Genomic DNA, 72,089 nt, shown 5'->3' on the forward strand with positions numbered 1-72,089 from the left:
ATTACAAACCCAACAGAAAATAAGAGAAGCCCAAAAGTTGGCTTTAATATTACAAGCCCACAATTAAAAAAAATTGGAAGCCCACAATTCGGGTTCTCTTAAATGGGTTACCTTTTAAGCACAGCCCAGCTGCTCTGATATTGTTGCAAAAACCCAGTTGGGTTTTGGTTCTTTTCCTTGGTGGCGTCCCAGCAGAGGAAAAACAGGTTCAGAACAGCAGGTCCAACAGCAAATGAAGTGAAGCAGATGCAGATGCAAATGCTATGCAGTGAAATGCAAAAATAGCTAATAAAACTACAAGAAAAAACACAGCACCAATCCCCGGCAGCGGCGCCAAAAAAAACTTGGTAGGCCCGGAGGAGTGTATAAAAATGAGCGTAATGAAACGCGGGCCTACAGTAATACCGCAAGTGCACGGTCGTCAGTTGTAGCTCGTGCAAGTACGGGTCGATCCACAGAGACTGGGTGTGTTTGGAGTTTTCTAGCTATTTTGGGCTCTAAAATTGCTATTGGGCTTCTAATTGTGCTTTGGGCTTAGTGGGTTTGTTTGTAATGATGAAATGGTTTTAGGCCTTGGGCCTTTGAATGATTTGGGCCGTGAACTAGAGCTAGGCTTTTTATCTATGAACCTGGGCTTTTAACCTTTGGAATTGCACTGGGCCTGGGGCTAACAGTGACTGTGAATTGGGCTTTAGGTTTTTGAATAGCACTGGGCCTTGTAACAGTGAACTGGGCCTTTGATTTTGAATTTGGGCTTGGGCTCAGTATAGTGAACTGAGCCTTAGGCCTTAATCTGAACTTTGGTCTGGGCCTTGGAGAGGAAGCAGCAGAAGCAGTGCACAGCAGCAGGGGAAGCAGTGCACAGCAGCAGATGCTCAGCAGAGAAAGGGAGAGCAGCAGCAGTGCAAAGAGGAAGGAAAGCAGCAGCAAGGAAAAGGAAGCAAGCCAAGGGGAAGAAAACAAGGCAGTGAAGCAAAGACAATGCAATAAATAAAATGTAAAGAAGCAAAGACAATGAAGTAAAGAAGACTAACAAAATAGCAAAGAAAACAAAACAAAGAACATCAATGACAGTGGAGGAAAACAAAAGTAACAAGGAAACAATGGAGGAAATGGAACAAACCAAGGCTGTTTTAGCCAAGGGCAGGGGAGATGGTGAAGGTGAGATGGTGAAGGTGAGCCTAGGCATACTACTAGAGTGGGAAGAGAACTAGTTTGCTCACAGTCACTAGTGAGCTCTAGTTTCTCCCCAATGCTCAATCAACACAATGCTCTAAAGCTTCTAGCCTAACATTCCATCACTTCTTGACAAAGAATTGAAACAACAGTTGAGGAACTAACAGATGACAAAACAAGAGAGCCTAGGCATACATCTAGAGTGGGAAGAGAACTAGTTTGCTCACAGTCACTAGTGAGCACTAGTTTCTCCCCACTGCTCAATCAATCCAATGCTTCAAGGCTTCTAGCCTAACATTCACACAAAACAGTAAACATGAGTGATGAAAGAACACTAGGATGTTGAATCCACCATTAACCTAGGGGATATTCTACTTACAGCTAAAACAGTTACCAAAGTACTAATTGTCTGATTAAAGTACAACTAGTCTAAGGGCTTAACAACATTGGACAAGAGCTGCACATGATGAAGACTATCTTATTGATTCATGGTTTCATCTAGTCCTAGCATTTGAGGTTTAGAACATACATAACAAGAACATTAGAGAACAGGAAAACATAAATAATGAACAACAGATGAACAATGAAGGAACAAACATCACAAACATCACATTAACAGCAGCTTAACATGAACAACAAATTGAACAGAACACATACATGATTAAACAGGAGCAGTGCATGAAACAGCACAAATTGAAGAGAAAAAAAAACATTAACAGAACATAACAGTTCTGGACACTGGCTATTCCAGCATGAGTCTTTACATCACACCCACAGTCCCAATTTATACCCACAGACCCCATTTCCCCAAAATACAAAATTAGGGTTCTTCACCTAAATCCCAAAATCAAACAACACAGAAATTAGGTATTTGATTCTACCTAATTTGATAGTACAATTTGAACCCATGTTTCTCTCTATTCGTCTCCAGGCTTTCCCTAACAGAAATTAGGGTTTTCTATAAAAATCCCCAAAAACCTAATTTGGACAGTTGAAATTAGGGTTGTTGAACCTCACCTAAATTGATGCAATTTCTTCCAATTGATGTCGACCCATACCTTGTAATCTCTTCCTGCTCCATTCCCACGCGCCAATTGCTTCATCTATCAACCTAATTCACCAAATCCAACCCTAACAGTGATGAGGATGGTGGAGTTGTTGAAATAGATTAATAGGTGATGGGGGTATTGAGGGATATGATGGATTGTGGTTGTTATGGGGAGTTGTTGATGGAGAAGGAGGTGGCGATGGAACTGGTACGGCAGAGTAGGTGGTGGTGGTTCTGCAAACAGGGTATGGTGGTGAAGGAGAGCTCGATGGAAGAAAGAAGAAGGGGTAGTTTGTTTGGGTTATATGTTTCTGGTACTATGGTGTTAAGCGGGCGTATCGAGTTTGATGATCTGCGACGCTGAGCCGTGGGGTGTGGAGATGAAGATTGATCTAACGGATAAAAGTGAAGATTCTGGCAGCGACCGTTGGATGCAGATATACAACGAAATTAACGGCGCCAGATGGAGTTAGGTGTTGTAGTGTTAAGCGGAAGTATCTGGGTTTGATGCGCAGGCAAAGAAGCGATCGTTGGATTCAACTACAATCTAATCTGAAGGCTTGGAATTTAGGCACTATGGTGTTTTGCAGGAGCTTCAGATTTTGATGAGCGATGAAGGAGCGACCATCGGATGATGAGATGGATCCAATCCGACGGCTGAAGATGGAGGCGGTTTTGGTTATAGAAAATGGGTTTGGGTAAGGGTTTTGGGCCTTGGGTATGCCAAGCCCATATCTTCTTTAAGAACAATTCTTCCTTCTTGAGCCCATATCTAGTCTTTTGGGCTTATGCGCACCATTCTTCGCGGCTTCCTTGCGTAATTTCTCCCGGCTTTTCACTACTCTTCAGCTCTTTTCCGCTCCGCAAGTCATCCAGACTTTATTTATTACCTAAAAATGCAAAATTAAGTAAGAAAAATATTTATTCTTGAAAACAATGAAAATACAGAATATGGGATAAAATGTAGAATTACTGCACAAAAGATGAGTTAAATGCCAACAAAAAGGGATAGATATATACATTATTTGGCACTCATCACCACACCCAATATTTCAATTAGAAATCTGTATGGACTAACTCCAATATATATACTTTCTAGAGAATCAACTAGACAGTCAGACTCAATCTAGGTAAAAGTATATCGAGGAGTTAATATCTCTTCTCTTGATTTGATCATTACTCAAGCAAATAGAAATCTGCGAGTCTTTATCAAATACAAGGATGATAAATTTGGATGGTGCGAAAGACCAATATCCAAGGATAAATCAATTTCCGATCAACAACCAAAGGTTGGATTTCACAATTGATCGATACAACGCACAACCTGTATTATTTCAATTATATAACAAAATATAATACGGAATAGAAATAACACAGACACCAAAAATTTTGTTAACGAGGAAACCGCAATTGCAGAAAAGCCCCGGGACCTAGTCCAGATTGAACACCACACTATATTAAGCCGCTACAGACACTAGCCTACTACAAACTAACTTAGGTATGGACTGTAGTTGAACCCTAATCAATCTCACACTGATTCAAGGTACAGTTGCGCTCCTTACGTCTCTGATCCCAGCAGGATACTACACACTTGTTTCCCTTCGATTGTCTTTCTTTCTCCTTCTTTCTTCGATTGACACACATTCCGGACGAGTAAGACACAACTCGTTTAACATATCCGTCAGAAGTCCATTTTTGAGGACTAAATCTAGGACCTCTTGCCACTGGTTCAAGAGGATCAGGATAGAGAGGGATCCATTTTCTAGACTTAGATTTACCAGAAGCAGTCTTATAAACACAGGGAATGCTTTTATCAGTAGCACGAGAGTTTTTACCACTCGAAATCACTTGACCCTTGTGATGACTTCTAGGAAAGAGGTCATATTTAAAAGATTTCTGGTTTTCTGTGGGCATGTGGTTCACTGCTGTAGTCGACCGACTATTTGTTCCATTGACAGTGGAAAGAAGCAAATTATGAAGATTAGAAATTTGTTTCCTCCTAGCAAAACAATGGATAACATAGTGATTCTTTTTTTCACAGAATGTACAGGTTCGTGGAGGAGAATCATATAAAGGCATTTGTTTCAAACCCAAGTCCCATTTGGAAGTTTGCCGAATATGTCTTATAGAAACTCCCTTTGGTGAGTTTTTCTTCATGTCAGGTAACTTATATTGAGACTCAGCACGTGACACAAAAGAATTTCTCATTACAGTATTTTCCTTAGTCAAGGAGGAAAACTTTTTTTGGGCTAGGTGAATAGATGCAGCAATATTCTCTTTTTCAGCACGAAGGTAGTTCAAATCAGAGAAGTGTGTCTCAATTAAACGTTTTTCTTTAATTGTTCCCTCTTTAACAATATTCTCAAGAGTACTATTCTTTTCTTGTTGTAACAAATTTTTTTGAGTGAGTCTTTTGATATTGTTTGAGAAGGATTCAATGATCTTATAGAGTTCACGTTCTCGACTAAGAGACTTCTCAAATTCATCCAAGAGTTGAGAATGATTATGAAGGTCAATCGTCTCAGTTGGATTTTTTTTGGTTCTGGTGGTATTCTTTTCTACCTCTGACATCCTGTCAATTGTCTCATTTCTTTCTCTGGATTCATAAGAATCAGCTAAAGAATCATCCTTTGAGGAAAAAGTAAGACACTTGACATAGTCAAAAGTATGGGAAGCCATAGACTATGCGTAGATAATTGATATGACTTTGTCCACAGAATCAGATTGCCACAAACACAGAATTGTAAGGTATTTTAAACGTGTTTGCCAGCTCTGATACCAATTGGAAATGCGGGGGTATAACAACCACACCCAATATTTCGATTAGCAATCTGTATGGACTAACTCCAATATACTTTCTAGAGAATCAACTAGACAGTTAGACTCAACCTAGGTAAAAGTATATCGAGGAGTTAAAATCTCTTCTCTTGATTTGATCTTTACTCAAGCAAATAGAAATCTGCGAGTCTTTATCAAATACAAGGATAATAAACTTTGATGGTACCAAAGACCAATATCCAAGGATCAATCAATTTCCAATCAACAACCAAAGGTGGGATTTCACAATTGATCAATATAACGCACAACCTGTATTATTTCAATTATATAACAAAATATAATGCGGAATAGAAATATCACATACACCAAAATTTTTGTTAACGAGGAAACCGCAAATACAGAAAAGCCCCGGGACCTAGTCCAGATTGAACACCACACTGTATTAAGCCGCTACAGACACTAGCCTACTAAAAACTAACTTCGATATGGACTGTAGTTGAACCCTAATCAATCTCACATTGATTCAAGGTACAGTTGCGCTCCTTCCGTCTCTGATCCCAGCAGGATACCACACACTTGATTCCCTTAGATGATCTCACCCACAACTAAGAGTTTCTACGACCCAAAGTCGAAGACTTTAATAAACAAATCTGTATCACACAGAAAAGTCTACAAAGATAGATAAATCTGTCTCCCACAGATAAACCTAACAGTTTTGTTTTGTCTTTTGATAAAAATCAATGTGAACAAGAACCAATTGATAAACCAGACTTATATTCCCGAAGAACAGCCTAGTATTATCAATCACCTCACAATAATCTAAATCGTATTGTGGCGAAACTAGATATTTCGGAATCACAAACGATGAGACGAAGATGTTTGTGATTTCTTTTTATCTTGCCCTATCAGAGATATAATCTCAAGTCAATTATTCCAATTGAACTCGTACGATAGAAAATGGCAAGATCAGATCGCTCAACTACAAGAGAAGTAGTTTCGTCTGGCTTCACAAACCCAATGAAGTCTTTCAGTCGTTAATCGACAGGGTCTCAAGAATAAACCTACGATTAAAGGAGAATCGACTCTAGCAAACCAACTAGTATCACACAGGAGGTGTGGGGATTAGTTTTGCACAGTTGCTAGACGTCTCCTTATATAGTTTTCAAATCAGGGTTTGCAATCCAAGTTACCTTGGTAACAAAGCATTCAACATTCACCGTTAGATGAAAAACCTGATTTATCCAAGATAATATCTTTCAACCATTAGATCGAAACTTAGCTTGTCACACACAAATGAAATGTATTCATTTAGGTTTGCGTAATCGTACCTAAACGTGTACGTTGGTTGGTTCACAAATAGTTGACAAATGGTTAGTCATATGAGTGCTTTAATATCAATCGTATTCATCTTTCTCATAACTAGTTTAAATGACTCATAAGAACTAGTTCAAGAGATGTTCAATTGCTTAGGTCTTTATACATAGACACAATTGAAACAAAATCGGTTTGATTCATTTGAATCAATTCATGAAAAATATACCCACGGTTTGCAAAGATTGCATTCCTTATAATTTATTGTTTTAAGTCCATGAACTACCGATCTGAGAAATAACCAGCTTGGGTATGTGTACCTTAGCTACCAGATTTTGAGTTGGTTTTAGTTTCCAAACTCAGCAGACTTTTTCGGGTGAAAAAGTTCCGCCTGTACGCGTACGGGTACACGTACCTAAGGTGACTGGTTTTTGAGTTCGTAAACTTCAAACCCAGCAGAATTTCACGGACGTGAACTTCCGCCAGTATGCATACGGGTACGCATAGCTAACCTGTCTCCTTAACCAATACAGCATGCACACATATGCACGCACATTGGCGGAGCACATTATTCTTTGCACATGCATTAATCACTGCACATTGTCAGGTCTGGACTGTTCACACCCCAGTGTATTTTCGAACTACTCCTAGATCCAACTTGTATTGCATCAGAAAATGATGTTGCTGAAGTAATGAGACAAGGAGTAGAGACCAATTGTCGAATCGAGATCTAAACCTTTTCAATTCCTTAATTTTGATGCATCTAATTGTACGTACAATATATTCGGGAACAAGGAATTAATGGTTAATGTGGAATATTTTAGGACCAGTATAAAATGCAACAGCTTAGCTGATGCAGAAAGTTCGGTTGGAAATGAGGCAGTTTTCATGGGTTGCTGAAGCAGATTAGAGACTACTCAGTATGTTCTTTTTAGGAGATAAATAACAAAAGAAGTGAACCAGTATGGGAGGGAGGCAGCATAGGCAGGTTATTTGATAGAACAAAAGTAGTATTCATAGGACTCCAGATATTTCTAGTGAGATTAATAACTTGTCATAGCACAGCTAGTAGTAGTAAGGTTATATATCACACTAGCAACCAGTACTGAAGTAGGCTGGTTAGCTAGGGATTACCGAATTCCAAGATAGCAAATCTGGGGAGTGAAAAGCGAATCCGCGGCGAGAAAGCACCTGTGAATCTGAGTTGGCTTGGTGGAAATTATGATATTTGGAATATGTCTTAGAATACCCGTTAAGAAACTCCTCTTTTTTCTATGGGGGCATCAATGCTAACTATATTTTCGAACTTGTGGTTCCTGCCAGTTTCATAAATTTTTTCTGGTATTTCAATATCACCTGTAGTTAGGGTCTTATCTACTTCTTTAATGTTCATTCTGTTTTTTGATTTTTCTTCTTTATGTAAGTGTTTTTTTTTTCCGAAGAATGTTCATTCTGTTAATCACTGGTTATGTTGTTTGAGATTCAAATTTTGGTTAACAAAACACAAAGAATTATTACTAAATGATGAATTTCTGATACGGATTTCACATTGCATAAACTGTTTGACATATCAACTCGTTTTCTCTGTATTCCAAATAACTTTTGTTCAACCTGTGCTTTTTGCAGAACGGCCTTGACAACCCAATTTTGTTAAATGCTGTCAAAGGTAACAACTTTTTCTGGCAGTTATATTGATATTCCTTGAGATCTTTGCAGCCTTTTCACCACTGAAAAGCATATCGATGAACTTTTTATATATAGACCTTATAAATTCTTGCATCCTTTTCCCCATTAAAGCTTAGACTGGGAGGTACTTGACAAGATAACGACTTATATGATGTTGGATTCCCTCGACCTCCCTGTAACCAATTTGTTAAAAGCACCACTGATTCTATACTATTTGGATATACTGGGTGCTTACCCATGCCTAGATTTATTATTTTCTTCTTTTTTTCATTCTTCTTTATTTAACTTGCTCTTTCATTTTTATTTTGCAAGGTTGAATTGTTCACTGTGTCAATAAATTTCTTGTTCTTATTTCTTTTGTTATATCTGTTCAGGGTGTCGATTATTTTCTGGCAACGCACTGTTTTCATACCAGTAGTTGGCATCCCCTTCCAACTAATATAGGTGGTTGAATTGAGATTTCAAACCTTGATGCCTCTGTGAAATCCATTTTTCAGGTCATTAACAAAAGATCAGTATTAGATTAGAATTGACAAAGAAACAACACAGTTTCTTATAACCTACAGTAGTATAAGAATTTGATAATTACAGAAATTTATAACATCTGAACATAAATGCATTCTTACATGTTTTCCTTGCTCTATTTAGAACTGAAGCAAGTTTACCCTCTTTGAGCTTGAGTACAGATTCAACTGATCCAGTCTTCATTATTATATTTAACGTTTAGGTTACAAACTGGAATTGGAGCTAAGGTTACAGCGACGCAGTATGCTTCTGATGTTATTGCCCTAAATTCTCTTTGCAAGATATTACCAGTGGTTTCAAAGTTAAACCGTTGGACTTTTTTGGAGATTGGATGCAGTTACTAATTCATGATCTGGCATGTGTCATCAAGAAGGATCGCCCTTACGTGGGCAACAAACTCACACTAATGCGAGGACATCCCGCAGGACTGGGTACTTCTCAATGCGGTTTAGGAATTCCCTTTTGCGCATCAACAACTGTCAGAGCGTGGGTCTTGCACGAACGTTGGTCGCATGACTCGCATTAATAGAGGCAATTCAGGTTTCAGGCAAGAAAAGAACCATGGTATGGTATGTGCAGGTTCAGTAGTTGCATCTTTTCTGTATTATTTTGATAAGCAATCCTCCTATAAGAGATTTTACTTGGTTTTGGTGAAAAGGTTGTAAACATGAATCTGGCTCATTGGAAATTGTAGTTCAGTGTTCACAGTGTTCTCCTTTTGAAATTTGATTATGAATGAATCAAGTCAATGAACTTCATTTTTAAGGTTCTGTGCTACAGGACATGGCTATTTCGGCCAACTCCAGCCAGTTGACATGGGTAACTTGACGTTCACTTTGGGTAGTATTGCGCAACTCATCCAACCTCAGAAGTACCGGAAAATAGCAAATTGTTGCCATTTTTCAATTTTGACCTCGATAAAACTATTTTAGATGAAAATTCTAAATGGCCGAAAGATGCTCATATGCTCAATTGAGTTTGGTCATTTTAAAGTTATCAGAACCCAAAGTTTCGAGAATCGCTGTGAACCAAGATCTCGCGCGTGGGTCTATTTGCTAGTTTAGGTACATTCGTTGTTGAGATAATCAAAATTCCTTGGACAAACCGCACCACAAGGTGAGGGGCTCGTCCGGCATTCCAAGCGGTCCAAGCCGGATGCTTGCTCTCTCAAATTGTAGGGTTATTTTGGGCAATCCAAAAAAAAAACAGGAATGACCTAGAAAATTAATAAACCAAATGAAATTATAAAAAGAACAGTTTCTCAGTCTCACTCTCAGCCAGGAAGCAGCAGAAGAGGGAGAAGAATGTCGACCGTCTTGCCGGAGGATATCATAGAGGAGAACATACTCACAAGGTTACCTGTCAAATCAATTTCAAGATTCAGGTGTGTCTCCAAAAATTGGTATCATCTATTTCGAAACCCAAATTTATCAAAAATCATCTCAACCATTCTCTTCTCATGAACCGATTCAACATCTTGGTTACCAGACTGTAGTGTTCAATCAACAACATCATCACCATTTGTAAGTCATGCTCCTGAGATTGAATATCCATTCATGTCCAGGGAATCTTGGCCTCGAACTCTAGGTTCTTCTAATGGTTTGGTTCTCATGGTCATAATGACATCTTATGAAAATCTTTGCATTTGGAACCCGGCTATCCGAGAATATAAACGAGTGCCAGAACATCCAGACGACTCATACTCTGTCCTTATGGGTTTGGTTTTGATTGCAAGAATGATGATTATAAGGTGTTGAGAATTGGCTGTTCTGATCCTGATGAAGAATTTTTGGATGCTAGTATTTACTCATTAGCTTCAAATTCATGGAAGGAACTTGTTTCCATTTCTTATTATTTCCCTAATGGTACAAATAAGGGGTTTCTACTTAATGGTGTTCTTCATTGGGTTGTATCTAGTGTTCTTCTTTGTTTTGATATTTCTGATGAGGTGCCATTACCTTACAACGGTTCAGATGGGTCCAGGACCCTTCCATATTAGATTTGGACGTTTGGGAAGGGAAACTTTGTCTATTTTAAAATAATCACATGGATAACAAGTGGACGTGTACGCATCAAAATGATCACATCGATGTGTGGACGATGATGGATAACAAGTGGATTAAGCATTTAAAGATTACTGCACATATGACAGACATGTACTATGGAAGGCCAATTCAAACTTTGCAAAATGGTGAGATCCTTATTGATGGCGGACCAAGGGACAAAGAAGAGGGCATTTCATTGATTTCATATGACCCCAAGCTTGAAAGAGTCAGAGCTCTGATGATACATGGTGATCCAGCCGAATCTGAAGTGGATACTTATATTGAGACCTTAGTACCACTAAACTCTGGTACCTATGTTAATAAAACAAGAAAGAAAACAAAAAAGCAAAGAAGTAAAACAAGAAAGAAAAGAAACAGATACTGACGACTGATGGAGATCTAGATTTATGAACCAACAAAGTAAGGGCGTAGACAAGAGGGAAGAAGATATGGTAGAAAGGAATCGTGTCAGTCTTTCTTATGTTTTTGCGCTAAAGAAATGAAGGGGAAAATGGTTCATTGCGAGAGATGATTTGTTTTATGTAGCAGTGGAGTATCCAAGAATGAAGATATCTGGCGCATGACGGCTATATAAGTTATAACGGCATTTGGGTAAACTCCAAACAAAGTAATATCTGTGCTCTTTTCATTTTTAGTATTTGTTATTTTCTTATGCGACTGAATGTTAGTTAGGTCTGCTTTCTTTAAGTATTTTGATTAGAATATCAAATTTTCAGATTGGAATGAATGTGGAAATCCAAGCATCAGATATTTTCTTTGCAACTCGAGTAAGGTCCTCTCTCATTAAGCAATTATTTGTTGGTGTTTGGAACTTTCATATATGAGTGAACACACAAACCAAGCATCACATATATTTTCTTTTATCAATTCGAGTCAGGTCCTCTTTCATTAAGCAATTATATGTTGGCTGTGTTTACTTCGTGACTCATAAATGAAGCAGTCAAATTAAAGCTTTGCTTATCGTGGCTTAAACTGTTTTATCACCAGCTAGTAGTTTCATAAGGTGGTCTGATCATTTCGAGCAGGCGCGTTCGTCAACTTTAGTTAAAACTAGACTTGCAGTGGTAATAATACATTTTTTATATCCTCATTATTTACTGTTTAGTCATCTACTTTAAAATTCATAATCAATTTCCTTCAGAATTGAAAATGGACTTGTAAGCTCAATAGGTCGCGGCATTAGTAATAAAATGTTTTGAATATCATCTCCATGCTATGTTTGCCAGGGGCGGTGTCTCAGTGTGGCACTTTTTGCCTGGGATCTAGATATATGGTGCATCTTTGATTTACTTCGGTTATAGTGTGGCACTTTTTTGCCTGGGCATCTAGAAATATGAATCAGTTAGACTGTTGAAGTGAATTTCACTGTACTAGCTTTTGCTTGTTTTGCTTTATGCCCTGCACCGGAGAACCTTGAAGTCTCATGTAGTTATTATGTTGATCATATGGAAGTGTAGATGCAAGTGTTGTTTGCTCATAATACCGAACCCTGTGAACCTCACTCACATTATACAAAAAGTTGGCAACTAAGATCAGGAGGATAGGATAGTGGCAAAGATAAATGAACCCATCCTATAGGACAATTTTAGTACCTGATCAGGATCTAAACTTTTCAGATTCTTTCATCTTTGATGCATCTTTTTGTATAGGTGATGAATTGTGATACAGGAAAATAAACTCCAAGTCTCCAACTAAGACTGGAGATCAAACGCCTAACAGAGTAATTTTTGTGCACTTTGCTTTTTTAGTATTTGAAATTTTTGTATGCACATGAAAGAAGAAACCAAGCATCATAGATTCATATATGTTTTTCACTTTTTCTTTATCAACTTCACTCAGGTCTGCTTTCTTTTTAAGTTATTTTGTATTAGTGTTTGGAACTTTTATATGACAGTGAATGAATATACACAAATATGCTATCTGTAGGAGATTTACATGGTTTTTAGTGAAAAAGTTGAACTTGAATCTGGCATGTTCAAAGTAATACCTAGAGCTAAATTATTTTGTTCGATAACCATGAGTTCACAGGCTGTACTGAGACAAACATACCAGTTGACTGTCGAAACTTAACAGTATGTGTAGCAAAAGTGTACATCCTAAGTGTAGTATAAGTCTGTCTAGTATTTGAGGCTTTCATATAGTGCTAGCAGGTTAGCTAGGGATACCAAATTCCCAAGATAACGAGTTTGAGGAGTGAAAGTGAATCCGCGGCGAGAATCTGAGTTGGCTTGGTAGAAATTATGATTTTGGGATAAGTCTTAGCATACCCGTTAAGAAACTCCTCTTTTTTCGATGGGGGCATCAATGCTTACTATACTTTGGAACTTGTGGTTCCTGCCAGTTTCATAAATTATTTCTGGTATTTCAATATCACCTGGTTTGCTTATACTGCTGCATATTTAGGGATAGGATTTTTTGGGTCAGTTATTATGGTACTAAGTTGTCTCATAGGTAGAGCAAGAGCAGAATTGATATTTCATGCAAGACAAGATATTAGTTATGTGCATGTTTAGTAATTTTTGCATCTTATTGATATGCGATCCTGCAAGAGATTTTATATGGTTTTTGGGGTAATAGTTGTAAACTTGAATCTGGTATGTTCATGTAATACCTAGAGCTAAAATTTTACTTAGGAAAAAGGCCTGAACTTGAGTAATTGTAATCATGAACGCTAGTTCTGCATAATTATCAAACTGAAACATAGATAAGAGAACTTTGCAACTTAAGGTTTGTTGATGATTTTTGTCTTTCGGTAACACGATAGAGAATCACCGTCTCTCATGTTATGTTATGTTGTTTGGGAGTCGCCAAGGCGCTTTGCTAGTAGCAGTTGTTCCTCCTAGAGCTATTTGCTATTCTTTTTATTGTAGTTGAGTTCTTTCATTCATATTGTTTAAATCTAGTGCCAGTAATGATCACGAGGATCAAGGTCGACATGCGGTGCCCTTATAAGCTGAATTGTTCTTTACTATGTAACACTCTCAAACTCAGCTTGTTAGATATTGTACTTCTCATAATTTCGTCTTTTGAAATTTCATTGTGTTAAAGGCAACCTCGACCTTAACGTGGATGAACTAATAATACCCACAAGTATATGACAAGCCAAACTCGATTTTGTCCATTTTTAAGGTGGTACGCTACACGAAGCAGCCATTTCCTATTCAGCTGTATGTATTTAGGGTTGAAATCACAAAGTTGATCGACTTTTACTCTTTAGCTCCATCCAGCTAGCATATGTGACTCATCATGTGCCATGTTGACTGTTGAGTTTGGTCTGTTCACAGTGGGTAACTTGAAAAGAACCAAGGTATGTGCCGGTTCAGCAGTTTCATCTTTTCTGTGTTATTATGATGTGCAATCCTGTGAGATTGGTCTGTTCACTTTGGGGTAGTATTGTGCAGTATCACTAGTACTGTGTAACTCTTCTAACGCCAGAAACCCTACACTCGAGAACCCCAATCTTCAGTATGACATGGTCCATATGAAGGGGGAAATACCGGAGATAGCAAGTTGTTGCCCCTTTTCAGTCTTGACTTTGACTAAGAAACTTGTAGTTGGGGTCTTGCTTCTCTTTGTTAATCTGGTCCTTAATGTATTAGCTACTTCTTTAATAATCAATCTGTTTTCTGATTTTTTTTCTTTATATATGTTCCTTTGTTTTTTGCATAATGTCCGTTCTAGTAATTACTGGTTATGTTGTTTGAGATTCAAATTTTGGTTTTCAAACACAAAGTATATTGTTATCTGATGAGTTTCTGATACGGGTTTTCACAATGCATAAAGTGTTTGGTATATATTAACTGCTTTTCTTTGTATTCTCAATTAACTTTTGTTCAACCTATGCTTTTTGCAGGACCTTGACAACCCAATTCTGTTAATTGCTGTCAAAGGTAACAACTTTTTTCAGGCAGTTATAGTGATATTCCTTCCAAATTTTTGCAGCCTTTTCACCACTGACAAGCATATCCATGAACTTATTATATATAGGCCTTAAATTCTTGCAGCCTTTTCACCATTAAAGCTTGGAGGATAATAAGGTCTTATATGATGTTGGATTCCCTCGACCACTCTGTAACCAATTTGCTAAAAACACCTCTAATTCGATACGATTTGGATATGCTGAAGGGTGCTTGCCTATGCCTAGATGGGATGAGCTGAACATTTTCTTCGAAAAGGCTGGGTAGAACTTTTTTTCTTCCTTACTTCTTTATTTACTTCATTCTTTCATTTTTATTTTGCATTGTGTCAATGGATTAACTGTTCTTTCATTCTTATTTCTTTTGTTGTATCTATTCAGGGTGTCGATTATTTTTGGGTTGAACGCACTCAATGGAAAGGACTGTTACACGCGATCATTCTGCAGCAGGGCCTTGGGATTCATAAATTCTGCCGCTCTTAGTCGACAAGAACTACGCCATCTCTGGTTGGAAACTTGGTACGAACTCTCTCTCTCTCTCTCACCTACTATGATTCCGCAACTGTAGGAAAGATGAACTCAAGTTGGAAACGATCACTCAACCCACTATTTTCATACCCATAGTTAGCAGCACCTTCCATTGATGCGAAATGTAGTATTGGGAATTTGCCAATTTTAGACTAACTTATATAGTAGGTTGTATTGAGTTTTCAAACCTCGCCTCTGTCAAATCCACCTTCCTCGTCGTTGTTTAGTATTAGATTAGAATTGATGAAGAAAGAACACAAATCATTATAACCAACAGAAGTATAAGAATGTGATAATTTTGGAAATTTATTACATGTTTATTAAATGTAAATGCAATCTTACATTTTTTCCTTATTCTTTTTAGAAATGATGCAAATTTACCCTCTTTGAGCTTGAATACAAATTCTAGGTGATCTTATCTTCCATTTTATATTTAACGTTTAGATAAATGAACTGAGTGGGAATGGAATTGGAGGAAGGTTACAGCAGCGCAGTATGCTTCTGATGTGATTGTGCAAAATATCGTCGTGCAAGCTATTTACAATGGTTCCAAAGTTCCAAACCAAGTGGAGACCAGATCTTTTCATTGAGTATGTCATTTCATCCGATAGATGGGGAGACCATATCTTACCATGGAGATGTTGCAAAGAGAATTGCATCAATGGAGGCGATTCAGATTTCAGGCAATAAACCAAGGTACATGCAGGTTCAGTAGTTACATCTTTTCTGTATTATTTTGATGATATAGATATTGTACTTCAGAGTTCACAAATGTTTACTTGGTTCTTGGTGAAAGGTTGTAAACATGAATCCGGTATGTCAGATATTGTACTTCAGAGTTCACAGTGTTCTCCTTTTGAAATTTGATTGTGTGAATCAAGGCAATGAACTTCGCTTTTAAGGTAATATACTACAAGACGTGGCTATTCAAGCTGTATGTATTCTTGGTTTTACCCAACTCCAGCCGGTTAACAATAAGTGACTCATAATATGCCATGTTGAGGTTGGTCTGTTCATTTTGGGCGGCATTGCGCACCTATCACTTTGGGCGGTACTGCGCAACTCGTCCAACCTCAGAAACACCACACTAAAGAACCCCAAGTTGCCACTTTTCAATTTTGACTTTGATAAAACTGTTTTAGATTCACAATTCGAGCTATGAACCAAGACCACGCGCTCCTGTGTTTATTTTCTAGTTCAAATTCCATGGACAAACCAAATACGCCAGAAATCCTTTACCAGAACTCTCAAGTTGGAGGTGAGGGCGCGCGTCTTTGGAACCGGCATACCAGGCGGTCCAAGCCGGATGCACTGCAAAAATGTCCAGGGTTATTTTGGGCAACCCAAAAATTAGCTAATTCATAAATGACCTAGATTTTAGCCATCTCAGTCAGTTACTCTCACTCAGATAGGAGAAGGAGAAAACGAAGAAGAATGTCGAGCGTTACAATTGTGTTCAAGATATCATAGAGGAGAACATACTCACAAGGTTACCTGTCAAATCGATTTCAAGATTCAGGTGTATCTCCAGAAATTGGTATCATCTATTTCGAAACCCTAATTTTATTAAAAATCATCTCAACCATGCTAATCTCATAAACCGATTCAACATCTTGGTTACCAACTCCAGTTACAATTGTGTTCTATCAACAACATCATCACCATTTGTAAGTCATGCTCTTGAGATTGATTATCCATTAAAGTCCAGAAAATGTATGCCTACAATTCTAGGTTCTTCTAATGGTTTGGTTCTCATAGTCATAGCAGTAAAATCTTCTGAAATTTTTGCATTTGGAACCCGGCTACCAGCGAATACTGCAGATTCAGGCGACTCAGACGCACATGGGTTTGGTTTTGATTGCAAGAATGATGATTATAAGGTAATAAGAATTGAGAGTTCTGATCCTAATGAAGAAGTTTCGGAAGCTAGTGTTTACTCATTAGCTTCAAATTCATGGAAGGAACTTGGTATCATTCCTTATCATTTTCCTCTTGGTATAAATAAGGGGTTTCTACTTAATGGTGTTCTTTACTGGATTGCTACTGGAATTTTGTCTGAAGTTCTTGTTTGTTTTGATATTTCTGATGAGATGTTCCGTGATGTGCCATTACCTTACAACAGTTTAGATGAGGCCGAGGCCCCTTCCTTTTTAGATTTGGGCGTTTGGGAAGGGAAACTTTGTCTATTTATAAAGAATCACATGGAGAATTCTACTATATGTACGCATCAAAATGATCACGTCGACGTGTGGACGATGACGGATAACAAGTGGAGTAAGCATTTAAATATTAGTGCACATATGACAGACATGTACTATGGAAGGCCAATTCAAACTTTGCAAAATGGTGAGATTCTTATTGAAGGCGGACCAAGGAAGGAAGAAGAGGGCATTGGATTTATTTCATATGACCCTCAGCTTGAAAGAGTCAGAGCTCTGAAGATACATGGTGACCCAGACGAGTATGATGTGGATACCTATATTGAGACCTTAGTACCACTAAACTCCGGTACTTATGTTAATAAAACAAGAAAGAAAGCAAAAACAAAGAGAAAAAAAAAAACAGATACTGACGACTGATGGGAATCTAGATTTATAAACCAAGAAAGTAAGGGGGTACATAAGAGGGTGGGGAAGACATGGTAGAAAGGGATGGTGTCGATCTTTCTTATGTTTTTGCGCTAAAGAAATGGAAGCGGAAAATGGTTCATTGCCAGATCAGGCACATGGGGGTTGTATAAGTTATACGGCATTTTAGGTAAATTCCAGACACAGTAATTTCTTTGCATTTTGCTTTTTTGGTATTTGTTATTTTCTCATGCGACTGAATGTTAGTTAGGTCTGCTTTCTTTAAGTATTTTGTATTAGTGTTTCGAATTTTCAAATTGGAATGAATTTGCAAATCCAAGCATCACATATTTTTTCTTTTATCAATTCGAGTAAGGTCCTCTGTCGTTAAACAATTATATGTTGGCTGTGTTTACCTCGTGACTCATAAAGGAAGCAGTCAAATTAAAGCTTTTCTTATCGTGGCTCAAACTGTTTTGTCAGCAGCTAGTAGTTTCATAAGATTGGCTGATCATTTCGAGCTAGGCGCGTTCGTTCAACTTTAGTTAAAACTAGACTTGCAGTCGTAATCATACATTTTTTATATCTTCATTGTTTGCTGTTTATTTTTCTACTTTAAGATTCATATTTAATTTCCTTTAGAATTGAAAATGGACTTGTAACCTCAATAGGTCGCGGCGTTAATAATAAAATGTTTAGAATATCGTCTCCATGCTATGTTTGCCAGGGGCATTGTCGAGGTGTCTCAGTGCGGCACCTTTTTGCCTGGGCATCTAGAAATATGGTGCATCTTTGATTTACTACGGTTAGTGTGGCACTTTTTTGCCCGGGCATCTAGAAATATGAATCAGTTAGGACTGTTGAAGTGAATTTTACCGTACTAGCTTTTGCTTGTTTTGCTTTATTCCCTGCACCGGAGAACCTTGGAGACTCATGTAGTTATGGTTATGTTGATCATATGGAAGTCTCGATGCAAGTGTTGTCTTTGCTCGTAATACCGAACCCTGTGAACCTCACTCACATGATACAAAAAATGTGAACTAGAATCAGGAAGATAGGTTGGTGGCGAAGATAAATGAACCCATCTTGTAGGACAATTTTAGTACCTGATCAAGATCTAAACTTTTCAGATTCTTTTATCTTTGATGCATCTTTTTGTACAGGTGATCAATTCTTCTGATACAGGAAAATAGTGGAATTGTGGATTTTACAGGACAACTGTAAAGTTCTGTAGCTTAGCTAAAAGTAGAAAGTTTGGGTGGAAAAGATGCAATGAGTTGCTGAGAAAATTGGAGATGAATAACAAAGAATTGAACCAGTGTGGGAGGTAGACAGCATAGGCTATATGTAGAACCAAACCAATATCAATAGGACTGCAGATTTATATAGTAAGTCAATGTATGACAACAGTCTTTCCTTCTTGGCAAAGCTTTGAGCATCTTCTGTTGCAACTGCAGGGAGGTGTTTAAAACCAGTGAAATATTGATTTTGCACTCTGTTGGGTACAGCATCAGCAATGTAGAAGAAGGATGGGTCCAGAAAATTTTGACTGATTTCCCACTTGTAAAGTTGTAACCAACAGATACATCGCAAGTTGAATTTTGAATTGATAAGTTAACGTGAGAAATGATTCTAATACTAATGATTGTATAGAAAAGTAAATCTAACTGTTAATGAGTTAGGACTTGGGTTTTCTTAAAAATTAGGGGTGCTTGCAGTTGCAGAGAGAAAAATAGTTTCCGTTCAAACATTTTTCCTTAAAAATTTGAAGTTTCAAGCCAAACAAAAAAAATAAACTCAACCAAATTGCCACATAAGCAACAATGAGAGCCATTGGATGTAGAAAATCTAACGTTGGATGCTATTGGTCAACTGAAAAGGTCGAGCACGATAGGTGCTAGATTAGTTAGATTGGCAGGCCAAGTTGAGTGGTCGGGACCATTCTGCGACTGGCTTGGACGGTACTATTTAACTTAATAAGGTTTAAAACAGTTCGACCAGTTTTTTTGGTCCGTAACTGGGAGCGGAGCAGGCAGGCAATGAGCGACCTGATTGGATGGAAAGATTGAAGGGCAACAGGTAAATCACCATGGAACTTGACTGATCGATCATGGAAGGAGCCAGGCTAGTTGGACAAGCCGACCAAGTTGAGCCAGCCTTCTTTGGTAAAACAAGACACATCACATGACTCGCTGCAGACATGCTTCGATCTAAATAGTGCTTACATGACTTCTAAAATAATTTCCCCGTAAAAGAGAGAAGAAAAGAGAAGAAAAAAAAATACAAGAGCAAGACTTGTACACACCACAACTTGCTCACGGATGAAAAACAAATACAAAGAAAATAATGCAAAGAGCCTGTTAACAGACTTACACCTTATGTATCGGTAACATATGGCTATTCAGTCGGACCAGCTAGCTGATCAACAACTGGAATACGTTGTAAACGAGAGCAACTATAGACCGAACAAAACGCCTGAAAAGCGGTCATCAACAAAAGCAAGAAAGCTGCTAGAAATGTGAGAAGTTGCCATGAGCCATGTATGTAAGTCTTGATCATTTTCTTGGCTTTTACCTTCCACCTGCGACTGTAATACTTGTTCACATCTCCTATCATCTTATCTAAGAAGGGTACTTTAGTCAATCTAATTGATCTGCACATCCCGTTCAACAGCTTTGCTACCTCTTCGTCAGTCTTAAAATGGTTGTCAACTATACCACTTTCTCCAAGCAACATTGCATCCTCTCCTGTGTCTATAATCCCACTCATCAACTCAGTATAACGTACAAAATATAATGGTCCGGATGCATTCGAGGACTCGTATGCAACTAAGTTTCTTAATACCACCTCTGAATTAACATCCAAGTGCAACATAGGCAGGTAAATTGTCGCTGTTTTCTCGTCAAAACGCACACTTTGAATATTGCCATTTGTGGGTACGAATTGGACGCCAGCAGATATGAGTTGGGAAACTGATGGGATGTTGATTTCCTTTTTAGTTGGGGGTTTATCAACCATCTCATCAGGTTTTATCTTTTCTTTGTGTCGTTCATCAGAAAAGATCAAATCTTTTATGGGTTCTGCTAGTAGCCCAAAGCCTGGTACACGACTTATAGTCTTCCATGGTAATTGAGCAACTAGCATAACAGGTTTTGATGCTATGGCTCTCTGAACCATATCTATTAATGGTACTGCGTTTAATTTAGATAGTAATCGCCATACCTTGTTACCGAGTTCCTTAACATCACTCTTATTACCAAATGATTCCTCCTCCTCCTCCTTCTTCTTCTTCTTCTTCTTCTTGTCGTCGTCGGAGTTAGCTTCTGCATCATTATCATCTTCTAGTATATTTATTCCTGTGAAATCATCATCATCATGATTGTCTGGGACTGGAGTTTGAACTTGATCTCCTTTATTCTGTATTTTGATATCAATGGATTGAGGGACAATCATTTGATACAGAAAATCCAGCAAGTGCGCGTAATCCTCGACTCGGTTGATGTTTGAGAAACACTCTTCAGATCCAGATATCCTAATCGGGGAAGTCTCTTTAAATAAGCCTATCAACATTGACCGGAGTACTTGATCAGCAGTTTCTTTGGATGAAAATTGTTTCTTTAAAATCTTCCTCAGTAGAAATAACGGGATTTGGTTCTCCAGCATCATAATATCCCTTAAGATTACATTATGAGCCGAGTTTCTTCCTAATCCCTCTGAAGAGTGGTCCTTGAGGAACAAATATGATGATGACCAGGTAAATGATTTAATAACCGTGGATATTGACGATCGTGGATTGTCATAGATACCTTCTCTAATAGCACATATTTGAAGGAATTCTACTAAGAAGGAAGCATCGACTGCCATGATCCAAGCCAGAACCTCAGGTTTGAGGTCAATATACCCCTTATAGCAAGAACGAATTTTCCTGTCCAGCTTGATCAAAGAGTATTGAACAAGATGTTTAAATTTGAGGTGCGATGAGGTGCTGTTGTTATTAAGAATGTTAATATTGAGGTGTTTTTGGATCCTCCTGGCAGCAGCAACTTTGTGTCTTGACATCTGGTAACACTCGGGACTCTTGTAATGGTAAGGACCTATTGAAACATGCTGAGGAGTATATGACTCTGGTTTGAAAGACACTAGTACGCTAGGGACATTATAGATGCGGACGGGCATTTCGCTATTGTTGTCATCTTCATTCTCTTCGCTTAGAGCCTCACGAATCTGGATTAACCACTGAGGCTCGTCATCAGAATAAGAGCTGGCGGTTGTCATTGTGGTGTTGGGGTGTAGCAGTTGCTTTGATGTTGGAAGCTAGAGACAGGATGTTTATAGATAAATAGATGTTGAAAGCTAAACTATATCGACCCTCTTATATAGGCAGACCAATAAGGCACCCAATGTCCTCCACCTCTAAGATTTTGAGAGGGGTAGGCCCTTTATGGCTATTTTGTTACCATTGTCACTGTTACTTCTCCTTACAAGATATTAAAAAACCTGGATCTTTCGAAAATCCTTGGCTGGGTCTTTCAAAGATCTCACTGCTGCAAATCTGCGCAGTGGTGCAAATTTGTTTTGGTTAAAACATATTTTCCCTTTTAGCATTGATCATACTATTCATTTTGATCCCACTATGGACTCAACAAGCATGAAAAACGGATGACCAACCCAACAAATTTGTTGAGTGAGATGGTAGAACAAGCGCTTGCTCAATGGAAGGCCGGGCGATCGTGGCACAACTGATGGCATTTGAGCCAGAAGTGCGCGGACCATCCTTACACGCCCACGGCTCTTCCTCACACGCTCGCGACTCTTCCACTCACGCCAAGTACAACTCCCGATTTCTTTACTACTTTTTTATCCTATTTTATCTCGCTTCATCCTATTTTATCTCACCTAAATATTATATTTATATTTTACCTTTATCCTACAAAACATTTTATATCAAAAAGATATATTAGTGGGGCCCTGGAAACCAAATATGTTTATTTTGCTCTAATTTTCCATAGTGGAAAACGCAGTTTGTTCATCCACGTGGCTCAACAAAAAAACATATTTGTTGATTGCCATAAGAATTGCCCTTAGGCCTATCATTTTTAAGTTAATGAGAAGTCAGGCTGGGTTTCAAAATCCCGCGCCAAGCCAAACTTATTTAAGGGCGGATGTTTAAACTCCACTCAATTGCAGGCGCCATTATAATTTTCCCCGGCTAAATTTTACAAATGTTGAATACGACAACTATAACATGACATTTTAAATTATAAATTTTTAGCATTCTTAGGGGTTTTTCTTATTTTGATCTCCACTTTTCCTATTTTCCATTAAAATAAATTCCGATACCCAGTAATTTTATGTGTCACCCATGTAAATTCTCGTATAGCCTAAGTATGGTCTCTTTACTTTTTATTTACACCGAACCTATGTTGTAAAAGGCGCTCGCTTAGGCGCTTTAGGCGCACAAGTCTCCCAAAGGATGCCTAGAATAAATAAGCGCCCAAGATGTACATTTATGTTGATTTCTAATGTTTTCTAACGCCTCGCCTACCGCCTAATACAACATAAAGTCACCCAAAACTAAACAAAAAAACTTAATTTACAGATAATTTATTCTCCATATCCATCGCGACCACTTTATTGTCTTTCCGACCTCCACAGTCCACCACCACTTTTTTTTTTAGGTTTTGTATCAAAAGATGTCTCCAAAATGTAAAAAATGTTATACCAAATCAAAACCCAAAAAGATGAATTTCGAGGCAATCGGAACAAAATGGTTCTTTTATACTGTACAATTAATCAAGATGGTCTTTTTTCTTTCCTTCCTAGTTTGAGTCCTAATGTATACTTTTCTTAAAACCAACCTAGAGAATGGGAAACGGGGTATCTAAATATTGTAAAATACTAAATTACCTTTTAAATAAATACAAAATCATTATTATTTATGTTAACAAATATTAAAAAAATTAATCAAAACCCATTTTTTTTCAATTTCCATCAAAATAAAAAATCTACAGTCTAATCACACATAATAATTGAATTCTCATTTTTTTTTGGGTATTGAAGGAATATTCCTCGACAAACAATTCAAGTGATTGAATTAAATCCCTTCAATCCGAACCTTTTAAGAGAAACTCAACAATGATTTAACTATGAATCTCTGAAATTTCTGCATCAAATTTTCTAAAAATCAACTATAATCGGTTTGTGTGTGCATTAGCGTAAACCGATTGTTGTTGAGGTTACAAGGAATCAGTTTTTATTGTACACCTGTATAAACCGATTCTGAGTTGATTTGATGAACATCAACCACAATCAGTTTATGCTAATGCACACAACCATGTTTGAATTTGTACAAATATCAAGAATCGATATATGTGTAACAGTAGAGAAAACTCGACTGTGAACAATCGGTTTATATTGTTAGAGCATTGCTCGGTCGAACTCACAAGTGTTGCTATCTCAAGCTTGTTGTCCAATTTAGTTGATCAAAACTATATCTTGATTTCTAGTCTACTTATAGCTACGTCTCGGATTAGGATAGAAGGTGTAGTTGAGCGTAAGACTTCACGGCGTTCACTATTAGAAGAACAAGATCCAATGAAGACTTTGGAAGAACTTCGATGACAAAAGGTATGTGGAGAGTAAAACTTATCTGTCACTCAGAAGTTTATTCAATTTTTTCTAATGAGACTAAGTCGTATAGCTATATAGACTTTATATCATGCACATTGAAATTTCGAGTCGAGTTTATCTCGTTAATATAATTCTCGAAATATGAGTTTAAATCTTAGGATGCTTCATCACCTACTTGACAACTTTGGTTATGAACAATTCATTTGTTGGAAACTAAATATTAAGACAAGTTGATCATGTGAAAATTACCTTGAATATATTACATGATTTATGTGAGACAGTCATTTGATGTTAACTCGGGATGTTTCGTATTGATCAAATAATCATTTGAAAATTACTTGAAGCTAGTGGTATGCGTAAGATTACCATTGTTGTTCCTCTGAGGATGTTTTAAATTGATTATCGGGAGTTTGATTGTATGGGTCCCGGTATGGATATAACACAGTATGCGTACCCACTATGCGAAATGTGAAATACTAGTTGAGTCTGGAACTCTTGTTTGGAACTGTGTTTGCGAACGAGTTTGACTGTATGGGTCCAGAACTCTTGTTTGCGAAAGAATTTATCTGTTGGGTCCGGAAATGTAGTTTGCGAACTGTGTTTGCGAACGGCATAACTACGTAAGGTCTGGACTGTAGTTTGCGAACTCAGTGGTTAAGTTCTAAAAAATGCAGTTATGAAAAGTTGTTAACATAATCCGTATGAAAACTAATTGTCTACACTCATGAACTCATGTTCATTTGCATACTAAAGTCCCTGAATTTTCAATGCCTTTATGCGAACTCACTTTGAAAACCGTTGCATTAGGTTCATGAATTGGTTCTAGTGTACGTACTTTGTACACATTCGAACCAAGCCGAATTTGTTTCAAAGGCTTCACATATATTTCCATGAGATATTGAACATTTGAACAACTCTCTTAAAATACATTTTAGATACATTTGATCATCTATCAAAATTGGTTGATTATCACATTGAGTCTAGAAATGTTTGATGAAAACAGTTGAGCCAAAAGTGTTGATATGGCTAACTTCGGTTAATTGTTATTAAGCCAACTCATTATACACGTTTAGGTACGTTCCATCCATGCCTGAATATGAGTATATTTCATTTGTGTATATCAAGCTAAACCATCTAACGATGGAGATTGATTGATTATTTTCTAAGCAGACTTAACTTGAATCTCAAATCAGGTTTTCATCTGACGGTGAATATTGATTTCTATGTTATAAAAATATCTTAGCTTTGATTGAAGAAACCTTGATTTGAAATACTATAGAGTCCCGTTGTCACGCGCGCATCCGCGTGACATCTTAAATGAACTTGCGGCTGGTAGCCGTCCGATTCATATCATCTTCTTAAGATCGATTCCAATTAAGATATTTTATTATTTTATAAATATTCTAATAGTTAAACACCCATACGATATCAATTTAATTGAGATATATACCCTCTTCCTTCTGGCTTCTAGATTTTTCTTCATCTCATCATCAACGAAAATAGGAAAACATGATTCTGCAAAATTTCATTCTATTAACATACACCCTAACACCCTGAAATATTTCTACCAAGGAGAGCGAGTGAAATGAAAGATAAATCGGATTGGTAAAGACTCCATTCATATTTCTCAAAATCATCCAATTGTTTTATCATCAACTAAATCAAATGTTCCAAGTTTGGAGATTTCAATGGTACTTGGATTATATATAATTTTAATTGGTATTTGGATTAGTTAACATAGGATCATTAGCCTAATTAACCTTTAAAGTCAAAAAAGAAAAGATCATTAGCCTCTTTTCTTTCTAGCTTCAGAATATAAGTTTTGGAGAATTTACACTACACCAAATTATGGGATTAGAAACAAAATGAAGACGTTATGAATCGGGGTTGTAACGGCCATTGCCTATTTCAAAAGTTGGTATTACAATTTTCTAGTAACGGCAATGCAGCCTTTGCGGTTTTAGCGGAGGTAAATCTCAGATCACAAGTCAAGAAGGGTGACCTGGATTCACTAATCATTGGGGTTGTAACGGCGTTAGTAACAGAGGGGAATCGTTACGAATTGACACGTGGTAACAGCTGAGAGCCGTTACAAAATTTTTGTAACTATGGGTCGTAACAAGTTCGACCGTTACGAAATTTTTGTAACCGCAAAAAAATTACTGCTGGTCAACCTTGACCAGGTCAAGGTTGACTGGCAGTTCATTTTCTGTCGGAAATAAGCCGGAATTCTAAATTCAAATACCCTGCATACACCTTTCAATACATTCATAATCCACACTCAACAATAATTTCTTCAATCTATTCACATCACATTCATTCAATTCATATCAGATTCATATAACAAAAGAACTGAAATTTAGCTAAGTACCAGATTTTTTTTTGTTAAGTATCAAATTTCTAAGGGAATACATGGAAACCTACTAAGTTCCAAATTTCTAAGGGAACACATAGAAACTTATCAACTTCCTACAAAACTTACAAAACTTGAATACATGCATGTAACTTACAAAACTTCAAGATGGTTTGTTCTCCATCCTTTCTGATCAAATAGAGCATCATTCAAATAACCTGCGAACATAAAATTTTTGTATACTTAGATGTTGGAAGTAAGCGATAGAGTAAGTATCCCATATGAAAAGGGAGAAGTTATGAAGTTATTGCTGCAGAGAAGTAAGAGAACTGGAGCAGACAACTTACCGCAACTAAGCTTTATATCCTTTGCAGGCTTACAACATGATGGTGTCAATGTACATAATCAAGTACCATAGCTTCAACTGCAACCAGTTACAGCGCCATCTTATAACCAAAGAAACATCTGCAATAACCCCCGAACACAAATTTATGTATACTTAGATACTAGAAGTAAGCAACACAGCAAGTTATGAATTTCTCCTTCCAGGCTTGCAGCATGATAATGTCAATTTCCAGCAAACTTATCACACAAAACATAGAAACCATTTACGATGTTTTCAAAGACAAAGACGACCAATGTATAACAAGTTTCTTACAAAAAGTGTACCTCGGCCGTGTTTGCCATTGAAGACATCGATGTACATAATCAAGTACCATAACTTCAACTGCAACTGCAACTGCAACCAACACATGTATAACATCTTCAACAAAAATTCAAATTCTAAATCATTGACAGCACTTTTAGTGATTCATTGCTTTGTTAATTTGCAGGTCAAGAGTTTTAAGAGATTCACTCCTAGTCATTCATTTATATTCTGGTAGTATAGAATATGAAATTAAGAAAGGAAAAGATACTTAACTAGTTAACTGCAACTAGGTAAGATGAAGCTTCATAAGTTGGCACTATCTTTGTATTTCATGTAGATTCTGTCAGGAAATCAATCCAATTGGTCCTGCAACAAACCAAAGTCGATAAACTCTCTCATTAGGGTAATACAGTCGTAAGAAACATGAAATTTAGCAAGTATACAAGTGAAGTACAAACCATGACCACCAGGTAATCTAGCAGGTATACAAGTTGATGCGAACCCCACTGTAGTTCACTTTCAGAGATAATGCCACCAATTTAAATTGCTTCAGGGAATAAGCAAGCTAAGGTACCGATAATGTCTTTGCAAGAGCCTGTCACAGTAACAAAATTTAACACAATGACATGAGGAACCTCTGAATTCATTATTTCCATTCCACAATTTGAAGCATTTCTTGTATTTAAACTTCATGTACATTTAACCCATCTATTTTACTGGAGCATCAACATAATATTTAAAGCTACCGTAAGAGAAGCTGAGAACTGTGACTAACCTGTCTTTACATAGTCGTACAATCCAAAATCAATTGCTTTTAAGGGCAAAGTGCCATCTTCTGTACTAAACAGGAAATTCTGCAAGCACAAGTATAGTCAAAATAAAAATAAGGATAAATAGTATGGTTAGATGGTCCAATCAAAAGGTAAGAACAATAAACGACATTGATCAGTTATAACTTAACATGTTTTGGACACATATTTATGGTATTGGCACGCCACTTCCCTTTCCTTCATTATATTATCTTAAGACAATGACTAAGGAACACATTGAGACCATTTGTTAACCTTGGATGCCATGCCAAGCTTAGTACAGGCGAAATGGTCATAAAATCAGAACCACTTGAAAGAGGGTGAAACGTTCCGTAGGGGAATAAACTCCTGAGAGAATGTTTTCAATGAGAAATATCCTCAGAGGTTAAATATGGCCAGGAACAAAGAACTATACTATGCAAATCTCAGGATCGAGTTCAAAGAATGAGGGAACTACCTATGGTTTGAGGTCACGGTGAACCGCTCCTTGGAGATGACAGAAGGAAAGAACATTAAGAATCCAAATGTTTAGCCTTTATGACTTTCTGTAAGCATTTAACACACCTAAACATAACCGATTCATTACAACAAATCCCCACCAAATTTCAATCAACCCCAAGCAAAGGCTAACGGTTGCAGAGTTAACATAAAGACAATAGCATTACCTCCCCGCTTGTCCCGAAGGTAGTAATCTACTGTCATCGACTACAAGACCTTTTAATTTAATTGAAAACTTTTTCTTTCACAGAATTTCTCCCTCTGTCACCAACAAAAAGAACAGAAACACAAGATAGGGTAAGCTATATCAATATATATCAACTGCAAAGCACACAACCACTGACAAAATGACAAACTTTCTTTAACAAACCACATAGAAAATGTTAAGCTGCATTAAACTTTGTTACTCATATAGTTCTCATACTAAGATTTTGCAAGTTAATCTTCATCATAATCAATATCCAGTACTACACAAACATATAAGCCCTGTTAAAAAGAAAAAATTCACTTCAGTATTCCATTTCATAACCAATTATCAGATCCAGAAATTGATCCAACAGCAGCTCCTCTAAAAAATCCACTTTTAATTTTTGCCATGAAAGTTAAGACTGACCCAACTGCACTCAATAGAAAATATAATTTCTCATCAAAATCCAAACAATTCAGAAATCAATGAAAAATAACTAAACAGGGACATCCAATCAGTTAGTTATGATGATGAACACTTACATAGTTCCAACTCTGACCAGTTCTTCAAAGTTTTAATTTTGATGAGCAACACAAACCCCAAAACCATATAAAAAATCTAAAATCAGTTCATATTTCCAAACCCTAAAATAAAAATTAACATAAAACCCTAAAATCAGTTCATATATTGAAACTTATCCCTTTCTAAGTTTGCAGAAATTCTTCAATGTTCTTCGGTTCTTCAAACCCTAACATGAAATCAAGAAAAGAAAATCGAATTAGATTTGATTGAAGAAGATTAACAAATCGAAACTAAGATGAAACAAATCTTATTAGATTCACGGATTAACAAAATCCTATTAGAAACAAATCGAAACCATAAAAACCAGACGATTGAAAAGCTTAGAAACCCTAAAAATCGAAAAACTTATTGAAGAGATCGATGAACACTTACACAGATCGATGAATAAAGAGATTTATGTGAGATTTTTGTGATGATTTCATCGACTCATCGGTTGAGAGGAAGAGAAAAGAGGCAGGAGCAGACGAGAAAAAAAAAAGAGAAATGAAAATGAAAATGAAAACTCGATCTCGATTTCATTAGGGTATATCCTCAAACTCACGCATGGGAGGAAATATCCTCAAGCATTACTATCTTGGGTGGAAACAAAATAACACGCATGTGAATGACACACACATCAATTCCAAGTGTTACGACCCATGTGTGACCAAGCGTGTGATTGGCACGAATAAATAAAAAATCGTAACGGCTGCCCTCTATTACGAATTCTTGAAATATTTGTAATGGCTCCTTCTTGTTACAACTTTTTCGTAACAAACATTTGTAAGGGAAATTCGTAACCTGCTAGTAAGCCGTTACAAATTTTAGTTACTAATCCCATAATTTTGTGTAGTGTTATTCATGAATCATATAAAAAAAACGTTAATGATATATGCTAAAATCGTTACATTTTTTCAAGATCGTCATTTATATTGCATTTTAGTTTTTTTTTTTCTTCTTTGTCTAAAATCAAAAGATCAGTTGATTTTCTTCTAAATGTAAAATTTTGAAAGAATAAAGGAAGAAAAACCCATCATCGTTATCATCAACATCATCAAGACCCAAGTAAGAAAAACAAAATTAACTAAAACCCCATTTTTATTCGGCACATTCTAATTCGATTCTTTCCTCACCCACTAATTTCGATTCTTCTCATCCTCAATCACAACAACAAATCCAATTAAAAAATTCGGTATCTTCAAATATTGGTAATGGTGGTTGGGAATCTTGGGATGATGAAGAAGAAGCTGAACGAAAAGGCAATTTGGGGAAGATAATACGCTGAAGAACCCTGAATTTACTAAGTGACTTTATATTGCAGAGGGTTCATTTCAAATTAAATAGAAAATTAAGGAATTTTAGTTAAAAACTATTCATAAAATAACAAAATAACTTAATTGGAATATCTCAAGGGGATGATATCAATCGGACGGCTGCCAGCCGCGAGTTCAATTAAGATGTCACACGGATGCGCGCGTAACAGCAGGACTCAAGACTATATAAGGAGAAACTCTGGCAGCTGGGAAATCTAATCCCGATACTTTTGTGTGTCCTAGTTGCAAACTAGAATTGATTCTCCATTAACCTAGGTTTGCAGTTCTTCTGAAAACCATTACTAGGTTTAACGACTTAAAGATTTTGCTTGGGATTCGTGAAGCTAGGTCTAACTATTTTATCTATAGTTGTGTATCTTGATCTTACTATTCTATCGTATTGTGTTTAATCTTATCTAAGATTATCTCGAGGTTTATCTTTGATAGGTAATATATAAAAATTAATCACAACAGTTCTTCGTCTCAGACTCTTGTGATTCTGGAATAACTTCTTATGTAAACCAGTTAAGTTATTGTGAGGTGACTAATATTATAGACTGCTCTTCCGGAGACATAAGACCGGATTATTAGTAGTGTTTCTTGTTCACCTTGATCTTTATCTAAAGACGGAAACCAAAAATAAGAACAGACTTATCTGTGGGAGACTGATTTGTTTATAAGTCTTCGACTTTGGGTCGTAGAAACTCCTAGGATATAAAGGACGTTATATAATGGAATCAAGTGTGCATGGTCTTGCGATATTCAAGAGGCGTAAGGAACGCGATTGTACCTTAATTGGTGTGATACTGGGTTAGAGCTCAACTACATTCTAGTCCGAAGTTATCTTGTCAGTAGGCTAGAGTCTGTAGCGGCTTAATACAGTGTGATGTTCAAGTCTGGACTAGGTGTCGGGGTTTTTTCTGCATTTGCGGTTTCCTCGTTTACAAAATTTCTGGTTTCTGTGTCCGCATTATATTTTCTTTATATAATTGAAATCTCACAGGTTGTACGTTTTTTAATCACAGTTGTTAAATCCGACCTTGTTTGTTGGATAAAACTTGATTGACACTCGGATATAGGTCTTTGGTGCCATATGTGTTTTTCTCACATCAACCAGGTTCACGAATTCCCATCTGTTTGATTAACTGATTGTGTTGAGAAAGAGATAAAGCTCTTTGATATCTTTCCTTGATTGAGTTTCATTAAGTTGTTACTCTCGGAAGTATATTGGAGTTTAGTCCATACAGATGCCGAACGAAAAAGTTGGATGGTTGTTGTACCCCCACATTTTCATATATATGTATATGTGTATATATATATAAGTATATGAAAAGATTAAAGATTTGATGGTCATAGAGAAAATTTTCCAAGAATATCAATCGGTTCACGTTGTGTAACATGTAATCTGATTTTATGTTCGCATTTCCATGTAAAATTTTGTCTCCACAATCAGATTACATATATACATATACATAAACCGATCATGTAATATGATCAGTTTCTACGGTGATGAACAACGTCGACCGATTGAAGTTCCCAAATTGGGGACTTAACCCAGAATCGGTTTATGTGGTGCTATCGAATAAACTGATTCTGGGCTAAAATTTTGAAACTTTGTCCATGTATGGGTGGTCATAAGATGCACCCACTTCTTCATCACTATTAGAGTCTTCATCATCGCTATAAAATTTCATTTTTGCAAACAAAATCACAAATCCTAGTTTTTCTTTTTTTTTCTCTACTTATTCTTCTTTTCCAAACCTTGAAAAGGCTATGAATTTCTACTTTAATCCTAATACTATAATTAAGCTCAAACACTAATTAATTTAACTAGTATTAACTTAAATAATCATCACTAATGAATAAGGGCATATTAGCCATTAACATAAATAGGTAGATAAGGGTTTCTAGAGATTATTTCTTATTGATCTTTTTTTTCTTTTCGTAATAGACCCCAAATAAACACACTAGGCCCCAAACTAAGAAGTTTTTTTTCATTATATATCGCAAAAGATAATTTTTTACAATAACATCGAACCAATCATTCACGAGTCATCGATTGTAATGCAACACTATGAGACTGATGGCTACAAATATTAGATGATACTCCTTCCGTACAACATATATTCGCGGAGGGGGTCTATTCGATCTCTTAGATTAGGAAAAGTACATTAAATTCATAACTTTTTATGTTTTTTCACGTTATGACTTTGTCCTATTGATAACGCGATTATTTATTTACCATAAATAAGGGTATGTGTGGAAATATTCATCTTGGATATAGTATTCCGCCTATTTAATGGGACAAGCAAAATTCAAAATTCTGTGTTATGCTTGTGTGTTAGGGAATGGGAAAGGATGCTTTTTCTGTTCCATTTTTTTTTCATATGTTGTATCACTTTCCATTAGTATCAATTGTTTTAGCTTGTGTTAATAAGAAAGAACAATTTGTAATCTAATGGAATTCAACACAAAAAAGTGAACAGATGTATTATAATAATTGAACAAAAATTTAATCTAAGGTTTCTAATTTGATGGCGTTTTAATGAAAATGGGAGATTAACGAAAAAGATAATAAATAAAAGTTCTAATAGTCGTAGTTATATATCATATATATTTGACTTTTGTAGGTGGTAAATAGGAAAAATCAAAACTGAAAAGTAGATTGATTTTAAAAATTGTAAGAGGGATGGAAAATAGGAACCTAGTTAGTATGTTCACGAACTATACACGTATAATTCGTGAATTCGTCTGTGTCATCCGAATCCGTACATATTGTTTGTATAACCGGAACCCTGACTATGATTCGCGAATTTCCAGCTTAAAACGAATTACCGAATCATACGGTCCGTATAATACTTTGCCACATCATCATTAAATTATCATAATTTATTATATTTTTGACTTTTAAAATTTTACATACACCAATACCAACGAAGCATACGTAATTTGCTGATTTTAATGCACATATCATATTTATGATCCATGTCAATTATTAAATTATAGTACCTAAGGAGAAATTATATTAAAAATAATTTTTTAACAGGTTAATATATGTCGAATTTTGTATGACAAATTTATAACTCTAAAACGAATTATACACGTACGCATGTCTTTTCATATTACTATTGATCACTAATCGTTAACCGAATTTTTGACAGAATTTGACTTTTACGAATACGTATAATACCTATATGTATCTCGTTCCGAACGTTTTCCATATCCTGAATTGCTAATTAAGAACATCAATAGTAGAGACGGGAAAAAGGAAAATCTTTTTAGCAATCCACAGTGTGACAATCTTCTTTTTTTTTATATGTATGTATGGCACTGATAGCCATCCCTGTGGATACTCTGACACAAGGGTTCTATGCACTAGATAGTAAATACAATAGATGCTTAAAAAATAAGTAAATGTATGGTCATTGTAATCCAACGTATCTAATCTTTCATGTTCTATTGTCGCAATTTCATAACAAAAATTAATATAATTTTTTTATAATTTACCATGTTATACCGATTAATCATGAAGAAAAGGAAAAGGAAAACAAAATCAGTCGGTGATTTTACAAAAGTGGTTCAATTATTATCGCTGATGAAATTGACGACAAGCTGTCGAAATGGTACCCTGATAATTGTCGGAAACATTTTTCTTCACGGGTGCTTTTCTATTCACTTGAATCATTTTATTGAGTCTCGTCTCATGCTTTCGGAAATTTGTTCTTTTAACAAGATACTTATTACAGGGGTTGTTGAATCTATTAGAGGGCTTCACCGTGATCCTAATGTCTGGTGAGTTGGTTAGGGGTGTCCTAAAATTATAATAAATGTCTAAATTATCCTTTCATCAATTAAACCTTTAAAACATAACTCTTTAATTCTAATCATCAACAACAACCCAAAATCAATCATCATCAACAATAATTTAACAATAACCCAAAATCAATCATCATCGGCAACAATTTAAAATCAATTATCATTAATAACCCTTCCACCGTCCAAACCTAAAAAAGAAAAACAAACCCAATTATCTAACCCTAATCAATGACCCAAAATCAATCTATTGCAAATGAGATCGAAGTATGTTGCTTTTTTTTAATCAAGTTCGAAAAAAATCGATTTTAGAACCAGTTACGGTTGGCGTTTTGGTTTTCAAAAGCCAACCGTAACTTGTAACAGTCGGACTCAGTGAGTTACGATTGGTTTCAAAAAACCAAAAGTATGAGTTACGGTTGGCATTTTGGTTTTCAGAAGCCAATCGTAGCTCGTTACAGTTGGTTTGAGTGAGTTACGGTTGATTTCGAAAAAGCCAGAAATATGAGTTACGGTTGGTTTCGAAAAACCAAAAACACGAGTAACTGTTCGATGTAATGAGTTACGGTTGGTTTCAGTGAGTTACGGTTGGCTTTAGTGAGTTATAGTTGGCTTCGGAAAATAAGAAAAACAACCGTAACTTTTTTACAGTTGGACACGTCAAATAATTTTCAACCGTAACTACATAAGAGTTGATTAGTCATTATTGAAAAAAATTGATAAAGGACTTTTAAATTACCATCTAATGACGGATTTTATCCAATTATAACAGCCCCTCAAATAAATTTCACAACACCAATAACAAGATTCTTTAACGATCAGTTGTTTTTAAATTGCGGTAAAGCCTTAGATAGCTACCGGGGATTACGTGCTTAACGCCAATATTTTGATAGTATACTAGTACGGTGTTGTGCCTGTGTATGATGTGTATAATTGATACTCCCTCCGTACCACATATATAGGCGGAGGGATCAATTCTTTTAGATTCAGAAAATTATTTTGAATTCATCATTTTTCATGTTTTTTCTATTTTTACCCTTTGCCTTGTTACAAACACAATTTTCTATGTATAGTAAAAACTCCATATATTAATACACTTGAGACCAAACAAATTATTAATATATAGAGGTTGTTAATATATGGAAGTTATTCTCTATATGATTTTACAAGTTGGGACTAAATTTTTTATTAATATATGGAGTATCAATATATAGAGTTTTTACTGTACAATAAATAAGGATATTTGTGAGAAAATTCATCTTAAAAATAGGACTCCGCCTATCTATTGGTACAAAGAAAATTCAAAATTCCGCCTATATAATAGGTACACGTTAAAAAAAAAATATTCAAAAAAAAAATGATGAGATACTCATGTGAGATAAGAAGTGTTTTCAGATTTTCTCTCTCTCACACTAGACTCTGCAGAAGAGAGAGACGGAGAAGAGTCCGTAAGAGTGCCTTTCTCCTGTGCGTTACTCGCTGCAAGAGAGAAATTAAGCCCGGTGGTTGTTTTTGATTTACAAAACGTTGAAACAGGTCCATAAACCAAAAAATCAATGAATTATTGGTGGTGGTGGTGGGACAGTGATAGAGGTAAAAATAAAATGTAATACGTTTTTGTAGTATTTGAATCTTTAGTAGGGGAATACTATTGTCCAGCAGTGGAGGAGGACAGACAGTTGTTCATGATTGATTTTCTCTTTTTTTCTGAAGCATATTTATGTTTGTCGGATATTGATATATGTTTGTCACCAATATTCCTCTTTTCTTGTTTTTGACGATGATGATTTGGTCAGTAGTACTCACCGGTACCGGTGATTGCTCCGCGACTGATTTGGGTAGTCCGGATCTGACCTAAATAGGTTTTTAAGAAGCTCGGTCAGCCTGTTTTGGTCGTTCACTGTGAACGGAGCAGGTAAGCTATGAGCGATCTGATTAGCTGGAAAGATGGAAGGGCGATGTGTAATTACCATGGATCCTAACTAATTAAGCATGCAAGGAGCCAAGCTAGTTGGACAGACCGACCAAGTTGAGCGGTCATAATTATTTCGCGACTGTCCTGGGCATGTCAGGTTCAAACCTAAATAGGTTTTTTACACAGCTCGACAATCCTATTTTGGTCGGTCACTGGGAGCGGAGCAGGTAAGTTATGAGTGACCTAATTAGCTGGAAAGATAGGAGGGTGATGGGTAGTTACCGTGGATGATAACTGATCAAGCATGCAAGGAGCCAAGCTAGTTGGACATGCCGACCAAGTTGAGTGGTCGTGATCACCCCGCGACTGACCAGGGTGGTGGTTTTCCAAAAGTTGTTGTAGTTGTGGTAAAAACTGGGTTCTTTTCAGACTTGTGAAGGAAATAATTTTTAGACTTAATAAAAATAAAGATAAAACAAATTAAATTCAAAGGTGAAGTAAATATTATGGAAAGACCAGGGTTCAGGATTTCACCATACACCAAAATTCATGTGATTCAATGATAATTCTTATCATGCAATTCTAGACATTATAATTCCAATCAAAAGTAATTGTTATTTTAATCATTGCCTAAATCAAATTTTCAAAACATCCATTGTTAATCACAAGCATGAAATATCAAAAGCAATAAACCAAGCATATTTCATCAAGAGAAAACACAATTAATTAATAAAAATCATTTATTCAATTTTCATTCGGTGCAATTAATCATAAAAGGATTGCATAAATAAATTTAAATGAATTTTACCACATAACTTTTGGAAGAATGGCTTCCTCCATCACCCCTGGGATTGGGTTTAGCTCCTCATCCCGAAAACACACTCACAAGATAAATTCATGGCTAAAATAGGTGTTTTTATTGATGTATATAAGATGAAACAAGAATTAGCAACGCTGTAGAAGTGTTACAGCGTCACTGTTACAAAGGGGTAAGTGCTAATGAAGACTGCTGTAATCGATAAGCCTTTACTGTTGTAAAAGAACGACACTGGTATTGTTATTTAAGACTGCTGAAGAACGACTGACCATGTGAGTCTGTTCTTCGTGTTCTTGAAGCTCTTCAATGGCAGCAGCAGCAGCACTGTCTTCTCTGTAATCGCTTCTCCTCGGCTCTCCTGGACTCTAAACTCTCTCCTAAGGTTTTCTAACCCTTCTATGATGAAAACACAACTATTTATAGCTATCCAACTCCCTAGAAACTCGATCAAATCCGAGAATAATCTCATTATTCTTCTCGGGCAGTTTGGAGAAAAATCACTTTCGTGTTGATTCACGTGGTTCTGTTGGCTATCCTCTCATATCCAAACTATTCTCTGACTTGGAATGAACTGAATTGGTATATATCCACGCAAGAATATCCCATAAATCTCTCAGACCAATCCCAAACCCTAAACAGAGAAGCCGTATCCTGTTGGGACTTTGATCAATTATTCCGACTTATCCATCCCAATTGGATGGGTCTAGACGATTGCATTAGGCCTGTTATGTCTTCTAGATTCCGTAGGTACCAAATACACCCGTTTAATCTCCTCAGAACTCGCTAAGAATTCAACTCCAAAACTGTTGTCGCTGCAGCCAATTCTTCCCGCCAATTTCTGTTTTGAATTTTGAAGATGACCTCCCCCTATCCAGTTCAGGGGTACGAATAGTAAGTTGGGATGAAATATAATTCCTGGGGTGGAAATAACCAAATCTTGGGTGCCTTGAGTAATTTTTCTGGGATGTTTTCCGGACTTTTTCGGGCTTCCTCCGGGGTATTTCTGGGGTACTTCCGGTATACTGTCAACGGAGCTCCAAACGCCATATTTTAGCCAATTTCGCCGCAAAAGCTTATTTCTCCAAAAACACCTACAAAGACATAAAATAACCAAATAAGTACAAAATCGAGCACTAACAATATATAAAATTGGGACAAATTAGACAAATAAATGCGTCTATCAAATACCCCCAAACTTATTATTTGCTAGTCCCGAGCAAATCAAAACTACAAAATAAAATCCTAACTCACTGTCGCAGGCATCGTCGATTGCATTTAGCGTATGCAATAAGCCTTTAAACCCCTAGGTGTCCCTAGTGGCCGAGTTATAGTCTCGGGAGGGCTTACAAGAGATATACCCACAAAACCTTAATACTCCAGATCCTAACTATCTATAACGAACCTTGGAAGGCACTAAAGAATCTCCTCGTTGGCATACTTATTGACTACAAGAGGAAGTACCCTGATGCGAAATTCCAATTGATGTACACGAGTTTGCACTCAAGCATACTAAAATTCATATATAAGTGACAGAGCTCTACTCAGATAGTTGCACTATAGACATCATATTCGGAGTCAAACTAATCACATGGAAAGATTAAGAGATGGATATAGAAAAACATAGATGGTTTTGATGTTTACTAAGTGAACGACGTTTCCCATATCTGTCTGAAGGCCTCCGCCAAAATGAACCTATCCTAATGGATTGAGATACTAGTCTGACTAATATCAACACACTGGCATATACAAGGGTACCAGTGGTCGATAACCTAACTCTAGGTCAACACAACTGGCATATACAAGGGTACCAGTGGTCGACTTTATTGAATTTTCCTTTTGGTCGAATGATCTGGTCTCAATTTTTTTTTTTTGGTAACTCAATCACTCTAATTCATCCTAGCGTTGGTAACAACTTGAATCATGGGCCCCACCTATCACTTAGAGAAACATGGTTTAAAAACAAAATAAAATAAAATAAAAATAGAAGTGAAAAGGACTCAACGAGATATGGTGAAACTATCATGTTATTTCTAACACCTGAGATCTGTGCTTTCATGAATAGACTCTTTATATGTTTCCATCTATTCAGATTGGTTCCTCAACTCCTACAACCAAAATTCTTCCATCCACTTAGATTGGTCAGTGCCATCCTAAATACGCATAAATTTCTAGGATCTGGAGTTTATTTATTCATACTACAACTAAAAAGTTTCTCCCATACCCCGAAACTTAAATCTAACATGTCCTCAATGTTCTAAAGATGAAATTAAAAGCAGAACAAGGAGAAACTTTTACCATTTGAAGCAAAAGAGATAATGAAAGATATTACCGTGTTTCATGAGATTGGATTACCTCCCAAGAAATGCTAAGTTAATGTCTTCAGCCAGACTTAGGAAAGATTAGGCACCTCGAAGCATATAGGAACAGTCGAAATAACTGTGGGTCTGCAAAACCAAAGAGAGATGACCAAAGAAACTGCAATAAACCAGAAAATGAACAAGACTAGCAACCCCTTACCTAGTTTCCGATTAAGATAGCTAGATCTAATTGTGGTTCAGGTCAGTTCTATAGAAGGGTCTAAATATATTTCGGCTGCAACTCCTCAAAAGAGATCCGAATTATTAGTCTAGAGTCTGTAAATACTCAAAGAGGAACTTAGAAGCACAGAATAATAACCTAAATAATTTAGGATCCTCTAAGTCAATCAGATTTGACTTACACACAATGACCAAAGAGAGTAGTGGTCATAAGCAAATGAGTCGATTCTAATTTCCTAAAGCATAGGTGAGTCTCACAACTAATATCGACACATTGGAATATAAACGTTCCCACAGTTGGAAGAAAACTATTTGGTGGGAAAACAAAGTCAATCTGGGGATCATAGCCTGGGCAAACCACATCAACCAGAGGATGGGTTTCTAACGACTGAACTTCTTCCTGGACATCATTAGGTTCGGGAAAACGAGTATGAAGGTAATCTTGTAAAATTGTCGAGGCAGAGATATCAAGTCCTAAGTGAAGGGAATTTCTGAGAGTTAAAGGTAAGGCACTAGGAAGGTGATAATCACCCCCAAACTTAGAGTTTTCAGTGTCTCTAGATAGACTAGTTACAATCTCCCTAATTTCTGGATCATTAGATTCTTGAAAATGGTCAATTGATTCTTCTAATTTATTATCAGGTAGTGCATCTTTACTCATCTCTACGGGTATATCTTCTTCATCTAATACTATTGTTTCTAAGTCACTAGACTCTAAAAAAGCATTTTCGGAATAAACCCGTTCCTCTAAACCACTATCGGCTTCGTAATCAAGAGGAAATACTACATCGTCTAAAACGGTGGTATTCCTAATAAAATCCTCGTCCTCTTGAATAGGTGAATAATAAAAATTATTTGGATTTGAAGTAGAAATAATATAATCACTATAAAGCTCAATTGGATTACTAGATTCCTGATCACTATGCCTACATATTTCAGATTCTTCATCACTACTATCCTCATCATCATAATAGTACGAAGATGATTGAACCTTACCTAAATAAGTAGTGTCTTTTATTCTAGCCTCGTCCTCTAAATTAGGCAAATATTCACTATTGATATCAAGGGTAAAATTAGAAACCCTATTTTGGAAATTTAGATTATTTCGAGCAGCATTAGCCAACTGTTCATTTTCTGCCTCTAGACGTGCCTGAATTTCACTGAGCATAACACTTATACGTTCACCACTCTCGTTTATCATCTCAGAATATCGTGTACAGTCTTCTTTTGAACTATTCATTGCAACTAAACGTTTATACGTCCTTTCAATCCGTTGTTGGGTCTCTTCTAGAGATGGAACAGGTTCAGAAATATCATAATCAGGACTAGTTTCCAAAAACGAGTAACCAGTACTATAGTGTTCCTGATTTTCTTGCTCATAAGACCAATTCGCGTGTGGATAGTAATTGGGCTCACCATGGTATGAACCATAACCTTGAAATGGTTGGCGTTCCCAACTACTATTCCCACCATGGTCATAAAAATGATGATGTCCATATTCAAATTCAGGTCGATACTCATTGTATTGGCTTCTATCATACCAGTTCGACATTCTTAATTGCAAGGGAATTCTACACAATCACAAACAAGGCTGACTCGACCAAATCAAACCTATAGAATCTAGCAAACAAAAAGCATGATGGCTCCACTTAGATTGTTTTCTAGACCAGCTTCTATTCCTTTGAAAAGGAATTCGTTACAATTTGAGCACACCCCTCTGGAACCAATCCGAGCTAATGTAAGTTGAATCGAGGCGAGGGAAGCTCAGTGGAGCTTTGATACCCAAAGCCTCACCGGTATTACAAGGCGGCGCGGTCACGCATTCAACTTACAGTAACCATCATGAACTTTGAAGTGTGCTTAAAGAGCAACCAATATTTTTCGAACGAGTTTCCTATTAAGCTCGTTACCCTATCGGTCTCGTTCTAATCAAATTTTAAGCTTGGGTTCACGTTGGGTTTCGTTTTCCTAAGGCGGGCAAGAAGGAAACGGTGATGAAATCCGAACCCTTATCTTGTATTGGCCAGTCCTTGCCCTTTACTAGGAATTTAAAAACAGTCCAAATTCGTCCTCAATCATTGAATCACCTTAAGAAATACAGTAACTCGCTTACAGGAGATTCGCGAGTGTTTTGATGGACTTACCTCCCGTACCAGACGGGGGATGAACCGTTGAAGTCGACTCGGGCCACGACTCCTATGTCATGTACGAACCCGAGGGGCCGAGGCGATATTGTAATCGTCGTCCTTCCCTGCAAACAGTTTATATTTTTTTTTTTTCTATATATAACCCTTCCGTAGGGTTTATAATTAAAATAAATTGTCCAAAGTCCAGAATAAAGTCCAAATAAAAAGTCCAAAAATTACAAAAATTATGACAAATAAAGCCTATTTACAAATTCTAAAAAAAATAAATAAAAGCTATATACAAAAAAAAATAATAGTAATAAAAATTAAATCCTAAAATAAAAATTTTGTCTTTTTTTTCTTCTCTATTAGCTTTTAGCTTTAAGCTTTTTGTTCCCAAGTCCTTAGTATTCCTCTTCGAACCTGCAAATCAAAGACACACCCAAAGAAACGTAAAAAGGAACAAATGAAAATAAAAAAAAAAAATCTAAAAATGCTACCTAAACACAAATCCCCGGCAGCGGCGCCAAAAAATTGGTGGTTTTTTACACAGCTCGACAATCCTATTTTGGTCGGTCACTGGGAGCGGAGCAGGTAAGTTATGAGTGACCTAATTAGCTGGAAAGATAGTAGGGTGACGGGTAGTTACCGTGGATCATAACTGATCAAGCATGCAAGGAGCCAAGCTAGTTGGACATGCCGACCAAGTTGAGTGGTCGTGATCACCCCGCGACTGACCAGGGTGGTGGTTTTCCAAAAGTTGTTGTAGTTGTGGTAAAAACTGGGTTCTTTTCAGACTTGTGAAGGAAATAATTTTTAGACTTAATAAAAATAAAGATAAAAAAAATTAAATTCAAAGGTGAAGTAAATATTATGGAAAGACCAGGGTTCAGGATTTCACCATACACCAAAATTCATGTGATTCAATGATAATTCTTATCATGCAATTCTAGACATTATAATTCCAATCAAAAGTAATTGTGATTCTAATCATTGCCTAAATCAGATTTTCAAAATATCCATTGTTAATTGCAATCATGAAATATCAAAAGCAATAAACCAAGCATATTTCATCAAGAGAAAACACAATTAATTAATAAAAATCATTTATTCAATTTTCATTCGGTGCAATTAATCATAAAAGGATGCATAAATAAATTTAAATGAATTTTACCACATAACTTTTGGAAGAATGGCTTCCCCCATCACCCCTGGGATTGGGGTTAGCTCCTCATCCCAAAAACACACTCACAAGATAAATTCATGGCTAAAATAGGTGTTTTTATTGATGTATATAAGATGAAACAGGAATTAGCAACGTTGTAGAAGTGTTACAGCGTCACTGTTACAAAGGGGTAAGTGCTATTGAAGACTGCTGTAATCGATAAGCCTTTACTGCTGTAAAAGAACGACACTGGTATTGTTATTTAAGACTTCTGAAGAACGACTGACCATGTGAGTCTGTTCTTCGTGTTCTTGAAGCTCTTCAATGGCAGCAGCAGCAACACTGTCTTCTCTGTAATCGCTTCTCCTCGGCTCTCCTGGACTCTAAACTCTCTCCTAAGGTTTTCTAACCCTTCTATGATGAAAACACAGCTATTTATAGCTATCCAACTCCCTAGAAACTCGATCAAATCCGAGAATAATCTCATTATTCTTCTCGGGCAGTTTGGAGAAAAATCAATTTCCTGTTGATTCACGTGGTTCTGTTGGCTATTCTCTCGTATCCAAACTATTCTCTGACTTGGAATGAACTGAATTGGTATATATCCACGCAAGAATATCCCATAAATCTCTCAGACCAATCCCAAACCCTAAACAGAGAAGCCGTATCCTGTTGGGACTTTGATCAATTATTCCGACTTATCCAACCCAATTGGATGGGTCTAGACGATTGCATTAGGCCTGTTATGTCTTCTAGAGTCCGTAGGTACCAAATACACCCGTTTAATCTCCTCAGAACTCGCTAAGAATTCAACTCCAAAACTGTTGTCGCTGCAGCCAATTCTTCCCGCCAATTTCTGTTTTGAATTTTGAAGATGACCTCCCCCTATCCAGTTCAGGGGTACGAATAGTAAGTTGGGCTGAAATATAATTCCTGGAGTGGAAATAACCAAATCTCGGGTGCCTTGAGTAATTTTTCTGGGATGTTTTCCGGACTTTTTCGGGCATCCTCCAGGGTATTTCTGGGGTACTTCCGGTATACTATCAACGGAGCTCCAAACGCCATATTTTAGCCAATTTCGCCGCAAAAGCTTATTTCTCCAAAAACACCTACAAAGACATAAAATAACCAAATAAGTACAAAATCGAGCACTAACAATATATACAATTGGGACAAATTAGACACATAAATGCGTCTATCACAGGGTGGTCAGGATCTAACCTAAATAGATTTTTATGCAGCTCGGCTAGCCTATTTTAGCCGGCTATTGGGACCGGAGCGGGGATATGACCGATCTGATTAGTCCATCAGGAAGTGAGGTGACAAGTAGATATTACGCGACCTGATTGGTCAGTCGCGGGAGGCATAAAGCCTGTCAAACTGGTCGGACAAGTGGTGCGGTCATCTCCTTTTTGGGAATGACCTAATCAATCACGGTTTGGCCTACCTTCCTTTCTTAACCGATTTCGACCCTAATTAGAGTTTTTCACCATCGACCACGGGTTTGATGAATTCCTAGTTTGGCTAGGCTTAGTCTCGACCAATAGGAATTGAGATATCGGTCATGTGCCAATTTTAAGGCAAAAATAATTCAATTTTGTATGTTAACACAAAATTAGGTTAAATAAACAAATTTTGTGTATTGACATAAAATTGAATAAATTAAGTTAATTTTGTGCTTCCAACCATCAAGTGGTTGATGGTTGGTATGATCCCTCCCACTGCGGAGGTAGGGGTTCGAACCCCGTAATTGCTAGAAATAACTCCTTGTTGATGGTGGTTTTTAGCTTAGGGTTAAAATCTTAAAACCTTGCATCTGATGTGACGTCACTCTTTAAGGAAACAGTGCCGTGAGTGATAACCTCTCCACTGACATATTTATTGAGTCGTTCAATATACTTACATGAAATTTATCCAGACTGGCGAATGTAACAACCATCCCAGATGTTCTGTAAATTTAAGGTATGACATGACGATTTGTGTTCGCTCGCAGCAGAGTAGCACGAATTTCCAAATATCAAGGATAAGGTCTTTGCATAAGGTATTCCATCAGAAAAGCATGCTCCTCTCTGGCAATGAACTTAAAAGAATTTTGTGTCAACACATAGAGTTCAATCAATCGCCCTTACTAACTTGCAGAAGTTAGGGTTTTGCGCCTCGCGCAGTATATCAGACCTTGCTTGTCGAAATTAAGCCTAGGCGAACTAGGTAATCAATCAGTCATGGATTAGATGGTGCAAAACCTTGCCCAGAATCAGAAAACAGGGAGCCACAGCAGCAAATGGAAGGCGTGTGGCCATGCCTTAGGCCAACTGGCGCCACTTGCCATCGGCCACGCCCCTTCCTAAACCGGCCTTATTTTTCTCGACCAATCGTGTCGCCTCAAATTAGCCACACGCACATAAGTTATGACTGAGCCCATACTTGCCGGCCCCACTTCCCATCGACCAATCAGGTCACTTTAAAGCCGCCACACTCTCACCAGAAGTGTATCCGCTCCGTATGTTTGGCCGGCCCCTTTCCTCGGCCAATCAAGTCGCTCCAAACTTGCCACCATACATTAAAGGCCAAACGCACCCTGCCGCGCCACAACCCTAACTGGAAATATTGATCACCATGCCAACATGTCACTCTTCCGCGGTAGCATGCCACTTTATCCTTAGCCACGCAGCCAAATCCTAGCCTTGGCCACGCCGCCAAGTCCTAATTCTTACCACTACGCCAAATCCTAACCTTGGCCACGCCGCAAATCCCTAATTCTTACCATGACGCCAAATCCTAACCTTGGCCACGCCGCCAAGCCCTAATTTTGGCCACGGAGCCAAACCTTAGATTTGGCCATGCTACAACGCCACAAGCGTGGCCATGCCACAACGCCACTGGCATGCCGCCACGCCACGGCTACTAGCATGCCGCTATGCCACACCACTGGCATGCCGCTATGCCACGGCTACTAGCATGACGCTATGCCGCGGCTACGCCATTAGCATGCCGCTATGCCATGGCTACGCCACTGGCATGCTGCTATGTCATGGCTCCACCAGGCGCTACTATGCCAATGGCACCACTTCTCTATACAAAAATATGTGGCCATAATCAACGGCTAGCCTTTCTCATGAGATGTAATCTCAGCCATTCAAGTTCTCCACCAAACTGACAGACTTGTGGTAAGTTCTAGGCGGCCGACCAAGGCAAGCCAAATAACATCACATGCTATTTTCCTATGGAAAAGTCTCTTGACTTTGACTTGCCACACATAGTAACCTGCTACACGTTTTCCACGAAAACACTCGAGACATCAAACATTTCACAAACTGGGGGATACTCATCAGGGTATTGGTCTGGCGGTTTACAACGTGCAGTGTGCAATGCGCCCGTTACAAGAAAGTGTCATGAAGTAGGACAATTAGTGGTGGTGAAAAGTAACGGTGTATACAATTCATTTCCTTCATCATGGAAGCGTAATGACTGACGGTTACACGAATTCACTTCCCTCATCATGGAAGCACAACGTTTGACGGTTAGACGTTACTCTATTCTTCCACCACTCAATCGTTTCCACTTCCTACGAAACCAGGGTACGTTTCAATATGACTTGTATAAATAGGCTTCACCTATTTTTATCAAACAACAAGTTTTGGTCGGCAAAAATACAGTATCTAGAAATCATCTGGTAGCTTTCAATTCTGCTAACCAGTTCTACTTCTGATACAAGTCATAAAACAAACCACACCTTCAGAATCAGCTATTCTAGTCTCAACACTCTCTTCGCTTCCCTCCCTAGACCAACCCTTCTCCTTCACTTTGTGATCGAAGCAAGCCTGGAACGACCATTTCTTGGTTTAGGCCAGGATTGTACAGATTGATCTCTCGAATCAAAAGTACTCCCGTGCAGTACATTGTTTGGGGTTTAGATTCGTTTCTCACCCACACACCCGAAATTACCAAAATCAGCAGAAATAGTTTTCACCCGTAAACAATTGGCGACCACGGTGGGAGATTAATCTCTTGGTTGCAAATTCAACTCTCAATTCCATCATCCTACCAGTAAATGCAATGCTTCGAAGCGCGTCGTCCAAGAAAAAGATGGATTCAGGAGAATTATGTCTGGGGACTAGAGATTATCCGCCTTACCGCGGATCAACATGAAGATGTTTCACAGAAAATAAAGAATGATTGGGGACTTTTCGCGGCAAAGAGGGCGTCGCATAAAGAGTCGGATTTACTCCCTGAAGATTCAGTGAAAAGCTCTAAAGTGAGTAAGTTCTGTCAGACAATGTTTACACGATCTACTGTTTGGGTTTTCACATTTGCAAAACCCGATAACCCAAGCATCCCATTATACTAAGGTCCATTCCATCTGAGTAAACTAATGTCACTAACGGTCAAACTGATGGTCAAAGGGTTCAAGATAATAGTCAACGGCTATGTAGTCAATATCGGCCGTATCGGCCGATATATCGGCGAAATTCCGGATATCGCCCTTGGAGCGATACGAGAAGCACTATATCGGCGATACGTTATCTGCCCGATAATATCGGCCGATATGCGCCGATACGAAAATTTTCGATAATCCGATATTGAATATTTTAGTCGTTTTAGGTAAAAACTAAGGGTGGTTGAGGTGTTTCAGATAAGGGAAGGGATAAATCTCGTTCTTCAGCCGATAAATTAAAGTGAAACGAAGAGAGATCGTGTTTTTCAGAAATTTTTTAATTCAACAGATCATGTTCTTCTTCTCAATCTTATAAGTGAAAGTCTCAATTTAAGGGTTTTTAATGGGATTGCAGTTGTGTATTAAGCTTTGGTTCAGGCTAGGTTCATGATTTTGAATGAATGTTGAAATTGGGTTTTCATTTTATGCTTCTGTAAATAATTTTTTGTGTGGTTGATGTTGTTCTGTTGTCTTGATTGTCTTGTTGATGGAGTTGTTTATATAGCAAGCGTTCTTAATGCTACTAATTGTTTAATGGATTTGGCATTGCCACACCACTATGTGAATATGAATTTCGTATGGTCTTAAAATTGTATTTTTTTGGAACCGATATTGCGCCGATATTTTAACGATAATATCTCCGATATAAAGTTGTACCAGTCTCGGCCGAGACAAACCGATATCCGATATTAACTACATTGATCAACGGGTCTCTAAACAGTCAGCGTCAATCCGAGGTCAAATCTTGGTCAAAGTCTAGTCAACGATCTAATGGTTTGGTCAATGAGTCAAATCGATTCAACTCAGGTTAGCTGGGCCAACTCGACTCAGTCAGATTAACTGAGTCAGACAAGATTAATTCAGGGCAATCAACAGCCCTTGATACAAAAAGAACTCTAACACCAGTTCAACAAGGAAACTCTCTACTGTTTAGTTTCACTAACCCAATTATATCCAATTGATCAATACATAAATATTCACTTCAATATAATTCTAGAATTCAAAGTACAATTGTAACTCAAGCTTTACCTGCAATTGCAGCTTTAAGCAACACCTTTCTACATTCCTACTTCTACAGTCACAACAACAGATTACAACTCCCATTCCAGAACACATGTAGCTTGAGAACACAATTCCAATAACAACACCCTTACCTCGCTACTATTGAACCATCTCAAACAACAATTCCCAGCTGAGCAACACTCAACATATACTCACACAACTGATTCAAACTCAGTTTTATTCCTTCCTACACAATCTGCAAATAACACCATAACTCCCTGCAACACCATTGTCACAGCATACCACCATCTTCATTTTGTTCAATTTTTCTCAGTCACAATCATTGTGCCTTAAACTCAGCAAAAACACAAATTGCATCAACTCACATATACAACTACAACAATAACAACATCATTATCATATCAAGTAGCCTCAACCATCAATACACCACCAACATACACATTCATTCTGCAATCCAATTCTCAACACAACCATAATAAACTTCAATCTTCATTATCATATGCACAATCTCCACAATGAAATTGAATAGTTTTCTTAAATTGACTCAGAAAGAGAATTACCTCAGATATTTGCATCCTGTTTGAACCTTACCAATGAGTTCATCTTCCTCAAATTGAATTCATAGCTTCAATCAAAAAAACAGGAACCCTAATTCCCAAATTTGCTAAGAACCCTAATTCCAATCACCTTCATCGATTTCATCCTCTAAAACTTTTAGCTTCGTCTGTGATATACCTCTTTAAATCCTCAATTCACTCATTACCCATATCAACTCATCATCTTAGAACGTCACTTTCATCTTCCCCGAATTTCCTTGCAAACCCTAATTCTACTAATCTCTTAATCGATCTTCAAAACAACTTCACAACTTCCATTAAACACCAATTAAGAACAAACCCATCTTCTAACTTCTACTTAATCACCTTTAATCGAATTCTATATCAATTACAGAAACCTTAACTCACTGGTTCTTCAATGGTTCGTCACTGAATCGACTTCAAGTATTCAATTAAACAACTATCCAAGACTCTTCCTCGACAATAACTCCATAATTCATCTTCTAACTCTTCTGAACATCATTCAACTCTATAAACTCTAACTCATATCTTCTCTGATATAATACTTCATCTTCTCTCTTTTTGCATCCAAGAACAACACCACATATAGCAATAAACCATGAATCTTGTCTAATTATCTCGACCTCACAATCTCAGAACTCTAACACGAACTCACAGGAGGTGAAGAACAGAAGAAGAAGAAGAAGAAGAAGAAGAAGAAGAAGAAGAAGAAAATGAGGAAAGAAGAAAGAATAGAAGAATGAAGAAGAAAATAGGAGAACAGAAGATGAGTTTATCTTCTCGGTCGGGTGAAGATAAGATCAAGGATAATAGTATTGCATCCACTCTCTTCGCTAAGGGACTCCAGGTCGGTCTATTTGTGTAAAGACTATTTTTCCCTTCAAACCAATCTGATGATTACTTCTTTGTCTGGTAACTGATTGACACGTTCGAGTAGTTCATTCCGCGTAACTTTTCGAGATCTATCTAACGATACTAGTTTTGTATCTATGTCATTGTTAGATTAATTCTTATTAATTAACGTTCGTGATAAACTAATCGAGTAATTAACGGCTAAATCGTTTCTTGACTAGTCTAATAGCATTGACGAGCTTGAGGGTCCTTACAGACTAGGTACTAAGATCGGTTCCCCACATATATATGGTATCTAACTCATATGTGTTGCACATATCCATAGGATCGGTTCCTCTTTGCCTAAAAACGTGTTGCACATGTCCATAGGATCGGTTCCCCTTTCTGCTATAAACCTTGATCCACCCCATACAAGGATCGATTCCCCTTTGTATGTCTTGCACCTCTACTAGGTTCGGTTCCCCTTTACCCAGTGTTAGGCCTTACACACACAAACTCGATCATACCATCAGGTGATTACTTAAGATCGGTTTCACTAATAAAAGTCATACCAATACATAAGTCAGGCCTCATGTGAATAGTTTTACCAAGAACACAAACAAGTAATGAGCGGTTATACTAATCACACATATTGGTCGTTCATAAGATATGCAATGAATAACAGCCCCAATAACGCCTGGAGATTTCCTTTTCGGTTCACAACACACGATCATGAACTTACTTCCTTAAAACACATGTAAGAACATTGTTTCCTATGATGAAATACTCACCTCATACCCATGCATAATCACAATAGCATTCATACGATTATGTTGATGTCTTATCTACAAAGTTTAATGGTTAAGCAATAAACCTCGTATTGTATTCCTTAATACTATGTCTATATAGAGTGTTCATGCTTCGCAGTTTTGTGTTTTCAATATGCACGACTTGAAAGATAAGTTAGGGAATGAAACAGTTCAAGTCAAATATCACTAGCCTCAAGTGGAAGGATGATGTTGTGGTTGTAGCTCCGTACTTCTTCACTTCTTCAAGTCTTCGCAATACTTGTAATGTCTCGTATCCTAATGCTTTCAAGCTAACCTATAAGAATTTTACTCTAGTACGTTTAATCAAGCGACTCTTAAATGAGTTTTGGCTCACTAAAATATGACAACCAAACTTGACATGCCAACGCTTGGTGGTTTCAACCGAGTTATGCTCTAACAATCTCCCCCTTTGTCAATTTTAGTGACAAAAATCTTACAATCATATGGATAAACAAATTACAAGAATTCATTACACATACGCTTGATTCCCGAATTCAACAACACATAACCTGCATACATTCAATCCTAAAAGATGCAACAACTGTTGACATTATAATAACAAAGATCATACTCCCCGTAAAGGTGAGATAGGTAGATTTGCAATCCTCACGTCTTTGTTATACCAAATCATATGATATGTTACTCCCCCTTAGTCTATGCTTTTCCTCATTCGTTAGATAAACGTTCAAGCACCATTGTCCTCTTCCCTAGTGACTCCAATCAATAAAATTGACACCAATATCACCTGTTTACTCCATATATTTCTCCCCCTTTTTGTCACAAAATGACAAAGAAACGAAAAATAAAGGACAACATGAAAAGGATCTTACAAATCTCAAAATAGACTTGCAACCTGTTGAGTCAAGCACGAGGGTTCCACACACCATTTTTGATAACCAATATCAAAACCGGAACTACAAAGTAATTGTGTTTTGATATGTTACCATGGAAACAATTGCCCGAAGAAATTTTTCCAACTAGTTTAGCAAACCAAAAATCAACTAATCATATTAGTTCCCTTGCTAAACCGATTGTATAAATACAACTGCTTCATTCTATAAGACCAAAACAAAGATATACTCTATTTTTCTCATCAGGTTCTAATTATCCATATAACTTAGACCTTTAGATTTTAAACAAGCCAAATACTAGGTTAGTTAACTAGCATTTTCTTGTTTAGGAATTCGATTAGACTTGAATAACCGAAACCTCATAATTAACTTAGTTTATCTTATCCGGAATCGAATTGGAATAAATAACTCACCCTTAAACATATTCTTTTGTCAAGCCATAAATAATTCATACAAACCAAAACATATTAACTTGCATAATTATTCACCTCAACCGGAAGCAATTGAAACAATATAAACAATTGATTACCATAAACATTAAAGCACTGCAATTGCACCGTAAAATTTTGTAAGCCTAAACAATTGATACCACACAACAAAGTAAGATAACAATAGTTTTTCTTAACCGGGACCAATTGAGTCACACACACACATCCATACACACATAATGGAATAAAAACATCAATTGTACCGAAATTTTGTTAAGCAAAAGCAAAAAGATATAAGAAATAACAATAGGCTTTTCTTAAACAGGAAAACAATTAACTAACAAGATTGTTACCTCAATTTCGCATCCAACTCCTCCAATAAGTTTGCATCGTCTTCTTCCAGGGAGAATTGATGTCAAAATATCATCATGTTGTCATCCTTATGCCAAAACAAAAGAATAACAACAACCCTCAACCTTTACCAGAGAAAGATTGAAAATCGGTTTTAACAATTGCAAGTAAAAGTTGAAAACCGTTGAAACACATATGATTTTATGCTAAACCAAAACCCATTCAACATATTGTGAATTTTTCACATATTGTTTCTATCAGAACCCCTCATGATCCTTTGATAAAGCCTACCAACATGGGCTAGAACTCAATCCTGCTAAATCAAAAATTCACCCAAACCATAAGGGTTCACAACTTATTATGAGATTGAATATCAAGGTAATAAAACCGAAATCAAACATCCCATAAACATTCATAGCAATAAATAAAGCATTCAAGCACAGACTATGAAAATCAAAAATTACTACAAGAAAAATTATAAATCAAATAACTTTATTCATAATAGTTTTTATTCATAATAGATTCAATACAATCAATGAAAAAGATCAAAAATTTTAGCCTATTTTTCTAAATTTTTCAAACTCTAATTTCAATCTTTTAGAGTCGTCTCAGAGGTTGAATCCGGATAAGACGAGTTTATCAGATTCCAATCATCTTCTATAATTACTAGTCTTGATTCAAGACTAACAACATTGTCATTCACTTCCTTAATTTCCTTTCAAAAGTCCTTTTCCATGTTCCTTACCTCACATAAAATTTGATTTAATTTTAGTGAAAGATTCTTGAGAAGATTATCATTGAGAGAGGAGATCTCTTCATTAGGAACATCTTGCTGAAGTTCTGGAGAGGAATCTGAATCGCCTTCAGAGGATTCAAGGTGAAGCTTCTTGTTGGGAAACAATATGGTCCAAGCTTTTTCGTTTTAGCGAGAGTTGCAACTAGAGGTACACATACTTTCAAAACTCTATGAAAATGAGGTAAGAGATTCTTTCTCTTATAAGCTCTTAGAACTTTCTCAAAATCTTTGAGAATATTATTTTAATTAAAAACTTAACCGAAAATCAATTTTAGAAATGTTTTTGCCCAAATATTTACATCAATATCCTTATTGTATATTACCTTTTTATAAAAAAAAAAAATAACAAGTAAGGATCTATGATAGCCAGTTAGGTTGTCACCTTTTTGTTGTTGAATTTTCTTCCTTTGGAGATTTCAACATTTACTCTAGACGCAAGATCTTGACATTCGAGAAACTTATTTCTTCTGTTAGAAGAGATCTTTGATCTATACTTAGATCTTGAATTTTCAGTTTTATACAGTCTCTCTCTCTGTTTAGTATCAGGACATTCCCTTTGATAATGCCCTCTTTGTTTGCACACGAAGAAAACACCAGAATTATTACATTTTCTAATTCTAGATTTCATAAGTTTGCTTAGTCTTACCTCCTTGTCACTTGATGCATTCACGCCGGGTGATGACTTCTCAACGCAATTCAGTATATCTCTCAGTTTCTGATTTTCTGCTTTTAACTTCCTTATTTCATCTTGACAACACTTAATATCAAGAATGAGTTTAGACACTTCTACCTTTTTGGAGAGTTGAGTAACCTCAATTTTCTTTACTCGCTTGTTAAATTTATATTTATCATTCAGAAAACTCTGTTTGAGTTGAGCAAGCGATGATTTTGAAGGGGTAAACTCCTCTTGAGTATCTAGACTTGGAAGACTTCCAGATTCATAGACTTCTGCAATAGTTGTAACATGATCTATCTCATCAGATTGATCATTCTCATTAGGACAATAATCAAGTGTAGCATTGTAAGCATTTCTTTTCTACTGTGTATCCTTAGTTGTACAATATGGAGAGATATGACCAAACCCTCTACATTTGTAGCACTGAGGAATGTTATTATCATCATCCCAGGTGTCTTCACGTTTTTGTGAAGGAATATTTTTCCTTTTTGACGCTGGTAATTCTCTTTTTCGATGTCTCAACAGTTTCTTGAATCGTTGAGTAAGAAGAGACAAATGATGATTTATCTCATCTTCATCTTCAGTCGTTTGATCTTCCTGATCTTCGGAGACTTCAGAATATTGGGTTGAAACCCTTTTTATGGCTTTGTAGGCCAAACTGTCTCTTTATTTAGACAAGTTCTCTTGATCAAATATCTTTAGTTTTCCTACCAGAGAACTTCTAGAAAGAGAAGAAATATCATTAGCTTCTATGATTGCATGCTTCTTAGAATCGTATCTTGATGGGAACGATCTGAGAATTTTGCACACTATATCTTTTTCATAAATAGTCTTTCCAAGAGAGAAAGAGGCATTAATTATCTCAGAGAGTTTAATATGAAATTATTCAAAAGTGTCGTTATCATCCATTCGAAGGTTTTCCCAATCGGACGTAAGAGTTTGAAGTCTAGCTTCTTTCTCTGCAGTGTTTCCTCACTACACCAGTTTAAGGTTTTAGCAACCCAGAGTAGCAACAACACTAGTGTCGTTGCGAAATTTATGTTGTTAATTTTCGTTGCTAATATTTCGCAACTGCACGCTGTTGTTGCTAATTTCGCAACCGCGAGATTTCTGTTGCGAATAACAACTGCTGGTTGTTCGTGCATGCGAAGCACGCATGTGGTCGGGAACACTTTGACTTGTTTTTACGCCCAAATCAAAGTTTGGTCAAGTCCTCTTCTTCTTTTTTCCACCCCTTCAGCCTTATCCGCCTTTTCTATCATCCCTTAGAGTTTTCTCAGCCGCATTTTTCTTTCATTCTCTTTCTTCTTCTTCGAGCTGCAGCTCTAAAGAACCCTAGTTCAACTACAACTTCAAACCCTTATAACCAGATTGATCACAGGACCACCATCAATTTCTTCACTTCATCTCAGATTCACAACCAAACCCTAGTCTCTTCTTTAACTGAATTCTTCTTAATCAAGAGCACAAAGTTATCAGAATCATCTTCAGATCCCTTTTCACAAAATCGATTGAAGCACAACAACCCAGTTCGATCTGCATGTAATAATCGTTTTGTTATGTGTATATGTTGGTTTTAGGTTTATGTTTGCTAATGGATTTTAGTTGGAATTTTTGTTGCAGTTAGAAGCATCGATCTGAGATTTAAGTGCATTTATTAGACTTTGAAGCATCGATATGAGGTAATAAGGTCATCTTTTTGTTCTAGTTTTATGATTTGGTTTCAATTTTAGGTTTGGTTGTCTATGATATTTGGGTTTTTATTGTTTTCGATTTTGAATGGTTCTCACCTGGGTATGGAACTAAGAGATCATGATAATCTTCAGTCCTATTCATCTCTGTTTATTTAAAAAACTTGAACCCAATCTTCTCTGCAGTTAGGGTTTTTTCAATTTACTGTCTAATGTAATTTGCCTGGATCAGTTATGTCAAAACTTATACCCAATCTTGATTGCTTTTTATGTTTCTTCGTTAATGGTGATTTCTGAAGGACCTATACTTTCATGGGTTTGCGACCTATAATGGTGATTGCTTTTATGTTTTCCCAATCCAACTTCAATGATTCGGATATCTATTGTTACCATTTAAACTTCAAATGAAATAATTGTAATTGCAGGACCTATTTGAACTAGGGAAATTTGTTATTATAGAAGATGCAGTAAATATATTAACCTGGATTTGAACTTGCTCCTCGTAGGCAGATAAAATTTGGTTTCACATTCTATTTCCCAGTAAGGAAGAGCATCAATTGCGTCTGGAACTCCTATTAATTGGAAATCGCATATGCCATAATTTAGTTAAGGTAAAATTTTGTATCCTTCTTTTTAGCTCTTCCCATTTTCATTTGTAATTGCTTTTTCTTTTTGCTCACATGTCAAGACACTAGATAATTCATTTCTCACTGATATATTAAGGTTTCTAAACCCTTTGTTTTCTACCAGGACCTGAGAACGATGAACAAGGGAAGCCATGTACGTAGGTTTACAGTTGCATGAATTTCAACTGAAAATTTCCCTTTGTTATTATTTTACAATTCATATATAGTTCTTAGATTGTTATGTCGTTATCACATTGGTATATCATCGACTAGGCTTTGTTGGTTCAGACCAAGGAAGCCTTATTCTTCTTACACTAAATTTGTATTTGGTTTTAATTTGTACTTCTATAAGTTAATGCTTCTCATTACATATGTATTACCATTGCAGTGATTTTAAGGTTAGCATTGCCTCTGAAAGTTGTTGATGGTGCGGATCCAAGGGAAAAGATTAACCAGAAAAAAATTGTTATAATGCACAAGAAGCAGTAAGTTTTCTTACATATACAGTAGTAGCAAATAGATTTACACTCAAAATTGATGCCAACTTAAAATATGTATATGATCTCTTCTGTCCCTAAGATAGCCCTATACTTTCTGGTACTTCGTGAGTTTGATTAACTTCGTGGAATGTTTGTTAGTTTAAACTTCATTTCACCTTAAATTCATGAATTCGAGACTTCATTTCACCTTTATATTCCTCCACTTAAAGGAATACAGAATCCTTTGAATTATTGTTGGTATTGGAGGTACCCCTATGGTTCCCAAGACCTTTAAGTTGTTCTTGGAGTTGGTGCTAGTGGTGACGAAGCCAAAAAAAGCCAGGGGGAATTTGGTTCTTGCTGCCATAGCCTTTTTGTTGTTTGAGGTGGTGGCTGGTTTTAGTAGTAATGATAAACCCAAGGGAAATTTCCATGGCACCCAACTTGTTTGCGGTGGGTAGTGACTTATTTCTTTTATCAATCTTATTGCTCTTGTTGTTGATGTATCGTGTGTATATGGATAGTTGAAGTATTGGCAATCGTACTATGCGGCCGTGCCTCTCACATGCTGTTACGCTTCACGTTTATTCATTTATTTGATGACTTTCTTATTTAACAAAATAATCCACTGACTTTGAGCTGCGTTTTGGGTGCAGAGTAGCCAAAGCAAGGTACTTGCAACAGATGCTTGTGTATAAACATGCTAAATTGCAGTTAGTGCATCTGAGGCAGGAAAGATCGCACACAATCTTCTTTACTTATTTGTGTTTTTTGTTATGAAGGTAATGCTATTTATTGAGTTAGAAGAGCTTAATATGACACCTAGTGTGAATTATTAATGTGATGCTTCATCTTTTTGTATAGTTTCACAAATATAAACGCTTGTGTTGCCTTTACGTTTGTATCCAATGCTATGAGATATGGGAATCTTGGTAGTGGGAAAAAACCTGGCATTTGAAACATAAGTAAGTGATTAGAAATTATTGGTTATATTTCCCTTCTCGATTTTTCCATCTCATTGCAATGGCACCCAACTTGTTGGCGGTGGGTAGTGACTTATTACTTTTATCAATCTTATTGCTCTCGTTGTTGATGTATCGTGTGTATATAGATAAATGAAGTATTGGAAATCGTACTATGAGTCCCTTCCTCTCACATGCGAACAGAACAGAAAACCAGGGTAATTTGGCTCTCAATGTGTGAATGTGTTGTGTAGTTCTCATTTTCCCAGGTACGCTGGGGTATCTCTAATGTGTCTCATTGATTGCATTTCCAGGATGGACATGATGAAGTGACTTCTAAGAAGTAAGAGCTTGGGGCTTTAGATAAAAAAAAGTAAAGGACTTAACTCAGTCACTCATTTCCTCCTGTAAGATCACAATACAACCGAGCTCCAATGATGTAGTTGAATTGATGAATGATTATTTAAAGAGACAGCTAGCAGATTTGTTCGCCAGGACTTACAGGTACGTATTAATCCATCGTTACTGATATGATTTCACCATAATGTTAAACTAACTTATTTAACTTGGTGTATTTATTTTTATGGCTTTACCTTCAGCTCTGGGAAGTGGTTGGTTTTGAGAGAAAGACTTCTTAGTATGACCTTCTGCTCAACTACCGTGATTTCCTCCATCAAAGGTTGTTGCCTTTTCTCCTATCTATGACTAATTATTTTAAATAATAAATTTTCTTGATATATATATTGAAACCTTTCTTCGTGGCTAGAAGGTTTAGCATAGATGTTGGTCCATCATCAAGTACAGTAGCAACAATCAAATTGATTGATGTGAATATTATGAAGGTAATGTTATTTATTGATTTAGAAGAGATTAATACGACACTTGGTGTGAATTATTCATGCGATGCTTCATATTTTTGTATAGTTTCACGAATATAAACGCTTGTGTTGCCTTTACGTTTGTATCCAATGCTATGAGATCTCAGAATCTTGGTAGTGGAAAAAACCTGGCATTTGAAACACAAGCAAGTGATTAGAAACTATTGGTTATTGTTCCTTTTTTTTCATCTTATTGGGAATGTCTTTAAACTGGAACCGTCTCATATAAGCAATGTATCTTTTTATGCTTACAATTTGCTCTTCATGTTGTGGATTGTGTATAATGTTGTTTGAGCGATGGACTCGCCTGTCAATAGCTTAGCTGCCTGATATTTTACATAGTTGTTTCTTCTCCCCTGTTGTTTTTTTAACTGGAATGAACTTCTGACAACTGTATTCCTAAACTGAATTTTATGTTGCCGTTAACCAGTCTCCTTCTGAGCAATCTTCTAGATGTGGTTGAGGAGGCATACTTGATACATGTAGAGCTTGATAATGTGATTAAAACAAGTTTCCATTCTCCAAGAGGTAAAAACGTTTCTTTCGTTCTCTTTCGCAAGCTATATATTATGCATATATTGTTTAATCTGGCTTTAGCACCTTTAGCATTTCCACTTTCAGCTCAACAATGGTTGATTTTTTTTCAAAACCTACTCTTAGTTGTGAATCGTGTTGTTTGTCTTACGTAATAATAGTCCCTAGTGCCGCCACGTTGACACGTCAACAAAAGAAGTCTAAATGTGTAATGCCTAAACTAGAATATGATTTAAAGCTCTTGCATATCCCCAGAAGGTCTCCGTTTTTCACATTTACATATATTAACATAGTTGTGCACAATTTAACTTTGGCTTATGAGACAGTTGACCAACTTGATTTGCAACTTCAATTTATTGATTTCAAGACCGGATGTAAAGTGACTCTAACTCTTGATATGACTTCTTTGAAAAGGTATGTTCTGATCTACTCTACTTTTTACTGGGAATTTCAACATTGTATAGCTGATGAGTGCCAAATATTGTATATATTTATCCCTTTTTGTTGGCATTTTAACTCATCTTTTGTGCATCAATTCTACATTTTATCCCATATTCTGTATTTTCATTGTTTTCAAGAATAAATATTTTTATTAATTAATTTTGCATTTTTAGGTAATAAATAAAGTTCGGATGAGTCGCGGAGCGAAAAGAGCATAAAAGTAGTGAAAAGCCGGGAGAAATTGCGCAAGGAAGCCGCGAAGAATGGTGCGCACAACCTCATTTTCTACACACAAAAACGCCTCCGTTCTCAGCCATCAGATCAGTTCTCAGAAGCATCCGACGGTCGCTCCTTCATAGAGCATCAAAATCTGAAGTCTCTGCCGAGCACCACAGCGCTGAAATTCCAAGCCTTCAGATTAGATGGTAGCTGAATCCAACGGTTGATCCCTTGCTGTTCATCAAAGTTTGATATCCCCGCCTTACACTACAGCACCTAACCTAATCTAGCACCGTTCGTTTCGTTGTATCCCCTCATCCGACGGTCGCTCCCCGCTTGCCTCCGCATCACCGTCCGATCTACCTACCAGCTCCACATCCCACGGCTCATCCTCGCTGTTCATCCAATTTGATGAAGCCGCCTAACACCCTAGCAACCGAACCCTACCACCTAACCAAACACCCCCCTTCTTCCCAAAACAGTCGAGCCCCTCTTCCGTCCCCTCTGCAGCTCTGCAAACACCATGTCCCGCCACCATCTCCTCCACCTGCTATCCCATCTGCTCCACCATCACCACCATAAGTACCAAGCGTCAAACAATGATAACCCATCATTGTTCCCCTCTCCCTAGTCCATCTACTTTACTTATTCCACACATTTTCAACCGAAACCCTAAAGTGTGAAATAGGTAAATTAGGTCGAGCTAGAGTGAAATTGAAGGCATGGAGAGGTAGAGGAGGACAAATAGAAGCATGGTTCGACATCAAAATGGAGTGGTTGTGTCAAATTGGGTGAGTAATCACAAACCCTAGCCTACTGTTATTTTGGGAAAATGGGTAGAACCCTAATTGTGTTGTGGACTATAAATAGGAACTATGGGTGTGTTGTAAAAGTATGCTTGGATTAGCCTGCATCCAGAACTTTCAAGTTCTGTTAAATTTTCAAGCTCAGTTTCATTTCATTTATGTTCATGTTCTGTTAATATTTTTTTCAATGTGTTCTGTTTAGTTTCACTGCATATGTTAAAAGTGTTTGTCTCCTGTTGAATGTGCTTCTGTTTAATCATGTGCTCTGTTAATCCTGTTGTTCCCTGTTAGTGCCATGTAATGTTTAGTGTTAAGTTTGTGATACATGTGAAGTGATGATATGCTAAGTTAGAGCTTTCAGTACACTGTTTTGATTGAGTAATGGAAGAAATCAGTGCTCATAGCAAGCTGATTATCTTGCCATTCCTTTTGTATGCTTAACTCTCTGGCATTGTTGTGATTGAGCAATGGGAGGAATTAGTGCTCATAGCAAGCTAATTCTCCTCCCATTCCATTGGTATGCCTAGAGCCACTGCTACTACTTGCATTGATTATCACTGTTAGTTTCACTATCATCCCTGCCCTTGGCCTTAGGCCTTGGTTCATTTGCTTTGTTCCTTGTTTTTGTCCTGTGCAGTCTTAATTGCTTATGCTGCTACTGTTTAGTTTTTGCTTCACTGCCTTGTCTGTTGCTTCTCTGTCTCCTTCTTCTTTGCCTTGTGCTGCTGCCCTTCTGCTGCTGTTGTTGCTGTTGTCTGCTGCAGCTCCACTGCTGCTTTCTCTGCTCCACTGCTGCATTGCTGTTGCTGTTGTCTGCTGCTGCACCACTGCTGCATTTCTCTCTTCCCCTGCCTTGCAAACTGCTGCTGCTACTTGCACTGGTTGTGCAGCTGCTGTGCAGCACTTGTGCTGCTGCCTTCCTTACTCTTGCTGCTGCTGCTGTTTCCTCTCCAGCCCAGCCCACAGTCCACTGTTAGCTCAATCCCATTGAGCCCAAAAGCCCAGAGCACAACTTGGGCTCATCAGAAGACCAAAACCAAAGCCCAGTTCATTAAGGCCCCAAGCCCAAATTCATTGTTAAGGCCCAGTTCAATTCCTTTTAAGACCAACTGAGCGCAAGACTCAGTTCACTGTAAGGCCAAAGCCCATTTACACTTCAAAGACCAACTGAGCCCAAGCTCAGTTCATTTTATTGTTATCAAACCCATTAGTACTCAAAGCCCAATTTAAGCCAAAAGGCTTCATAGCCCAACAGCAATTTAGGAACCCAATTAGCTAAACACTCCAAAACACACCCGATCTCTGTGGATCGACCCGCACTTGCACGAGCTACAACCGACGACCGTGCACTTGCGGTATTACTGTAGGCCCCCGTTTTTATTGCGCTTAATTTCTATACCCTTTTCCAGGCCTGCCAAGTTTTTGGCGCCGTTGCCGGGGACTGCCAAGTTTTTGGCGCCGCTGCCGGGGACTGTCAAGTTTTTGGCGCCGTTGCCGGGAACTGCCAATAGCTTTCCATCGAATTGTTCTGATTTCCTTGTCACTTTTCTTGAAACAGAGGTGTCTACCCCTCAAAGATTCTTCCTTCACAATTTCAGACAAATTCACCAGTGTCACAACTGCCCTCAGCTGAAATTTTGGTCATTTTTAAGGGATTAGTGAACTGTTCCTTTGGATTAGGTAAACAATTCTGAACATGATACTATTTTCTTGTGCGATTATATGGTATTGAGGTTGGATTTTAGGAGTGTATTATTGTTCTCTCATTTTCACAGTTGTCTCTATGAACTAACTGCATTATCAAGGCTCCTAGTTATTGTTACTACATTTTGATAAGTGAACTGAAATGGAACTTTAAAGTTTGTTCTAAGCCTCCTACGAGCATACAACTCAATTTCAGTTCACTTATAATAGAGTAGTGGAAGAAAGAGTTCTCTTTTCCCTCTCACATGATGTTCTCTTAAATATTTTGTTTGGATTTGATTCTACATACATCTCCATTTAGTTCACTTATAGCAGAGTTTGTTGATATTTACTTTACATGGTTTTTACTTGTCTCTGCAGATTATACAAAACCTAGGGTTTAGTCTTTTGTTTGTGACATCAGTACTGAAACATCAAGTTGGTTATTATGCAGGTTTTTGGGCTTAAGTCAAAGCAGTACTCTGGTGATATTTTAGAAGAAGTTGAATCTTTGCTGAGGAGATTGGTTTAGCAAGCGGAGTCTGGTGATACTTCTGGTGATTTAGTCTTTCTTTCCCTGTTTTTCAATGCTTGTCAGTTTACACAAACCATAGATCGAATATTGTATGCCAGTCACAACATATGTATGTATGTTATCAGTGCCTGTATGTTATCAATGCCTGTTTTTCAATTCCTGTATGTTGTGACTGACATACAATATTCAATTGAAGAATCCTTTCTTTTATGATAATATTATCAGTTGTGATTCTTAACTACATTTGTATCAGTTTTGTATTGTCATTGTAGTTTGTATATCTGTGTGGATGTTGAATATGGGGAACTGGGTAACTGCAGGGGGGAAAATGTGGGGGTAATGAATGTTGACTAGGTCAATAAACATAGACTTGACCTTTTTTTTTGTGGTTGCAAAAAATTAGCAACCAATAAATTAGCAACAATATCTGGTTCCGGGTAAGGGTATTCCTATAATTAGCAACAGATTAGCAACAACAGACTGTTGTTTCTAATAAAAATGTAGCAACGGCGTGTTCCGTTGCGAATTGCCGTTGCTGACCGAGATTCGCAACAAAGCTTATGTCGTTGCTAAAAATTGCGACACCGTCATTAGCAACAACGAAAGCGTGTTGGGACCCTGTTTAGCAACATCTATTGTCGGTTTCTAATACCTTAAAATGGTGTAGTGCCTTCAAATACGATCTTAAGATTATCCCAGGCTTCTTTCGAAGTTTGACATGTTGATATATGATGTTGTAGATCACGACTTACAGCATGTATTATAGCATTCAAACCATCTGAATTCTGCTTAGCAAGTGCCTTTTCTTCGTTTGAAAAATCTACTAGCCGTTTAAGCTCAATATCCGAATTTTCTATCTTTGGAAGAATATAACCATCGATGACTAATAGACAAGTATTAAAGTCTCGTGATTGAAGAAAAGATCGCATATCAGATTTACACCACAGATAGTTTGTCCCGTCAAATCTTGGCGGTACGTTAATTGAAGTCGATTCATGAGAACTCGAGTTCATTCTTATAGGAAGGATCGCACCAAACACAGATTGTTAGATTTTTTCGTGTTTTCCTGCTCTGATACCAATTGAAAAGGCGATGGTACCCAAATATACCTCAAGCTAAACCTTTTCCTTCCTATAAGTCCTTTATACGAAAGTGATTGTCTATGGACTGGGTCGAGACAATACAACAAATCGGTTTACACTTTGTGTGATCGTCTATGGATACGAGATCGAGACAATACAACAAACAAAGTGTGTATACTTGATACAAAGGTTCGGACTTAACCAAACACAATATGATTGCTTATCAAGTAAATAGGAATTAACATTTGTGTAATTTACTTTAATTATAATAAGAAAATTATAATGCGAAAATATAAAGTAAATGACACAACAAGATTTTGTTAACGAGGAAACCGCAAATGCATAAAAACCCCGGGACCTTTTCCAGAATTGAATACTCTCAGGATTAAGCAGCTATACAAAATAAACCAACTTCGGATAGTTGAGACCATGCAACTAAACCTATAGTTCACCTAGTTCCGTCTGTATTCCCACGCCTCCGACCTGTAAACAAGTCACTTACTTGGACCAATTCCTTTGGTTCGTATTCCAAACAATAAAGGAACAACAAATCTGTTTAGTATCAACTCTTTTCAATCAAGTGATATGAGTTGGACAAAGGATCTTTTCTTTATCTTAACATAAACTCCTTTTCCAGGTTCCAAGATCTATATTATGTTCAATCACCCAAAGGTAATCGTTAAGATTTTGCAATCAATGCCTTTAATCCCAAGGAAGCGTATTGATGCCGACCTACACAACTATTCTATCAAAATACCAAAAGGATAAATCGATTATAGTTGGATCCTCTATTACCGAAACAAGTATTGTACACACCAAAGATTTATATAACCAAGTCAGAAATATTTTATCTCTTTTTTGTCCTCAAATCTTCTTAGATCTTCAATAAACACCTGCACACAACTATTTGAATCTCTTGTGATCAATCACGCACAGAACGGAGTCTGTTAACAATGGATTATCACAAGATTGTCTTAAGAACTAACAACAGTCTAAACATCCCTATCGAAACCTTGAACTAGTTTGAGTGAATCTTATATCATAAGAGAAGATTCTCAAGCATAAACAAACTAGGTTTAATCAAAGTTCAACCACCGTTAGTCAATCAAATCAATATGAAAACAAAAAATAAACGACAATTATCTAGTTTCCCACCAACGGTACGCGCTAAAGCTTCTCAATCCCAAAGAAGACTTTAAACTGAGCGGCTGTAAGAGATTTAGCCTAATTAGGTTACTCTCCGAAAAGGCGGCTTCACCAGTAACAGTACAACAGAGGAAGTTTACTGTCACGAAGGATTAGTTTGCCCGAAATGCAAACTCAAAGTATTTGTAGACAATGAAGTTTGGACACCAAGGAATTTCCAAAACCGAAAATATTCTATAATAATTTCCATAATCGGTTTTCATAATTCTTGAGAATGCACTGTCCAAAATATTTGATCGAAAATCTCCTTGGAAAATCTTTAACTAGCAAATGCACATTACTAATTCTTATTTTCCATATATAATTAAAAACCTTAACTAAAATATTCTTAACTTATTTAATTTTGATCCTGGATTTACTTCCTTCTTAGCTGTTAAGGAATATCTTTGAACAATAAAAAATATACGCACTACTGTATGTGTTCGAAGTGTGTCGACATCCTTTCTATGTAAGTCCTGTTTCATACTTACTCACTTGAAACCGATTTACCACACTTCCAAACAAGTTTAGAATTGGTTCATCTGACTTTCAAGTACTATGTGATTGATCAAGTAACACTCAATCACAAATCATAGGTTTAACGGTTCTACCAAAACAAGTTTCGGTTCTACCTCCATGTGAGTATTGTGCATAGTCACACTAGCTTACCAAAATTCGATTGACTAGGTACTAGGATCGATTACCCACATATATATGGTATCTAACTCATACGTGTTGCACATGTCCATAGGATCGGTTCCCCTTTCTGCTATAAACCTTGTTGCACCCTATACAAGGATTGATTCCCCTTTGTATGTGTTGCACCTCTTACTAGGATCGGTTCCCCTTTACCCAGTGTTAGGCCTTACACACACAAACTTGATCATACCATCAGGTGATTACATAAGATCGGTTTCACTAATAAAAGTCATACCAATACATAAGTCAGGCCTCATGTGAATAGTTTTACCAAGAACACAAACAAGTCATGGGCGGTTATACTAATCACACATATTGGTCGTTCATAAGATATGCAATGAAGAACATCCCCAATAACGCCTGGCGGTTTCCTTTGCGGTTCACAACACACGATCATGAACTTACTTTGTTAAAACACATGTAAGAAAATTGTTTCCTAGGATGAAATCCTCACCTCATACCCATACATAATCACAATAGAATTCATACGATTATGTTGATGTATTATCTATGAAGTTTAATGGTTAAGCAATAAACCTCGTATTATGCTCCGTAGTTTTGTGTTTTCAATATGCACGACTTGAAAGATACGTTAGGGAATGAAACAGTTCAAGTCAAATATCACTAACATCAAGTGGAAGGATAATGTTGTGGTTGTAGCTCTGCACTTCTTCACTTCTTCAAGTCTTCGCAATACTTGTAATGTCTCATATCCTAATACTTTCAAGCTAACCTATACGAAGTTGACTCTAGTAAATTTAATCAAGTGAATCTTAAATGAGTTTTGGTTCACTAAAATATGACAATCAAACTTGACATACCAACGCTTGGTGGGTTCAACCGAGCTATTCTCTAACAGTAAGTATAAGGGTTTAGAGCATTTTGTAGATATCTTGAGTCGAGGTTCAAACTTCCATCTCGGATGACAGTCTATCGTGATATCTGCCGATTGTTTGTGAGTGAAAAAGCTAATTTGGCAAACTATTTCAAGGTGAATAGGGTTACATTTGTCTTACAACCGATACTTGGACGGCCATTCAGAACTACAACTACATGGTAGTTACTGCTCACTTTATTGATGTCCACTGGAATTTGCACAAAAGGATCATCTGTTTTTGTTTAATCACTAGTGATGGAGGTGAATATATTGGAAGAGCCTTTGAGAAGTGTTTGATAGAGTAGGGTATTGAGAGAGTGTTTACCATCACTCTCGATAATGCATCTGCCAATCAAAAGGCAATTGAATATGTCAAAGAGAGAGTTGTAAGTTGGGGATCCTCAATTGTTGGAGGTAAAAATTTACATGTCAGATGTGCCGCCCACGTATTAGCTCTAGTTGTCAAGGATGGGTTGAAAAAGTATCATACTTCAGTGGTCAGAATCAGGTCAGTGGTTAAATATGTCACGGCCTCTCCTGCTAGAATGAAGAAGTTCTTAGATGATGTATCTCTTGAAAGAATAGAATACAAAAAGGGATTAATGTTAGATGTGAAAAAAAGATGGAACTCCATTTACTTGATGCTGGATGCTGCTGAAAAATATGAAAAGGCCTTCATAAGGCTAGGACGGTCAGATAAAGCATTTCGTGAGAGGTTTATCTTTGATATTCCCGAGGAACCAATAATGGGTGATAATATTGATGATATTGATAGTACAGATGTTCCTGATGAACCAGAATCTAGTTCATCTGATTCTGATGCCCCTGAAGAACCCTTAGCTAGTCGGAGAAAAGTCGAGAAGAAAAAGCCTCGCGTGCATGCTCCTGAAAAGTATCATTGGGCTAATGATCGAGTCCTAGTTCAGTTTCTACAGGTATTTTACGTTTCTTTTTCAACCATTTTAGAAATGATTGCATGATACAAAACAAGGTCTGAAACCAGTAGATAGATTGTAGACTATCTTTTGACTTGTAATATAAACAAGGTCTCATTCTCTGTAACTCTCAGATGGTTTATACAAATACAAATTTTTCCGTTTCCTTGAACATAAGAACATTGAACTAATTTCAGTGATGAAAGTTGTGCAGAGTTTAGTAAACATAATATAGTAGGAATCCAATGAATATATGCAGGAAATATTCTGGAAAGTAGCTTTTCGAATTGTTCTACGGAGGGAGTCTATTTGTTAATCTTAGCATGACTTGATAGACACTTATGGGTAGCCAAATTCGAGATTGATTGTGTTTGTCTAGTTTTTCAATATGGCAATAAAGCATGTTAGGTGGCAACAAAGCATGGGGGCTCTTTTGAATTGTTGTTCTTCTTTGTTCCTTTTTGAAATTGGACTCTTTTGAATTGTTGTTTTACTACCACTGTTCCCTGTTGTGTGAAATTTACTGAAACGTGTCAGCTTTTTCTTGTCATAAAGAATATCACAAAATATTGTTGTATCTCCTTTAGTATGGTGGGGACTGGGGACCTTGGATTGTTTGACTGGTTATGATGGTTCAAATGTACATGCTTTTATTTTATTCTAGCAGTTGGTCTCTTGTCATTCCTATGGTCCATTGTCACAAAATGAATGTTTGTAGCCCTCGTGGTCCATTGTAAATGTATGTTCACTCTTTAATAGCAACATTTTGCATAGTTGAGTTTTGAAGATGGCAAGAATCAACAAAATGTTATTGATTAGATCCTTGGACTTTAGTTTTGTTAATTATTACTTTTAGAGACAGATTATATGCATATTGAATATTATCTGGCTATTCCTTAGACTTTAGATGATAGCTTAATGGAGCAGTACATGAAAGACTGGGTATCCATCTTCTTAGACCAGTAAACTTGGTGCATGTTATGGAATTCAGAAGTAGGGTTATTTATCATTTCTTTCCTCGTGTGTGTTTATGTTTCTCACATTTTATAAACAACTTTTGATGCTTACTTAGATAACAATTAGTACCAGTGCTTTTAGAGGTTTTGTTGCTCTTAGATAACATGATACTTAGATAATAATTTGTGTTGTTTGTACAGGTATTTTACGAAGCCACTGTTGAGTTCTCTGGTTCTACCTATGTCACCTCACATACATTCTTGGAGGAAATCATTGACGTTTGTGGAGATTTAAATGATTGGAAAAAAGCTCATGACAACCTCTTCTTAAGCCATATGGGTGATAAAATATTGCTTAAATACAACAAATATTGGGGTGAGTACAAAAAGATGAATGCTTTATTATTTATTGTCGTGCTTCTAGATCCAAGAGAAAAAGAACGTGGATTACAAGTAATTGTAGAAGACTTGATTATGCATGATAATCCTTCCCAGAAACAAAGATTGGTAAAAATTTGGTTAGATAAAATGAAAGAGGACTTTAATGACTTGTTTACAACTTATAAGGCAAAATATTTAGGTGTAACAAGTGTGGTAGCCTCGTCAGAGTCTGTAGGTGAAACTGGTGGTAGTCCTAGTCAAGAGAGTTCTACGTTATATAGAAAGAAAAAACATAAGGCACATAGAGAAGAACGTAAAAACCAGTTGTCTATAATTGAGGATTTTGACAAATCAGAGGTGGAAAGATATTTATCGGAGCCGATTTACTCACCAAGCAAAGACAACAAAGAAGGTTCCAAATTTGATATAATGACTTGGTGGAAAATCAATGCTGCTAGGTTTGACATTCTGTCATTCATAGCAAGAGATATACTTGTGATTCCCATCTCTTCAGTTGCAAGTGAATCCGATTTCAGTACTGGAAAGCGAATACTAGGTCACTTCCGAAGTTTTTACGGCCTCGAACTGTGGAGGCATTGATTTTACAGCAAAACTGGTTGCGGACCAGTGTAGTTAAAATCGCTCTCCAAGGCGAGTAATCGCTACAGGGTATATGACCGAGGCGATTTCCGATTCCAAGCCATTTCCGATTTTTAGCGATTAAGGCGCCCGATTTCACCGGTTTATACCGATTTTCGAGCAAAACGAGTTAACGATTTTTCTGAGTTGGCCTTGCATGAGAGTTATAAAATAGAAAAACCTCTAAATACATCATAAATAAGTTAAATATAACAATATTATACACTTAATTACATGAAAGTGTTAAAGTTTTAATTTTAATTAGGTAAAAATTATAACTTATGAGCAGCGATATATAAGTTATTAATAAATATATTCCGATTCTTAGACCGAGTTTTGGCGATTTCCAAGTCCGATCTTATTGCTGCCCAACCGAGTAGGACCGAGGAACGATTTCAACTACTTTGTTGCGGACACCAATTGACATGGATCCTTCTACATTTCGGGCTGAGGAGAACGAAGATGACGTTGTAGAGTCAGGTATAAAACTTTCCTTGCTCATTAATTATATGTAAATACACTATACTTCTGCTACCTACCTCGGTGCATTATTGCAAAAATAACTTTAGAACTTGTTTCCTTAACTCACCAATGCATATGTTTATAAGTGAGTGTATCTGTTGATAAATTGGGGTGTTCCTTCATTTGTTAAATTTCTATGGCTTAACATTAAATTAGAGAAATAAATTGGGGTGTTCCTTCATTTGTTAAATTTCTATGGCTTAACATTAAATTAGAGAATTATATGTATGTTGATGTTTAAACAATTTCCTGTTTTACCTGTATGATGAATTGGATTTTGAATTAGTTACAATACGAAATAGAGTGACTAAATCTATTTTGTCACTCATCATATGCATGTTTGTGTGCATTTATTGGTTCAACTGTTCGTAAAGTGGTTCAACTGTTCTTATTAATATACAGTATGCACTAATGTATTTTGAACCTCGTTCTCTTTTCATGATTCTGCATTGTTGATATGTTACGACTCTTAATTAATTTTTGTTAACCAGTAACGTATAAAGAGATTTTTACGTTGATTGGCTTTATCTGTTATGCAGATTTATTTAGTGATCTTAGTACTTATTCCATCATCGTAGATGATGATTGAATAAGGTCATATGAAGAACAAGGTTACGTGAAGAACATGGAATTATGCTAGGATTCATCGCTGATTTTGAAAAGAATAGAACTTTTGTTTCTTGAGACTACAAATGGCTTTGTGCACTTAGCAAGATTTTTTTGTTTGTTCATTTTTACCTAGTTAGATTGGCAGTACCATCGGGTACATATTTAGATCGGCTGGCTTTTGTTTTGCAGTGGCAAGAATTTTTATTTTTATTTTATTTTTAGGAAGCATTTTTTCTATATATAGTCAAGATAGTAACCAGAAGGTCCAGATTCCAAGAAAAAAAAACGGTTATACCCGCCACCCACCCTACCCGCCATTTGGTGGGTTGGGTAGGATCCTACCCGTTTAACGGCGGGTAGGGTGGCGGGTAAATTTTTCTTACCCGCCATTAAACGGGTAGAGTGGCGAAATAGGCCATATCCTACCCACCCTACCCGTTGTGCAACCCTATAATAAGATTATCATCAACATACAAGCATACAATCACACATGCATCCTTAACAAGTTTACTGTAAATATACTTGTCAGATTTATTAACTTAAATCCACTACTCAATATCACATGATCAAATTTTTCATGTCACTGTTTATGTCCTTATTTAAAAAATCATATAAATATTTGTTCAACTTACAAACTTTGTCTTCACAAACTTTCAGTACAAAGTCCTTAGGCTGGTCTATGTAAATTTTTTTATCTAATTCACGGTTTTAGAAAAAGTTGTCTTAACATCCATCTGATGTATCTCTAAGTTGTTTACGGCAGCAATAACAATTAGCATCTCAACGGAAGTAATTCTCGTCACATGTGAATAAGAATTAAGGAAATCTACACCTTCTTATAGTTTATCGCCTTTAACTATCAACCTAGCCTCATATTTTTTCCATAGTTCCATCTACCTTACATTTCCTCTTAAATTCTCATTTACATCCCATGGTCTTACTCCCTGGAGGTAACTTAATAAGCTCCCAAGTTTGGTTCTGGCAGACTGAGTCCATCTCACTAAATGAAGCTTCTTACCATAATGGGGTTTCAGTAAATTTTATGGCTTCTTTACGAATCTGGAACTCAGACTAAGCTACGCATATTATGAAGTCAGGTCCATAAGAAGTCTGAGTTCTAATCCTTTTACTTCTCTTAGGACAAACTCTACTCCATCTTCCTTTGAAGGTAAATTCTGACTAGTTGAAAAGACATCTATGGGATCAACAACATATCCCTAAGAAGATACATGTTTCAAAATAAACATGTTCAAAGAACTCAACATATCTAGACTCCATAAAAGTATTCATACCAAAGTCAGAAAAAGCAGAACTCAAAACCAAAAAACTATATGCAGTAGGGTACTCAAGAAACCTTATCTAAACACCCTCGCACTTTGACGTATGCATAAAAAGGTTTTCTATCTTTCCATAATCATATGGATTTTTATCTGATCCTTTAAAGGTTACTCTATTCATGATATAACAAAATTAGAGGACGACCTCCCCCCATAAGTTTGCGGTTGTCCTTTAAACAACATGGCATAAATCATCTCCTTAATGGTTCTGTTCTTACGTTCAACTATACCATTAGACAA

At 36.9% G+C, this 72,089-nt stretch overlaps 2 protein-coding genes and 2 long non-coding RNA genes across 12 annotated transcripts; 2 read left to right on the plus strand and 2 right to left on the minus strand.

Annotated features, from left to right (window-relative positions):
* Positions 1 to 10,239: 10,239 nt before the first annotated feature.
* LOC113286489 lies at positions 10,240 to 15,910 on the plus strand. 3 transcript variants are annotated; one of them, XR_003329326.1, is made up of 7 exons: positions 10,240 to 11,181; positions 11,307 to 11,357; positions 11,578 to 11,654; positions 14,444 to 14,480; positions 14,595 to 14,770; positions 14,888 to 15,025; positions 15,479 to 15,910. It is a non-coding gene; the product is annotated as an uncharacterized LOC113286489 (long non-coding RNA). The 3 variants fall into 3 exon arrangements; XR_003329325.1 differs by lacking the exon at positions 11,578 to 11,654 and having other exon boundaries at positions 10,240 to 11,197; XR_003329324.1 differs by lacking the exon at positions 11,578 to 11,654.
* Positions 15,911 to 16,438: 528 nt separating this feature from the next.
* LOC113290275 (F-box/kelch-repeat protein At3g06240-like) lies at positions 16,439 to 19,219 on the plus strand. Of its 2 annotated transcripts, none has more exons than XM_026539880.1 (2): positions 16,439 to 17,791; positions 18,765 to 19,219. In XM_026539880.1, exon 1 carries the CDS (start codon positions 16,750 to 16,752, stop codon positions 17,611 to 17,613), a length of 864 nt encoding a protein of 287 aa, XP_026395665.1. In that variant the 5' UTR covers positions 16,439 to 16,749; the 3' UTR covers positions 17,614 to 17,791; positions 18,765 to 19,219. The 2 variants fall into 2 exon arrangements, with proteins under 2 accessions (XP_026395665.1, XP_026395666.1); XM_026539881.1 differs by having other exon boundaries at positions 19,059 to 19,219.
* A 779-nt stretch (positions 19,220 to 19,998) lies between these two features.
* On the minus strand, positions 19,999 to 21,876 carry LOC113291917 (putative UPF0481 protein At3g02645). The gene has a single exon (XM_026541399.1). It carries the CDS (start codon positions 21,874 to 21,876, stop codon positions 19,999 to 20,001), a length of 1,878 nt encoding a protein of 625 aa, XP_026397184.1.
* Positions 21,877 to 26,512: 4,636 nt separating this feature from the next.
* LOC113286490 lies at positions 26,513 to 29,802 on the minus strand. Of its 6 annotated transcripts, XR_003329329.1 has the most exons (11): positions 29,682 to 29,802; positions 29,270 to 29,475; positions 28,911 to 29,157; positions 28,708 to 28,801; positions 28,500 to 28,606; positions 28,009 to 28,087; positions 27,692 to 27,828; positions 27,507 to 27,599; positions 27,254 to 27,323; positions 26,932 to 27,049; positions 26,513 to 26,802 (listed from the first exon to the last, which is right to left on the minus strand). It is a non-coding gene; the product is annotated as an uncharacterized LOC113286490 (long non-coding RNA). The 6 variants fall into 6 exon arrangements; XR_003329332.1 differs by lacking the exon at positions 28,500 to 28,606; XR_003329330.1 differs by having other exon boundaries at positions 28,500 to 28,587; positions 28,708 to 29,157.
* Positions 29,803 to 72,089: the final 42,287 nt, after the last annotated feature.

The sequence above is a fragment of the Papaver somniferum genome, chromosome 6 (assembly GCF_003573695.1).
Source record: "Papaver somniferum cultivar HN1 chromosome 6, ASM357369v1, whole genome shotgun sequence".
NCBI lineage: Eukaryota > Viridiplantae > Streptophyta > Magnoliopsida > Ranunculales > Papaveraceae > Papaver > Papaver somniferum.

Bases quoted from the DNA above. Each gene is read 5' to 3' on its own strand.
- LOC113290275 (XM_026539880.1), top strand. From the start codon at position 16,750: ATGCCTACAATTCTAGGTTCTTCTAATGGTTTGGTTCTCATAGTCATA.
- LOC113291917 (XM_026541399.1), bottom strand. From the start codon at position 21,876: ATGACAACCGCCAGCTCTTATTCTGATGACGAGCCTCAGTGGTTAATC.